This window comes from Athene noctua, chromosome 5 (assembly GCF_965140245.1).
Source record: "Athene noctua chromosome 5, bAthNoc1.hap1.1, whole genome shotgun sequence".
Taxonomy (NCBI): domain Eukaryota; kingdom Metazoa; phylum Chordata; class Aves; order Strigiformes; family Strigidae; genus Athene; species Athene noctua.
Window position 1 is genome coordinate 25651567 of NC_134041.1, and position 72089 is coordinate 25723655.

General features: G+C 42.0%; 1 protein-coding gene across 3 annotated transcripts; it reads right to left on the bottom strand.

The window, feature by feature from the left end:
• Positions 1–24371: 24371 nt before the first annotated feature.
• Positions 24372–44429, bottom strand: LHX9 (LIM homeobox 9). Of its 3 annotated transcripts, none has more exons than XM_074908221.1 (6): positions 44376–44429; positions 38922–39204; positions 36997–37199; positions 35782–36137; positions 30186–30388; positions 27505–28974 (listed from the first exon to the last, which is right to left on the bottom strand). In XM_074908221.1, the coding sequence occupies exons 2-6, from the start codon at positions 39093–39095 to the stop codon at positions 28717–28719; spliced, it is 1194 nt and encodes a 397-aa protein (XP_074764322.1). In that variant the 5' UTR covers positions 39096–39204; positions 44376–44429; the 3' UTR covers positions 27505–28716. The 3 variants fall into 3 exon arrangements, with proteins under 3 accessions (XP_074764323.1, XP_074764322.1, XP_074764321.1); XM_074908220.1 differs by lacking the exon at positions 44376–44429 and adding an exon at positions 40276–40504 and having other exon boundaries at positions 38922–39040; XM_074908222.1 differs by lacking the exons at positions 27505–28974; positions 44376–44429 and adding an exon at positions 24372–25693 and having other exon boundaries at positions 38922–39558.
• Positions 44430–72089: the final 27660 nt, after the last annotated feature.

Consider the following 72089-nt stretch of genomic DNA (forward strand, 5'->3'; position numbering starts at 1 on the left):
TTAAATAATTTAATTGTAAGTTCCAGTTGTGTGAATGAATAGAAAAAGGGAAATTAGTTATGAAAAATTACGCAAGATTTTACTATCACCTAGATGTGGGAATCACAAAGAAATGCTGATAAAATGATTACTGCATAAATGACAGGCAAAGGTTAACTTTGTTCACAGTGATTAAAAAGGAGGAAAGGAACTACATGATGAAAACACTAAGGGCTTTGTTTTAGCCATTTTCCATATGTACTAAAATACAAACAACAATAAGATGATAGAATAGCTAAAGCTTTACTCTGGATGGAGGGAAACAGGTGTGAAGATGAAAGAGTGAGAAGATGGATCTTCATGTCATCTGCACAGCAGCAATTCTTGAAGGACAGATTCCTTGGTTAATGAAATGAGCTTAAAAAACACAAAATCAAGGAGGCCAGGCAGAACAAGATTTAAAGGAGGGACATCTACCGCTTTCAGTGGATAACAGTATCAGTCATGAGATTTTGCTTGGATGAAGGAGAGGCTTTGGCAAAGGTATTTCAATTATGGTTAAGGCATAAAAGTGTACTGAAGTAGAACTAGGATGAAATAGATATGTTGTCCTCATCTTTTCTAAAAAGAACAAACACTTATGAGTATCTTCCTACAGGAGAAACTAATTCTCACTGGCTGTCTCTCAGCTTCCCTAATCCCACAGCATTATATTGGAAGTTTGAGAACCCAAGGCTGATTGTTGTTCAATTATACAATTTTGGAGTGCATTTACAATGAACACCAAAGTCTGACTCTAAACTTGGCATTACTTTCAATGGGATCTGGCTCTGTACAGTTGTGACAAACTGTGCCCTAAGACTTTTACTGCAGGTTTTAATTTCTAATACCATTCATGTGCTCATTTGCAGGTCTAGACCTATAATGCTTTGTTAGCTTGAACAGCTGTGCTTTTATGGCTGGACTAGATTTGAATGAAAGTTTAAAGGTTTGTGTATACTTATTGTATATGTCCAATTAATCTTCACTCTGTAAGAATGAAGTTTTCCCCTTCTTTTTGCTACATCACGGTTTTTATGCTTGCTTTGGACTGCAAACCTGGCTCACACTTCAAGTTAAGAAGGCTGAGGTACTGCCCTAATAATCCCTAACATGTTTAAACAGATGTTTATAGCTGCTGGCATACCTAAACACTTGTTTTAATTCATGAAGTTACTTGTTAAACCTGAGTAAGACACAGGGTTTCTAGTGATAAAGTGTGGGGTTTGCTGTTTGACTGCTGGTATATGAATGCCAACACCTGAAGTGCCTCAAACTTTTAAAACTAAATGACTAGTATAGATATATGGATTTTAAATCTCATAGCAACAAAGCAGAATAATTTTATTCATTTTATAATATCTAGAAAAGACATCAGGACTTCATTGTGCTGGGTACTATGTGCATTAGAAAAGCTATTTTCTTCTACATCAATGGACTAAACATGTTATGATGTTTAACAGCAATGGACTAAACTGATGTCTCTTTTTCCATTTTATAGGCAAGTAACTGAGACACAGACAGGTTAAATAGTTTGCCCATGACCATGCAGCAGACCACAGCTGAGCAGACTGAACAGAGCTTTTCAAGGTACTGGCAGGGCCTTAACCTAGACCAGTCTGGTTTTCTGAGACATTGCTACAGTCTTCCCATCACTTTTGATAGCACAATTTAGGCCAGTAAACTTTAGATTTCAGATTATCTTTGCCACTGCATACTCATTGTGGATGTTAACATAGTATAGACTATGTGGTCAAAATGGACTACTATATGCTGATATGTAATACCACCATTTACCATAACTGACATGGGACAGAAAACTGGAAGATCAGGACTCCTCCTGTAAACTAAGTTCACATTGGTATTTTTAAAATCTTATTTTAAATACCTTTTGTGTATATATATGTATCAAGTTAGGACAAAGCATCAAAACCAATATATTATCTAACTAAGATTGTCAATTTGTGTAGCAAAGTATTTTGTAATAAATTTTGAGGGAGGCATATTTAAAAATCCAGTCTGGATTTATAAAATCCATATGAACCTGCTTATTCAAAAAGGGGCAACAGAAGATTTTCATAACTCATTTGATTCATCAGATTGCTCTGCAGATGGCGATAAAATTTATTTTCTATTTAAAGAGTGTCTCGCCTCATCATAATCAAGGAAATACACTTTCTAACTTAACCAAAAACTTGGCAAGGAGAAAATGCTGCATTAGCACCAAGTAATCCCATACAAAAAGCCTGTCTCCCATCTTACTTGTTTTGCTGTGCCAAAAATATTTTTAAAAGACCACAAAGTAGACTTCTCATATTTTTCTGTGAAATATTCACACTCACTTTTAAACACACATGCTCTCAAGACTCCAACAATTGGCTCAGCCTGGCCTGCACCACATGAAATAGATACTTCCCTTCCTCACAAACAGATCTGTGGGAAGTTAGAGCATCTCTAGGCTGTCAGGAGAGGGGCAGAGAAGCATAGCTGGCTAATTGCCTTGTGGTGTGAAGGGAAAATGTCCTGGGAGGAAACCAAGGTCTTGCAGAGCATGTCCTGAGAACTTTCAGATACAGCTGTTGAATCATTTTTCCACAAAGGAGAGAAAGGGAAGGGCTTTCCCAGAAGACTTGGAAATCAGAGCTCTTAGGCTAGGTGTCAGAGGATCCAAGGCAAAAGTTGGGAAGATAAAAGGGGAGAAAGATTGCATTTAGCTCCAAGATGAGCACGGAGCCACTAGGACAAAGTGCCCTGTTTCCAAAAGCAAGTGACAGTTGGTGAACAGCAAATTCAAGACATTTCCCTGGAGCCCTGGGACAGGAGTAGGCTGCAGACGAGGTGAAAGTCTGCATAAATGGCATTATCAGAAAGGTAAGTTCTATTTCTTACTGCACTTCACAGTAATATTTGACTGGCTTTTCCTGGAAGCTCCTCTGGGGAAGAAAATGGCAAACAAGGAATATGCAGGTGACACTCAGGCTTTGATAGCTTGCTGCTTAGCTGTGTTATCGGTGCTGAGTGGTTTGCAAAGGTGAACTTTTCTTTACTTGCGCTTATATGCTATTCCTGTGACAATGAATTCAGGACAATTATCATTTGAATATTTTAGCAAAGTTGTAACTCTACTCAAGAATTGTCATCGTTTGGACACAAAAGGAACTACCATCACTGTTATTTGTGCAGCTGTCACTTTCCAAAAGCAATTTCTATACGAACATTTTCACAGTAAAAATTAATGTCAACTCCACATGCCATCTTGAGATTGAAAATTTGCTAGCAAGCTAAGAAACAAAATCTTGGATTACTCTGAAGCATTTCTAGTGATTCTCCAAAAGAATACTTAACTGTGTTAATTCAGCAGTTCAGCTATATATTTTCCTAATCAGGTGGTTCATGCTTTTAAATGAATAAAACCCCCTTCATTAAACAATAGAAAAGATCTCAGAAATAATTTATCAAGTCATTCAAAAATACAGCTACAGATATAACAAATATTTCCTCACCACCAAAAATGCTTTAAAAGTACATTTGCAATTCTAATATAGCAGAAAAATCTTTATAAAATAAAGTTTTCTAGCTCCAAACTTGCTGCTAGGAGTGAAACCTTCATGATAGAATCAAGGCAGATCTTTGGGAAGCTAATGGCATGAGCATATATTGAACCACTGGGAGGTATAACATGAATATGTATATCTCAGTAAGGGCAAATGACAAACAATGGCTTATTGTATGCAGATAAAATGATTTTTTAATTGTTTTTCTTCAAGGTGCAAAACAATTTAACAAATAAATATTCAAAGCCTTTTATTAAAGTTTCATCTTGAATTTTCGTATTTAATATATATAGATTTGAGGAATATTTTCAGGTTTCATACTGCAGTGTGGTAGCATCTTGTATATTAATGGTGATGGGACTAATAGTTACAAAGGAAACATAAATGTACATTTTAAATTAAATTTAGTAAGTTTGACCATGCAAGAGGAAGGAAGGAACTTGAAGACAGCAGCATAGATCATATGCAACTTTAAAATCTAATTGCTAAATAATCTTATAATGCACAAAATCTTCACCTGAACAATGAGTAATTATTTACCGGTATCTGGCAGTTATTGGCAGGGTTTCTTTTATTCAGTTGCTAAACAAAATGCAAAATCATAAACCTGAAGACAAAACCAGGATAACAGATGAAACTACTTTTTTGTTAAATGTGTGTATAATTGTAATTCTACTTTGTTTAAAATATCTTGAGAGATCATAGATGCTTATGCCCGAGGCAGCAAAGAATAACAAACCTAAACACAAGTCCTTCCTGTAAGGGTACTACTGAATACACCAGCTATGCTTCAGTGGGATTGTTTGTCATCAAATATACATGAAAGACCAAGCCCCCTACTTGACTAGACATGACAATTTAACATTGCCTCTTCCATTGCAGTGACATGATCATAAACATATTATCAAGTCCTGCAGTGTGATCAACAACAGATGTAAAATTAAGAGTTGACAAGTTTTAGCAGGTAGCTGAGCCTTACATATCTTCTGCCAAATTTAATGTTCACTTCCAAAAATCTTCCAGGCAACTCTTTTTTAAAGACTTCAGAAAATACTCCTATTTTTCTTTTCTATTCTTGCAGTTAGTTCTGAAAAATTAGTATTCAGATGTTGTTTCTTTCAGGACAGTTTGCCTTTCCTTTTTTGTTTGCCTTTATTTTATTATTTTGCACAGAAAAGTAGATCCAGGAAACAAGTTGCCTTTTTTTTTTTTTTTTTTTTTTTTATTCACAACCTGAATGACAACACACTGCATGAACTAAGGCAAAAAATTCAACTAGTAAATTATGTATTGCAACCCTAATTTTTAGGAAATATATCAGAAACAAAGACACTCTAAGAAAACATTATGATCAAAATCCAGCAGCACAAGGAAGTAAAAAGGGAAAATCAAATATAAACATACCTGGTACCAAAGACATGTCACACTAACTTAGTCACCAGCTAGTAACCAGGTAGTCTAACCCAGACTCTTACCAGAAACAAAAATGCTGCATGAAATTCCTGAATCTCATTTGGAGATCATTTGGTTTTACAGAACTGAATGATCAGAAAAGAAATTAGGCTACACCTGAGCATGAATTCAAACTGCCTCAAACATACAGCTATGCAGGAAAATGTATATCCATACCAAACAAATGCCAATATGATCTCCCTTAGTAGGACATACCACCAAGACAGAGCACTAACAAAGTGAGAGGGATTGTGCATAGCTTTGTGTGTGCCTGTCAGCTCTTAAAGGCTTGTGCACTAAAGGAAATTTCAGTACATTCCTTCTTCCAAGTAATTCCTTCTTCACCTGTATCAGATATTCATCATATTTAACCAGGTTCTTGACATTATAATCTAAAGATACAATTTTTCTCCCAAGTTTAAGAGCACTTAAGATTCCAGTATTCTCTGCATGTAATTCCAATTCATATCAAATAGACAAGAACTTTATGAAGTTCAACAAAAACAAATGTAAGGTCTTGCACCTCGGAAAACATAATCCAGGAGTACTGCACAGGCTGAGATCCACCTGGCTGGGGAGCAGCTCTGTGGAAAAGTACCTGGGGTGTCCTGCTGGACAACAAGCTCAATATGAGTGGTGTGCTGTGACAGCAAAGAAAGCCAACAGAATGCTGGGTTACATCAACAAGGACATCACCAGCAGAGATAAGAAGTCATTATCCCACTCTACTCAGCACTTGTCAGTCCATACCTGGCATTCTGTGTTCAGTTTTGGTCCCTGCTATGCAAAACAGATGTGGACAGGCTGGAGAGGGCCCTGAGAAGGATCACAAAGATGATTAAGGGACAGGGTAACCTGTCGTATGAGGAAAGGCTAAGAGAATTGGCTTTGTTCAGCCTTGAGAGAAGAAGATTTAGGGAAGACCTTATCAACGTGTTCCAGTATTTAAGGGGTGGCTGCGAGGAAGATGGAGACTCCCTTTTTACAAGGAGTCACATGGAAAAGACAAGGGGTAATGCGTAAAAGTTACTGCTGGGGAGATTCCGATTGGACATGAGAGGAAAATTTTTCACAATGAGAACAATCATCCACTGGAATAATCTCCCCAGGAAAGTGTTGGATTCCCCAACACTGGACACTTTTAAGATTCAGCTGGACAGTGCTGGACCACCTTGTCTAGATCGTGCTTTTGCCAAGGAAGTTTGGACCAGATGACCCTTGAGGTCCCTTCCAACCTGGTATTCTGTGATTCTAGATAATAATTAACCAATAAGCCATGACAGTTAATGCACCTATTATTTGATGGTTAACTCCCATGGCTTTATAAAGCATATGATACCAATGGATGTGTCTATTCCCTTTGGGTATAATTACATTTCAAAAGCCATTTCCTGGAATTGCTGGTATATTTTCTCTTTGAATAAATGGTTCTGTCTTCCATGGATTACACTGGTATTTTTCTTGAACTGTATAATATGATTAACAAGTGTTGATGTGAGGATTTAGTTGTGCTATGTCAAGTTCAAAGTTTAGTGTTCAACCTATGATATGGCTTAATCATGACAGTATTATACTGAAACATGAACACCAATCTTCTAAAGCAAATTTTAGTCCCAAGACTAAGAATCATTCATACTTAAACACAGAAGTTTCTGATCATTAATTCCCTTACCGTGAACTTACCCTAAAACAATGTGGAACAATGGTGGTATAATGATCACATTCATGTGATTTATTGAAGATCTTTAATCTATCCAGTACCACTGTAAACTGTCTTTTTCTCAAACTAAAAAAGCCAAACCATAAGACAGCCATCTGCAGCATGGGGAAGGCAAAAGACAAGGGCAAGAACAAAGAAGACTTACATTTAGCCTAAGACATTATTAAGGCCTAAAACACCACGGAAGAGTGAAATGTGAACTACAGTGCCTGGATCATACAAGTGAAAATGTATGTTTACCTTAACAAAGGAACTAAGTATATACTGTGGTTGTGGAGAAATATCATCTTTAATGAACTCACATTCCCTCTCAATTATACTGAACTTCTACATCATGGTATGGCCAAAAAACCAGTAACAGAGCCAATGCTGACAATGTATAGTCATATGTCAGCCATTTGAACCCACAATAGGACAGGACCTTTTTTAAAGCATTTCACACTCTTGGTCCTATTGCCCTAATATATTTATAGATTTTTTTTTTTAACTGCTCTAAATTGCAGAATTGTTTAGCATTTTTTTATCTGGGATTCTTCATTTAAATGTTCTCCTCCCTTGAAATTTCTATCCTCAACCTTGTATAAGTCACTCCCCCTGTATAAACCTTTATAAATCTAATTCTGAAACTTGAAAATACCTTGGGTTTAACTACAGTTAACTGAGGGTTTGTAAGATGGGCCATAAATAGTTCAATGAATGTTTAGGCCATTTAAATTAAAATTTCCAGGAGCTTGAAAACAAAACTGAATTTCTTCATAAGGAAAAATAATTATGGTTGTGTTATAAAGTGTGGGTAGTGAAGTACTAAACCAGATCAAAAGGTTATTAAATCAGCCCTTATAAAAAGGTAGTGATAACTATAGGTAACTAGGAGAGAATATTGGAATGAAAAGGTGATAATCCTGTTTAAGAAGCCTGGAACAAAACCTGAGAATTGCAATTAATGAATAAAACAGAATTGAGGGGAAGGGGGAAGGGATAGCCATAAAAATCACATAAAACGAGTTTGTCATTTCCTTTAGTGAATGATGGGGACCCAGACAAAAAATGTTAGGTTTGATCTGTTTTTCTATACTTTTTCTTCTGAAAAACAAAAACAGAAATCCTGCTGACAGATTCAGGGCACACTTTGCAGCAGTTAAAAGTGGTGATTGCTCTACTACTATTCCTTCCCATTTTGTTCTATTCGGTTATGACTTCCATGACCTCTGTCTACACCTCCCAAAAAAGGTTTCCAGGACACCTAGCACAGGAAAGCAGTCCTAACCAAACATTATTTCTAGTTATTAAATAGCAGATCCACTAAAACTACCTGAAGATTTCTTTTCTTGTTTTTCATACATTTTTGTGCTATATCAATTTGTTCCCGATTACCTTTATTTTTTAAATTAACTATTTCTAAATTCCACTTGTTTGTTTTCTCCTTCATTCATTTCTAATATGTGGTATGATACCTCAGTCATTCACTTTGACATCAGTAGGCCACAGCAGAAAGCTTCCAGTAATACTCTATTATTCGGAGATATTTCACTTCTTTCATTCTAAATTTATATTGTGCTTCCTCATTCATTTGAAAGATTTGATACAAGAGAAGGCTACCAACATCTCCATAATACTTTTCTTTCTCTAACCATTCAGAAGCCTGAAGGTCACTCCCCCCCAAAAAATCTTATCTCCATTTTCATTATTATGAAACTATTCTGTTCTAAAATATATTTTAATTTTTGCCACCTTTAGCTGCCAGACACTGACAGCTTCAAAACATTCAAAGTTACTGAAATGACATATTTGTCTCTGTTCACATTTCCTCCAAAACACAGAACTCTGATATGCCCCTATTTTGTAGAAGAGTGTTACCAAATGGAATGAATCATAGATAAAAATGAAGTCAACTGAGTTACTATTTTATCCCTAATTTGTTTAGGTTTTCCCAATTGTCAGTAGTTATGGAAAAGAATATACCAGTAACTTTTGCATTCATTACCCAGCAGAGAAATAATCTTTAATCTTGTTAATAATATGTTAATGTTTTAACAATAGCTTGATGAGTAGATGCCCCTTTGGTGGGAAAGGCAGTCATAGCACATCAGCTGTGAGGAGAAACCAGTGCAATCCACACAGGAGAAAAACACTCCAGAAGTTTGGATCAGCATTTATACATCATTGCCTGTCACAAGACAAATTCATGGGAAAAAAGAATTTACTGGTTCTGCTCCGTGTTAAATTAATTGCAAGCTCAAGCTGCCTGTCAATAAGTGCCTTTAGAGAGATTAGAATATAAAAGTGATGCATTACTTAGGTATTATTACTTTTTTTTTTTAACCAATGCAGTAAAATCATGCAAGTAATACTAAAATTTTATAGTTCTTTAGGATAATGCCACAATTGACATTAAAATATCTATAGTTAAATGTATAAGCAAGAAATACACACTGAATATCTACATGGGAAGATTCAGCTCCCTGTAACAGGCTTCAGTAAGCACCTTCACAGAATCACAGAATCATCTATGTTGGAAAGGACCCTGGAGATCATCTAGTCCAACCTTTTGCCTAGCACAGTTCCCACCTACAGCATATCCTTAAGCTCTAAATCGACCTGACTCTTGAATACCTCCAGGGATGGGGACTCCACCACCTCCCTGGGCAGCCCATTCCAACTCCTAACAACCCCTTCTGGAAAGAAATGCTTCCTAATATCTAGTCTGAATATCTAGTCACTTTCAGAGAGGCTGTAACTTTTGCAACCCCCTAACACCACCACTGGATTTATGTTCCTCCCATTTATTAGCAAGTTAATATGAAGGTTAAAATGAAGGCATTTATGAGTAAATAGCCATTATTAATAGTTAGCAGTAGAATTCAATTTTCTTTGCAAGATCTGAGCCTAATTTCTCCTACAGATAGTGCATATGTGGAAATTTTCACAAATTTATCTCAATATATGCATAAAAATTGGTTTTGTTGTGTCGATCAGTACTGCTTCACCTGTAGATGGGGGTTCACTCTAAACTCTGTGCATGCTCAATGTTTCTACTATGCCTGTGTATCTGGTATTTACAGCCTGCTTATCCATATTCCTAAATGTTTTATATCTTATCTTCATTCATATGCAATGAGAGTACAAGATTATCCAAATGCACCAGCAATACATCATTAGTAAATCATAACATTTCAGCCATAGTATCCTAATTAGGTGCAGGGTGTTTCCAGCAAAAACTCAGAAATACTCAAATAGTACGGTTATACTTTATATCACGTATTCCATTCAAAATAATATAATAGGGTATACAATATTTAATATATAATTTCCATCAGTTGTATTAATGTTGTGATGTTGCATGCTGTTATGAACTTCAGTTCATACACCTTAGTATTTCATATATTCTGTAACAATGGGCCTCAGACATTAGTGTGTCAAAGCTAGTATGACTTACTCTTTTAGTCTGTATTGTAGAAATACTCTTTCTACTTACACTGCAATGTCTTACAACATAATGAAGAATTTTAGGGGTTTTTCCCCAAAGTGAGCAAAAAGTGGGAAACCTGACAGTCAGCAATGGTAACATTTGTCAAGTTTGAGCTCAGCATGCACAGCAGATGGTTCTCCAAGGTACTGTGCAATATAAAATGAGCTCCTTACCTGTATATGGCTATTTTTAAAAATGTACTAAGTCATTGTCCTGTCTTAGTGTACAATATAAAGGGGTTGCATTTTGAGCATTAAGTGTAATTTCCTAGAAATGTCAGTCAATAGTTTGCTGGATTTTTTAAAAAAAATTTTAAATAATGCCTTTCACACAAAAGCAGAAAAATATATCAGATTCAAAGTAGGAGGGTTTCCCTCCAGAAGCTGTCTTCCTGCTAAACTTATTTAAACTTTCTGTTAATCTTATTTAAAATCTTATTTTCTTCTGCCTGGAGCTGGATCTTGTTGGAAAAACAAAATAGAATGAGAACAAAAAAAATTTGTATATTGGGCTTTAGTGTCATACCACAAAAAACAAATGAGTAAAAATAGATTTTAAGCTTCCAGTTACCAGTTTGTCATGTACAACCATGGTCAGAATTTGATCCACTGTCTAACCATCTATTTCCTTCTGCCATCTCCATAAACCAAAGTCTGACTAAAATTTTCAGACTGAGTTTATTTGACAGGCATGATCTTTGTGATATTATAAAATGACCAAAAAATATACGATAAAGTGAAAATTAAGTTTTGGTGTTCCCTCCTCATCTTGCTTGTTTCTACTATTTGCGTTCTGCTGTTCCAGTCATTATCTTTTGCTTACTGAGATTTCTCTATCTCCTCTGATTCCTTAGACATTTCATAGCTGCTGGTTAGATGTTATTACAATATGATATGTTCAACCTTTATAACAAATAATTGAAATTTGAAAACAGAATGATAACTTCAAATGTTTATCACTGAGTTCTTCAGGCCTAAAAATGCTATCAAACTCGAAAATATACGAGTATAATAAAATTACCTTTATTTTCAAGGTCTCAAAAAATGGATGGTAAGGTTTTCTCTGGTTCTTTGCTCAGTCCTGTGTAGCCTGTCTGGTGGTGCTGTTTGCAAAATAGCAGTTTCAGCTTTTATCTGACAGCCACATTTGAAATAAGCAACAGATAACCACTGTGCTGTTACCTGCCATTCCCATTCATGTTTCTGTGGGAAAGAATGTCAGGTCAGCTAAAGCTGGTGGCCAAACCATACAGAGAGAACAGAAGGAACTCAGACAGGGTAAGAAACGTTCCCCAAATCCCAGAGCTGTGAAGTGGCACCACAGCAACAGCACGTCTATTGCAAGAGAGGCTGAGGAAGTGCTCTGCACACTGAAGAACGCTGAGTGAAAGAAAAGTGGTACTTAAATGGTTGTTTTCTGGCTTAGCTAGCCTGTAAAAGTGCTTCAAGAAAACACATAAACAGCTTTAATTTAGTTACTAGTCTGAAGGAAGCTGGGAAAAAATGCGGAAGCTTACAGGACCACCAACAATACCGTGGCAAAAAGGTAAGTGTTCACAGAGACAGGCCTGGGCTTGGGGAAATCATTCCCTCTACTGTAGCCTCAAAGCCTCTCCATTGCTTACCCCAGATGAGAAGAGTTCTGGTACAGCAATGGAACAGGTCTGTTCAGGTATGAGTAGCCATGTGTGAGCTGTGCAACAGTGGACTACAAACACCCAGATTAGATCATGGGAAGAGAACAAGCCATGCCGGATTTCTCTCCTCTCCTGCATGGGTCCTTCAGCTAACAAGGACATTTCTAGGAATTTTACAGTTGTTTTTCTATTAATTAAGTTAAAACAGCACCAGCCCTCCCCTAACACCATTTTCAGGTGTCATACAAATGTGTTTTTTCAGCCTCTGGCATTTTGATTCTAGGGAGAGATAGCAGCAACGCCTTAGAAACTGATACAAGGACCAGGCTCTTTACCTCAAATTTTTCCGTAAAATCAAATCATGGCTCTTGCATCTCAACTGAAAGGGCCTTTCTGTTAACAGTGGTTTGATATTGATAATGAGCATGATATTGAATTTAATAGTAAGTTTTGTCATTTAATTTGGCATGGAGTCTGGCTCTGGGCCTTAGAAACCAGTAGGCAGCTAACATTGTTGCTGTAACAGAAGGAGATAAATGCTGGACAGATTTCCAGTTTTTCTAACTATAACAGCTATGTTCTATTGTCCAGGAAAAAAAAAAATGGTTTGGGATGTATTCTTGCAAAGTGTTTTGATAGCTGCAAATCCTACAGAAATCACTAAGCAGAAAGATGCAAGACTACATAGAATAAAGAACTGTGCTAAGTATGCTTAGTGTTGTAATAAAAAAATGCTTTAATCTCTTCATACTTTCTGTGTGATATTCAGAGTAGCAAAACAATATTCTAAATGCTTGTTCTGTGATTTCATTTGTACCTCCCAGTAAAGCTTTTAGATAGGTTTGAGGGTTAAAATTATTTGATAGAGTTCAAAATCTCTTCTTCTGAAATGAAGAAAGCAATCATTGACTCCAACTGTAAACGCTCTATTACTTCTTTGGTATTTAGGACACTAAAAGAAAAGAGCCCATAGAAAGGGGCCAGGGATTTTTAATGTCAGCACAAGGGAATGTCATCGTTTGTTTCCTTTCAGTTAAAATCCTCAAAAAAATAAAGAATAGCAGGCATTCATTGCACTAACACCACCTTTTTTTAAAATGGGAAAATTAGTCTGTAGCCTCTCTGAAGTTATGCAAATATTATACAAGAACCGTAAGTAAACCAGCATAAACAGCAGAGTGAGTTTCTATCTAACATTAGCTTAACATGTTCTTAAACCCTATTTACTTCAATAAGGTTCAGCAAGGACTGGTTTTATGCTTTAAGTATGCAGCCAACAATATCTGGACATGCGACTAAGCCTGGGCATGTAGTTTTCAGACCAGAAAATCTGAAATCCTACAAATCAATCTCAACAGTTAATTTCCCTAAAATTTAAATGCTGTTGATAAACACAAAAAGCTTCCAACAAAATTCTGATCATTCTGTAGCATGAAATTGCAATTCCCTAAACAAAGATTAATACTGCTGTATTAGAACTAGACTAGAATCTCAAAATTTCACTCTAATTCTTGCCACAATTGTCTTTCATTTAAGTTGAACAAGTTACTAAAATCTCCCAGGCAATAGTTTAGAATTGTCTATGATATTCAATATTTTCTTCTCTTTTGCTTCTTCTTTTACTACCAATTAGTGACACATAGTTTTGTTTCTCCTGACCCCATACATGCCCTTTGTAATATTTTTTACAAACTCAATATCAAAGGCTTTCTTCAGGAAAAAAGGAAAGTTGAATTTGGACCTTCAGATTGCTGAAGCAACAATAGATTAAGAAGGCATTGTCAAAACATATTTAAAGATAGAAATCTTCAGAGAGCTTTGTAAGAACAAAAAAGGAAAAATTACTTGATGTTACAGTACCCTGTGGGACTTGATTTTTGTTTTAAATCAGGAAATATTGTTCCCGAAGAAACAGCATATTGATTTGTTAAATCTCTGATTTAAGAGTAGCTTTTATAAATTGAAATGTAAATGGCACATTTTCTTTGTGAGTTAGGGAAGTCTTTAGAGAAAAGGGTCTTCTAAAAGACTCTGCAAGCATCAAAACATGACTTATTTGTAAAACGTTTAGTCAAGAAACATTGGACATGTTAGTAGGAATTAGTGCTTTCTGCCAGGATGATATGTGTAGCCAAACTAAACTACACAAAACAATTTATTCGCAGTTTGGAAAGATACACCAGGGCAACTACATCAGACCATCTTGTGGTAAAAGGAAAGAAATATTAGAAAAGTCAAAGAACTACAAGAAAGCAAATAAAATCATCAGTGTAGATGTTGTAGATCAAAAGCAAGCAGGAAGCTAGAATTTTTTTTCAGATTTTTTACTAAAAGGAAGACATTTTAAAGTATTTCTTTCTTGAAGCAGAATAGTTTGGTTCTGTACTTGAATCAAGATCAGAACTTATTTTTTGTAACTATGCCTCCCAAGGCCCAAAAAACTATTGTCTAGATAGTGAGCTTTGTTCCACTGTTGTTCATTATCACAGATTGTTCCCATATTTCTTTGCAGCTCGGACTTTAAGCATATGAGTACTTGCTATGTCCGCGGTATGCATCTTTCTCTCCTAAATATGAATAACCAAGATCCTGTCTGCATGTAAATTTGCATTTGTACCCTCTGCACGACTTCAGTATTTGGTTTGTAGTTGTCTCACCCTCTAGTGGCAGAGAGGCATTAGTTCTCATGGATGAAGAAATGGGAGGTTTTTTTTCTTTCTAGTCAACTGTGCTGTGTTGCCTATTTACAGCACGCTGATAAAGAACTGAAATTGTTTTAGTTTTTTATAAAGCTTCAGATCATTGTCTTCAATATGTCTCCATCACTTCTAATGGAGCAATGCAAAATACGCTGACCTGCAGGCACTGAAATTATTTAAAAGGTGCTAATGAAGGGTAGTTGTGCGCTCAGATGTACTCCTTCAGTTATGGGAAATGCCTTCTATTAAAGCCTTTCTATGCCACCACAATTAGTAGCTGCATTATGCTACTGCCTGAAGACTAACAGAGATGGAAGCTCTCTTTCCCTCTAAACTGAAATTCCCTATTAAATTTTAATTTAAAACCAGAAGACAGACACCATCTTATGTTGATCCTCAAGAAAGACTTAAAATCATAAAGCTAAGTTTTTATGAAAATAGAATGCTGGCCAGATATTAGATGAAAATTTAATACATTTCCTAGCCTGCTTTAAATATATATATATATATATATATATATATATATTATTGAGTAGCTTTGGCTCCCACAGAAGTTTTTCTCATACTTTACAAGATTAGACCCTTAGAAACAGAATTAATTCAACCCTGAATCATTTAAGTTGGTGATAGTTTTGTTATTGCTATTTGGTATGTACATTTGGACCAAAACAGAACAGAAAAGGCTTTACTCTTTGCAAAGAAAACACGTGGCATTGCCAATACTTACTCATAGGTAGCCACTGACTGAATTAACAACTCTGGAGATAGTAATCGTCTAGAAATTAGCTCCAAACACAATTTGGTTTATTAAGAAGAAAGGCCTTTGGCCATATTTTAAAGAAGGATGTGTAAAGTATGACACAAGGGAGCAGTAGCTTACTTGCCAGTGTGCTAGCACATTTGTTAAAACAGTTTTACTGTTCTTAAATATTTTTTTTTAAATCACAGTTCTTACTTGTAAGTAGATAAAGTTCCACCATGTCACATGAGACTGTGATTTTTCAGTTGATTAATGACAAATATAGATTATGGTGCATCATTCTAATTGCTTACATTCCTCACTATGATGTTTCTTACACTTTGGCCTCTTACAATTTGGCCAGACTCTGGCCAGTTGGATACTTTTTCCCATGCCAATACAAGATAAATATTTCTGAAAATTAGGGTACAGAAAGCTACAGTATTTTTCTACATCTAAAAATCCTACTGGCATTTTAAATGAGAAATCCCCCTAGTAGGACACAGAAAAAATTGCATTTAACCACATTTAGAGGACTGGGAAGCATCCACAAGAAGCATGAAGCCTTTATGGTTGCTCCAAACACCCTCATCATCAGCAACTATATAGGAATGCGAGGAACATTAAGATTCACTAAATCCAGAAATCCCAAATTGGAGAATTAGAATGAAAAACGGGTTTATCAGTCCATGCAGCATACAATGCTAACACTTCTATTTTCATTCCAAGCATACAGTAGCATTTTTGCAAGAATACCGGTACAGGTTTGCTCAGTTGTTTTGTAGATATAATGATCAACAGGGTCTTCAGAAAGACTTCTGGAGAAGGCAAACCTTCGGAGAGAATAGCTGAAAGTCACAGCGACCAAGGTTTAGGCTCCGAACTAAATCTGTCTTCTTTGGCTACGAAGTCAAAGTTTAACCTATTACCACACAGCTGGATGCAGTCATTCTTGGATGAAGCTGAAATTGTGCAGCCCTACTGTCACACCATATGATCTAGGGTGCAAATGCTGCCTTGGATACAGCTAGTTCACTTAACCTACTGCCCTACTTGTTGAATACTTTCTCAATTTTCTTATGTAGTTTAAGTGTCTAATAAAAGTGTTTTACTTAATGTTTCCTCATATGTAGGTCTCAAAGCATAGATAATAGGAAACAGATGACATTAGCACATACAAGCAAACTTGTTTTATATATATATGAAGTAGGTTTCAGAAAAGAGATTGAATTCTTGTGAGTGGGATGGGTTTAATCACATCACAGACTTTGATCCTGTTCACAATTCCAGTGTGAATTTGGGCAAAACTTCACTGAAGTAATACAATTACAGGCAAAGGTGTAATAAGAAAAAGTGCTTCAAGATTCAGAACTGCAGCAGAACATCTTTTTGGAAAGAAAGATGCTATTAGATAGGTGGTTAGAGTGCATACCTGTGTACAAGCCTACCACCCTTATTTACTGCAGTCTACCTAGTGACTATTCCAGTCATGTAAATAAGTCCATTAGAAATCAATAGTGCAATATCAGTGCATAGGGAAAAAACCATATAATAGTCTAATAATAATTTCATGTATGTGTTACATTTGTCATGATGCTAAGCATTTTTAAGAAACTTTGGATTCCTATTTCCTAGTACTGTATACTGGATTTCACTTTCACTAATGCCACATTAATGATAATACAGGTACTGCAGTAGTAGCACAGAAATACCTACATGCAGGAAAGGGTTCCCCAGGATCAGTGGGAGTACTGCCACCACTCCTTGCTCTCAAGGGCAATACACAGGCACCTGTTTAATGCCTGTTCCACTCCCTTTGACAGGCTGCTTAACTTGAGGGTTGCTGCAAATAATGTTGATTAATTCCAATCATTTACTCCATGTGTGTAATGGTAAACACTCACCTGTGATCCTATTTCCCTTTCAAACAAGATGTAGTGCAAAATCAGGGCACATGAATGAGCATCACAGAGAGTCTGTAGTTTGGAGTCTATGGGTCTGCTTGTCTTGAAAGTTGCTCAAGTGTAATCATTGCCTAACTTGATTAAAGGCAGGAGTGGCACTGGTATGTGTAAGGTCACAGTTAGCTGACATTCACCACAAAGGAATTTGCACACTGGACAACATTATCTTCTAAGGAGCTGAGACCATGAACTCTTCAGTTCATTACATACTATTGTTTGTGTTTAAATGTACAGCATGCAGCACTTCCTCTGGGGAAGGCATAGGTATTACCTGTTCAGTCTCCTATTGCTATTCTCCATTGTGATATTAAACAATAGAGGATCAAAGGTTACCTTGGATTAGGGTCAGACTAAGTCTGCAGAGGATTCAGACCACACATTCTGAATTTCATCTGTACATGGCACAGGGCAAACTGAGCATTACAAAATGATACCATATATGCCCATACAAGTGTTCTGCCTTCTGACATTAGTAATTGGTCAGTTATCCAGTGTTACTCAGGAGGGAGAACAACAACAGCTTCATGGAGGATCTGAAAAGAAACTTCTCTGAACAGGACTGCCATTAGCATTACAGGTGAAGAACCACCCTAGGACATACTCCCCTATTAGCCAGAGAGGAAATGGCAGCCTCTGTTCTGACACATGTCAGCATCAGTACTGAGCAGGGGAGCAGCGATGCGGATACTGGCATGTGTTCCCACCACTGCGTTTGCTCTCGCTGCATTTTACAGTTGGAGTCAACTGACGGTCACCACACAAGGGGATTTATGCTCTGGGCAAACCATTATCCTTCTGAGGTGACCATGTGGAACTGTGTGTGAAGGGTGGAACTGGGTTTTAAATGCTGTTAGCATGGCTGTTGGACTCTGCTTCCCTTTCCTCTTCAGGCTTTGGGTTGCCTGAATGTTTTTACCTAAAAAGAAGGAGCATGAAACCACTTTCACTTGTAAGTGAGGAAATCAGGATCAAAAAAAGACCCCTAGAAATATTGGTTTGGGTTTGAAACAACTTTTTTCCACATCTTTCTAAAAGGCGCCCAGGCTGGTTCTTGCTTATCCTCTTTGTGGCTCAGACACAAACTAAAAATGCCAGTGTTTTGTATTTATTTATACATTGGCAGTAAAATCCAAAATCTGGGCATGCTTTATTGCTATCTCTGTCTCTCATATAGCTACTTTAAAGTTGTGCTGAATATTAAGTATCATAATTTGGAAGCACAGAAGAAATAACATCTGTTGTAACCTGAAATACCAAAAGTAGGCCTTTTCATTCCATGCCAGTCAGTAAATAAGTAACACATGTGCAGAATGTATTTCATATATGGCAGTGACATATTTGCAAAATATTCAAATTATAGTTTCATCCTTTGACCATTTGGACTCTTGACCATTAATCCAACTGCTTCCATTCATTCTAATGCTAAGTGAATATAAGCAACTGACAACAAACAAAGCAAAATTCAGCAGCTGTAGGGATATTTTGCTAGTACTTTACTAACATACCTGAAAATCTTTAAAGTCTTTCAGAAGGAAACAGAGTTGCTATAAATTATACACTAAACTGATTTTATTGGTTTATGCCTCCAGTTAAGTCCAGTACTGCAAATAATTCAACTTAAATACATTTCAGTGGTATCACACGGGATAAGGAAGTTAAAGACATGCATAAATGTTTCCACAACCAGGATCATATGGATGCAAGTTGGAAGTAGAAAGAGGAGCTTAAATTAGGGGTTTTTTTATCAGGGTTCTGCTGCCCATTAGCATTATAGTGTGTTGCATGGGACAGTGGGAGGCTAACAGCCTTACAGAATTTTTGCAGCACACCCTCACAAGTCAGGCTCAGTACACATAAATGTAAGTATTTTTCTTTTCATCTAACATCTCTGAAGCTGTTTGGGGTACATCTGCCCCAAGTGATGGAGTAGAGTTTTCATCCCTTCCTCCACCCAAGGTTCCCAGGCCTACAGCTTCCCCTCCCAAAAAGTAGTTTCAGGCTGTCAGAGGGTGGGATGCACATGAGCGGGAAGGTGTCTGCAGGCCCTGCGGAAGCCGTTGCCTCTTGCATGGCTGACACAAGAGCTCCACAGGGTTTAGGCCCAGCCTGCGTATGACTGACCCAGCACCATGCCAGAGAGAGGCACGAAGGACCAGGACCTCAAGGGCCAGGATCCTGTTTCAGCTTTTATTTTCTAAGCAATTTTAACAGGCATCCCAACTCTGTGCTGGGAGGAAGGGTGGAGGAACCCCAGCTGCAAAATGGAGCCGTGAAGGAAAAATATTGAGCAAATCATGAAGTATTCCTTTTCTTATCAAAAACCTACCTTGCCCATGGGTCCACAGGCAGTCTAGGGACAGAGCTGAGCCATACAGCAACCCTGTGGAGGCAGGGCTGGCAGCAGGCTGAGGTACAGCAAGCCCAGGGGGGAATGGGGCCTCAGGCCTGAGCTTAAATGGCACCCCAGGCTGTGGGCGGTGAGGGCCCAGCGGGCTGCGGCGCCTGTCGGTGTCCTCAGCTCAACAGGACTGTTGGCTGGTGCCACATAAGCCATGTAGGCCTGAGAATTAATAAAAGGAATAAAAGTTGCTTGTAAGGTATGTTCAGCTCTAGGATTTATATGCAGTGAAGGATTTCATAAACAAATGCAGGTTGTGCTAATAAGGCTGCCTGTGCGATCCTGCACGAATTGGTTTTACACAGGCAAAAATGATACAGAGGAATCACAAATGTTCAAAGATACTGAAAGAAAGTTGTAAAATAAGCTGGAAGATTTGGTTTGCTTGAAATAAAGAAGTTTTGGTGGTGAAGTGTTATTTAATTTAATGGCAAAATTCATCAGAAGCTGAAGAGATAAGCCTTTGGAAATTAGTTATTGGAAATTCTCTTTCCAAAAAATGAGTTACCCTGTACTTTTCTCTTCTAAACACAAACAAATAAACTCTGCCCCCCCCAAAAAAAAAAAACCAAACACACAACAACAAAAAACAAAAACAAAAAACCCAAACAAACAAACAAAAAAAAAAAAAAAAAAAAGAGAGAAACAAACTAAGAAACAACCCAGGCCTCTGGACATTTTTAGAACTGTTCTGAACCAAATCTGAGTTCTGTAAAATTGTTTTTTCACTGATGCTATTCATTACTTCAGTTTTCCTAAATACCAGAAAGTCTAATAGCCTCTTACAAAACTATTTTTCTGTTTCAGACATATCCAAATGAGGAAATCAAGGAAATTTAATCAAAAAAGCTCCAGATTTCACCAGAATTCAACAGTCCATTCTGGAAATATTAATAGTTTAATTTATTTAATTAATTAATTTAAATAGGTTCAAGGTCACAACCATACTTTTGAGTTCTCCAGTCTTAATCTGTTGTTGTTGCAATACAATGGGGCAAAAAGATCTTGGGATCTGGATGTTATTGATAAAAGATCTGAGCACTCCAAGTCATATAGTCTGATGATACTGTTTTAGTAGTAAATTGTGATTTGGAGAGCTTTGTGATTTGGGTCTGTCCACAACAACAGCAGAAGTTTTAAATTAGTGTTTTGAACCACTGATTACTATGTATCTAGTGTCCTGTTAGTGCTCTGTTACAGGTTAAATAGCAGAAAAAATTGATTCACTTGTAACAATTCTAACATTGCTGAATGTGAAAAGCACTCCTGGGCAGATAAAATATTTCTGATAGTTTTTAATGAACACCAGCAGCTCTAACTTCTTAATTTGCTCCAGCCAGATTCACAACATTGTTTCTGTCCAAGGGTTTGATTATCAAGAACAGTTTTGACAAAATGGGGTAGGAAATTACTTCAGCTAGTGTAGTTACAGCTTGTCTATGTAACCTTGTGTACAAGAAGCAAGGCATCTTCAAATAAAAAAGCAGAAAGTAGCTTCTTTAAGAGTGATATTTGGAGCCTCAGTGCAGCATCATTTTATATCAAATGTACTAGCATACACATAAAAGGCACACAATTCATGTACTTTGCTGTGTGCATTTAACTTGCTTTTCTGTAGCCCACTTTTTCTTATAAAGTCAAAAACTACTCTGCTGGACAGACAGAAGAAAAAAAAAAAAATAAATATTTTTTTATACACAAAGTGTATTGTCTGACACTTGTGGCTGCAGCCTGAGTAATAGTTATGCAAGTGTCTTTGCAGATTAAAAATATTCACCTCTAAGCTTCCGAGCTGGTTACTTTCTAAACTTGTCTTACTGTCCTGACTGACTCTAGGTGCATGGCTCCTTGTTGTGATGGGATATGTATTTGATTAGTGAAGTTAATTATCCTCCATGAATTAAAAACAGAAATCATGAGCCTGTTTATGTTTCTGTCTTAAGATATAATAGCAATCGTCACTCTCAGCTTTCCTGATGTTGCACTTTATTTTAATAATTTTAGGATTTCGAGTAATATTTTGTTGGTTTGATAGATAATTATTCACAAAAAAATTCTTGTTACAGACCATTCTCTATTTCATCTCAGTTGTGAGATCAAGATTCATTTGGCAACAGCTAGCTACTTGATTGTTTACTCTCAGGTAAATCCAGATTGCTCAATGAAATGGTGAAATAAGGACTCATAGGATGATAAATAGAAAGCTACCACATCTCTCCCCATGACTCCTTAGATTTGCAGTCTGATAACCATTTCTTATCTTGTTCTTTCCCTTATTATTTGCTATATGCAGCACTCTCACAGATTCAAAACATTGTGCATCTGTTCAGACTCAAAAAACTCTGTTGAAGTGTGTAGCTGAAGTGCAAAAGGGAAGCATATCTAACCTTTATTTTCTAACATTAAAATAATTATTGACACTATTTTTATCTTTTTTTAAAGTCCAATTTGAAAAGCAGGCAAACTGGAAAATAACACCAATTTTGTCAAGCTAGATCAGACCTTCAAGTCTAGACCCCTGCTCCTAGCAGTAGCAAATACCAGAAATTTCAAAGGATGCTTGCTTGCAATCCCATTTCCAAAAACAGAGGCACACTTGAGCCATAAATGAGTGCAGCTAAAAAGCTATGATTTTTAATATTAATCATATTAGCTAAAATTAGAACTAAATGTATTTGATATCATTTGTTATGATAAAATCAATTTGTAGGGAATACACTTAGAGTAACATACAAGCCATGAATTCAATGATTGCAGTTGATTTGTTTTTCTAGATATTACAGGAAAAGCTGGCAAAATAATCTGTACACTTAGGTGTTTCAAATGCTACATTTTTTTGGTCCAAAACTGTGAAAAGAAAAAAACCTACAAAAGTACAAATACATAACATTAAAAACTACTCCAGAAAAAATGTTTCACTGTAGAGATGTATCAAAATAAAAATTATGACAACTGCCTTTGCTAGAATGTGTAAGCTCGGAGAGTTGCTTCTTATAGGTTTGAATGACTTAAATAAATATGAAAGTACTGGTTATCTGAAGGCAAGACAAGGATATGTATATAGGTATGTGTCGAGATAAGTCTGTGTCAAGTGAGAAGTGCAGAAGAATTGTTCAACATTGCAGAATAACTGAATAAACTCTCTGACACTATAGTAGCTTCTGGAAATTCCAGTAGTATAATTTGTGTCCTGTATTTGGGTGAAGCAGGAAGAAATATTTTGAAGTCAATTTAATGCATGTGCCAGGTGCTTGGCTTAGCAGCCCTGAAGAATGAAGTCCAAAGCACAGAGCAGCATGGCTGTCCTATATATTCTGTCTCATTCTGAAGGTTATGCTTTCTTTAGAGACAAGAGAGTAATTTAATATCCGTGTTCATTCAGCCCCTGGCTCAAAGCCCACAGAATTGGAGAGAGAATATTCACCAATTTCAGTGGGCTGCGGTGTCAGCCTTCTGTCATTTGACTTGGTCCTGCAAGCCATTTCTCTGGTGAGTAATTCCGAGTAAGATGTTCTAGGACCACACAATTTGACTTCTTTTTCAAGACCAGGAGGGCAGAGAAATGCTGCATGTAGATGCGGATATGTATCCACTAGATAGACCCCCAACACATTTCTCACTTGCAACAATCCTGAGAACCTGAATTTGTCTTGCATTCTCTCAAATTCTTTCTTTCTTTCTTTCTTTCTTTCTTTCATTCTTTCTTTCTTTCTTTCTTTCTTTCTTTCTTTCGTTCTTTCTTTTTCTTTCTTTCTTTCTTTCTCTCTCTCTCTTTCTCTCTCATATAATGCTATCGTTTCAACATGTTTATACTCTTAATGCAGAAGAGAGTTCTTTATCTTTCAATAAATTTTGATTGGCTAATGCTACTAGTCAGGTCAATAGGAGCACTATGTGCAAGACTATCTCCAAACAGAGAATAGTTTTGTTAAGAAAAATCAAACCTTAATGTCTCTAATCAGACAGAGAAATAAAATTGTCCTGGTTTTACTCTAATCAGTGATGATTTTGCCATTGACTTCAGTGAAGCTGGTATTTCACCAGGACCATTCAATTTATTTTTCTAATATAAATCAGGTGAAAAAAGCAGCACATGGACAATAATTTGGCCTAGAAATATGTAAGTATTAAATCAGGGGGAGAAGGAATTGAACTTATTAAAGAATTCAATGATTTACAAAAGAAAAATTATAGTACATCATTTTTTTTCTTGGCCCTAAACACCACCAAGTTCTTTACTGATTTGAGTAACTAATGTTTGTAATATTTTCCTATGGACAACAGGGGGAAACCACATTATGGCTGTGACACGAATAATTGCTTTCCTACATTTACTTACTTTCTGCAGTAATAAATACGCATAAGGCTCAGTTTAAGAATTTCACAATATACTTAAATTTCTGATCAAGCTGATTTGAATTAAGTCCACCATGCTAACCTTTTTCAATAGAACTTTACAACATACTATAAAACTGTTGTTTAACCAATGCTTCCCATAATTGCCACCAATAAGTGATACCTTTTTATTGCTGTTAGAACACTCTGGGTTACCGTTTTCCAGAGATTGCTGCAGTAATCTGTACATAACTTTGTGTTATGTTGTTAATAATTGTATGGTTTTCTTTTTAGAATTCAGAAACTGGAAAAGTTTAAGAAAACATGCAAAATGCTGAGGATACACGTAAGTGAAATATTTAATGTCCATCATTCATAAAAGTTACATTGTTTACATAGGGTTCATTAGTATATAATAAAAATGTCATCTTAATGAAAGATTTTCTGGCAAGTCTTTTATATGTTAATTTGTTTAACATACGCTTTGGCTATACAGCTAAATAGGAATATATTTTAAAAAATCTTTCTGCAAATAGTTGCTTAACAGTTACAAAACCTCATTACTAAGAATTGGTTATTGTTACACTTGCTTGTTGGCTTGTAAAAATCATCTGTGATTTGGACTGGGAATCTTAGGACCAACTTTTTGTAACATACTTGCTCATTGCATAGTGACCATGTAAACAGCTCAGGGATCCACAAATTATATCCTTGTACTCTAAAAGTCATTGAGGATTTGACATACTGTACTGCCTATGTTTTCTTATATTGATGAAGAATCTGGGGATTGTTTTATTGTTGGTGCTGATGGGAATTCTTTTTAAAACATGTCAGTTTTATACAAGAAGTTAAAAAATTAAAAAGTTAACACCAAAAGAAATAGTTTTACATTGTGCAACAATATTGCTACCTCATTCTTTTTTCTTTTGGATATATATAACATATTGGAACTGCACTGTACTGCTTCTTTTCAAATGAAAAGTTTAAATTAGTTGGAACAATTAGCTATGTGTTTACATAAAGTTAACTATGTTTGCATCAAATAAAATGTTTATTAATGAAAGCTATTATACAAGAAACATCAAAGAGAAATTCATCATACAGAAATGTACACTATATGTGACAGATGGAAAAGTGCATGCAGATTTGTCTCATTTAAAAAAAAAAATCAGAAACAAGAGTACTAAAGTTACTGGGTTTTGATTCCTATGATCTCAAATGAGTGAAAAGTTCTCTTTGAATTTACAAAAATCCATTTAACAGATATGACTAGTACACATTAGCAAGCAAGCGGAATGAATGCACTCAGATTTTATTTTACAAGTACTTGTGCTTGACAAATGTGATTTTTTTTAAAGAAAAGTTTTCTTCAAATATGGGCTGGGTAGATTGCTGCCAGGTTGCTCTGGTTTTATACATAGTTTCTCTAAATTTGTTTTTAATACCACACAATTTGTTGAAGCCTTCAGTTCTGTTAATTAGACACCATAAAATAACATATGTTTTGTTAACATTCAGGAAATGACATCGAGTCTTTTATTTTTATTTTTTGGCTCAATAGATTTTTAAATGTATGATTATCATAACCTAATATTGTCTTTGTCTTCACTGCAGTGGATTTCCGATCAAACTTTTCCCCTTCTTTTAATACTTTAGGGAATTTTCAAACGTCGGGATGTTTGGCTGTAATGCCCCATGATTTGTTCTCCCTGAAAGAAATCATAGTGACAATTTATTAAACTACAGAGCAACCTGGCTTTTCGGGGTCTGCAATTCTATTTTGTGTTCAATATACCTAGCATTAAATCCTGATTCATTTCATCATAGTATTTAGGTTATATTTGTCATGCAATTACTTTAGCTGATAGTTTTCTGGCTTTTTTAGAAGTCTAAGACAGGGTTTCAATATCAAATCAGTGGGGCATTACTTTGCATGTTCAAAAAAGGAGGCTAAAAGGCTAAAATCTAAATTGCACCAGCAGTAGCATATACATTGAATATGAAGAAATTGCAAACCTAAGAAGGAACCATATTTTTAAATATTTTAAAGGCTGTGTTTCCGTGTTTAATACCAGTTGTTCACAGGTACCGTAAAAGCAAAGAGACGCACTGGTACATGTAGGCTTTAAATTAAAGAGGAAAAAAAACAAAAAACAAAAAAAACTGATGGGAAATAAAACTCCTTAGATTCAAAATGGTTTATTCACACAAATTTAATAGGATATATCACAATTGTTTGGTCCATAAATATTTAGGGGAAATAGTTTCTATACAATGCATTTATCAATAAACAAAGAAACATGGACAATTTTGCTAGACCACTTACTGTACTATAAACACGAAGCTCAATATATAAGATTATTGGATTTATCAACTATATCTGAAAGAGTGCACAACTGCTTTCTATGACATGTTTGTCCCCTCTAACAGGATACACCATAAAAAGAGTTTCAGAAATAAGAGGTAAAACAGTACAAAACTAGTGAGGTGTCAAAAGGGCTTAAAACAGTTAATTTAACAAACAACACATATATCCTGATTTTTCACAAACTTACTCCCAAGGTATATCATAAGGCACATAGTAGAACTGAGTTTTAATTAGTCTACTTAATAAAGTAGATCTCTAATACCATATATTGTTCTGTCAAAGAACAAAATTTATAAGTATCAATATTTTTACCTGTAAAAGTGTATTAATAAAGATCTCAGCCTTACCAAGGTCGTTTGGTCTGGTTAGTGGTAAATGCCCATAAGGTAATAGAAATAGGAAAAGTCAAGATTTAATATCCGTAGAAGATGATAACCATACTTGCTAAATATATAATGGCAAACACACCTTTCTTCTATTACAGTGTTAACATCTCTTCCATCATCTTTTTTTAAAAATAAGCTACTTTTCTGTGCTAATTTTCTAAAAACCCTGAGCAAAAATTACAATAATGCACTTTAATGTGGGCAGTGAACTGTCAATATGTAACCACACATTTATACAGCCAAAAAGGACACCTTTAAAATATATTAAATAGCCACTTTGACCACCAAAAAAGAGATTTGATGGTGTCTAAAAAGTGGGGTATATGTGCAAAGTTATTCTTAACAATCCACTAAAAGCAAGACATAGATCTTGACTGGTTTTTGTTCTGTTTTGTTTCTGAGACTCTTCACAATCTAATTGGTGTTCAACTACAATAAAAGGATACAAATGAACATTCACCACTGCCCAGACCATTCAGACTTTTAGCTTAAATAAAATTAAAAAAAGAAAGATCACTATTGTAAACTAAGAAATGTATTCAGATCAGCATCCACAAGGCTTCTGAGTTTATCTGTTTTAAAATTATTCACTGCCAATTCCCATTTTTGCTAACTTTTTTTCTTTTACACAAAGTTTAAAGCATTAAAGTATATTTTAGAGATATCAATGAACTAAAGATTTTAAGTTCATGTGTTAAAGTGTCTGATACAATCTCAGGAAACATCTAAAGTAAATTCAAAATAGTAATGAATAAATTGTACTGAAATCATTTACTTTAAACATCTTAATAAATTATATTTTGCTTATTTCCATTTTCCCTGAAAAAAAGTATGATTTACCAAAAACTCATTTTAACAGTACACATGCATATGTTTTCTTGGAAATTACTGTTAGCTTGCTCACTAAAGTAGCTGGGCAACCTCCTGTTTACTTTAATGGTATGGCATCAAGGTCATGTAGCAAACTGATGAAACTTTTTTTTTTTTAATTTTTTAATTCCAAATCAGAGCTGCTTGACAGACAAAAATTTAAAACCCTCCCTATGCAATATTTCAGATCAGTAGGACTCCTCACTTGAGTTGTTATTCTGCTGTTATTACTTTAATAATATTTTTATAGGGTTGAGCTCATTCTGGAGAGTGTTTTCCTCCAGATCTTGCCTCCTTAATGTAAAGGACACAAATGTGGAGACCAACAGCCTGATCCCGCCATCCTCTCCCACATGCATGCTCATCACCGGGTCCCTCTCTCCAAGCCCTCCATCCAGACACAGCTTTCAGCGGTGGCCAAGGATGTCTCAGCTGAGTGAAGAACTGGCAGAGGAGCATTTAACTATCCCAGTGAGACTCCCCAGTGCTCAGGGAGGATCAGGCTTGGGACTAATGCATTAGAAAAAAGCACTAGCACTTCCAGTCTGACTATTTCAGTGATTAGTTTAATTCATTTTGTACTCATTTTTCAACATTTAAAAAATAAATTGTACAGAAATTTTAGATGCATTATAAAAATAAAATTAAATTTGGGGTTAAGTGCTGTAAGTGAACATACAATCCTGAAGCAACATTCTTTTGGCTGTAATTAAACTGAATTTTATCTGGTTATCAAGGAGGGAAAAAGAATTTTTGTAGTAGTAGTAGTAGTAGTACTCATTTCTTTCAAGGTTCTGGAAATAAGTAACATACAGTTTTAGGAGGCACTTATTAGAATGAATCATAGCCTTCTTTGCAGTTGTTTGATGAATTTTAAAAATTTGAGTACAATTTAACAACAGTAAATGTTTGTTTATTATAGCAACATATTACTTCAAACTCATTTGCCAAGTGGCTGCAGATGCTACACATCAAGCTGTTTATTTTCCCAAATATTTTGTGGGTTTGTTATTTAAAAAAAAAGGCTTGAAAATAATAAAAATAATAATTATAATAATAATAATAAAGAAGAAGAGTAAGAATTAAAAAAAAAAATAAAAATGAAATGTTAGAAAAGGTTCGTTAAGGTAGTTTGTGAGGGGCTCCCGGATTCGTGGCTGTCCAAGTTAGAGGTCACTGATGTCACTACAGTGATAGTGGGATTGGTCAGGTCTGTTAAAGTGGTCGCAGTGCCGGGTGGAGTGAGTGCGCCGCTGTCTGCTGAGGGCGGTGCCGGAAGTGAGGTGCCATCAGCTTTATCGACACCCCCATTCTCCTGCCGCAAAAGGTTCCTTCTGAATTTGGCTCTTGCGTTTTGAAACCAAACCTGCAAACCAATCCCAATTGATTTCTTTACCGATGCTTGTTTTGTTTTGCTTATTTTTGTTTTTGTTCTTGCTTTTAAGTCATTTTTTGATGTTTGTTTTTGTGTGGCAAATCACCTAAGTCACTCTATATCTTCACTTGCTACTGGTGGTACTGACAGGCGGGACCCTGCGTACAAGGCCCAGTGCTACGGGTGTTCACTGGGATGTTGCAGCCCAGTGTGCTCATAGAGCAGCCTTAAGGAAAGTCTGCTCGCTCACTCACCCAAGGAAAGCAACTTTCTTGGTGGCCATGTAGTATATTCTTGGGTTGGGTAGGTAGGTCTGGGGTCAAGACACATGATAAAGATTGAGGCAAAGGGTGAATAAGCAGATTTTTGCCAAGGCTGAAAGTTTGTTTTCATCGCTTTAAATGACTGAAGAGGAAGGAGGGGTAGTTACACCATCCCTATCTACAGACTGTTGATATAGGTCACCTGGAGTTTCTGTTCTATAAGATTCACTGAAAATGTTTTAGGTGACATGTAACACAGACAATGAATTGCCGCTAATAGATTCTCCTTCTACCTTGATCACTGCCCTTCTTTGGCACTCTGCATATAACACACACCTCATTTTAACTTTACTGAGCTTGCACACACCATATAGGGATTTTTTTTTTAATGTAATTTGCTAGACTGTCCTTCACAGGGAAGTAACTTTTTACTATGTAGGCCCTTAATGATAACAGTTCTCTAACAGGCATTGAGAGAGGGAGCCAGCTGGTCCTGCAGGATCATATTGGTCAAAGCTTTCTTCCTACATATTGGGGGATCCGCTCACTGAGGGGCCACATTACCTACTTCAGGGGAGCCTGAAGGCTTCACCCAGTGTGTATAAAATTAGTAGATTTTCTACCTCCACCCTTAGTAAGGTCACCACAGAGAGACTACAGATCCCAGGATATCTACTGGGTTGGTAGACTCTGGAGACGGTTTCCTCATGTTGAGGATGCAACCAATTGCAAGTCACATTTTAGTATTTGGCTGCCTTGGGGTGGTAGGGCATATGTTCGGCACTCCTGCCATGTAATGCCATATCCCCTGCACACCCACTAGGGACATACCTAGCAAAAGTATTTCTACTTATATCATTATAGTTACACATAAGGGAAATGCTATTGACTGGCAGGGGTAGGGGAAAATTCTATCAAGCCTGTGATGTGGCTTCTTACCTGCAGAACTCTCTTGGTCAGGCCTGTTTTCTGGGCAAGCTGCTTGAGGTCCTTGGCATCTGGGTTGTGGTTGATAGCAAAGTAGGACTTCATAGTACGAAGCTGGTGGTGTTTGAAGGAGGTGCGCATGCGCTTTGTCTTCTGGGATGGGGGATAAGGCTGCTGGTCTCTGTCCAGGTGATCTGCCTCATTCTCATTACAACCTGTTCAATAAACAAAATGAAACAGGGAGTTAGCAGCCATGCATCATGTAGAATATATGGATCAAGGCAAAAATCTTGAGTCATGTACTCTTTGGAAGGAAATGAAACGAGGAAACAAGGAAGAAAGGAAGGAAACAAGAAAACAAGGAAAGAAAGAAGGGCTGAGATGGTTCAAGGATAAGTACAGATGTGATAATTAAATGAGACAAAAAAGATCCAGAAGATGACCTTTTCCTATTCTTAAAACATCCTATGTCCCCCGGGTCTGTACCTACTAAGGGCAGACTTAGAAAGTTCTCTCTCCTTTGGCATTTATTTTCAAACAAGTCCTTTCCCTGTGGTGATGGTTTTGCTGTGGGCATTCAAAGAGTCATTTGAAATCTCATTCAGATTTTGAAATCTCACTCACTGAAACACTACTGTCTTGAGAGAAGAAAAAAGGTCAAACCAGCATTTTGAATGTTCCTGAGATTTTCCCCCAAATCACACGCACCTATAAAAAGAGATGTACATCAGGAAAGTTTGTTATAACAGTTCATCAAGAAAGCATAAAATCTGGAGTTTTTTGCGGAAATGCTTTTGGACTTTGCCTGGGAGTTTATATGAGCTGCTCAAAGACCTTTGTCTGTAAAACATGTCTAGAAAGCAGTTGCATCAAGGCTTGATTCAGTCCCTCACTCTCAATCCTGATCAGCAATAGCTCTTAGTTGGAACTGATTTAGGACATTTCTCTAAGCAACCAACTAGTGGCTCAAAACTTTAAAAGATTTTCCCTGCTTTCCCTGATTCAGGATTTTAAAAGTGTCTATGAAAGATTAATTTGTTTCAGATTTTTATGGATGTGAATTGTGCACAAGAGTTGCAGCTGTTCTGGGACCATGGCATCATTGCTTCATATCAGGGAAAGGAATGACAGTATTGGCAAAGAAAAAAAAAAAAAAAGAAAAAAAAAAGAAAAAAGAAAAGAAAAAGTAAGAAACACATCCTATTTTTCTTTTCAGCTTAAAAAAAAAAAAAAAAAAAAAAAAGGTTACCAATTTATGGGATCTCATTTTATAAAGATCAGTCAACACAGGAGAAAATGGTGTCATCATAGAAGGGATTATTAATTAAAGAACAGCTAATTTAAAATGTTTCAAAATGTCTGTTAACTAGACAGTTTCATTACTTGCTCATTTGAATTTTTGATCTGCTTTCCAATGGTTATTGCGTTATTTACTAGGCCTAGTTGATCCCTATTTCTAAAAAAAAAAAGAGAGAGAAGGAGAAAGAGGGAAGGCACACAATACAGAGACTGATGTTGGCAGTGCTAAAAACAGAGGCAAAGCAACTTGAAAACAGAAGAAAATAAAAAGCTTCTTGAAGGTGTTTTCTCTTTTGAATTATAAGACAAGTCAACATGAACAGATGCTGGTAAGATAACACTTTGACAGAAAATCAGGTGAATATTTAATTATAGCCGGATTTGCTTCTAGTCTTGGGAAGAAGTACATCTGCACTTTCAAACAAAGTAAGCTGACACTTCTGAAAATACCAGGAGTTGAAAGTTGCCTTAAAAACAATTTCAGACTAGATTTGGCTTGTATTTACTACCTGTTTTCACAAGTAATCATACTGCCTTCAGTCAAACTATTTGGGCCATAACTTATGAGCTGACATAAATCAGAGTACCAGAATTCAGTCCTCAGGTTTTACTTCAGAGAGTTGCAAGCTGTTCGTTTGTGGTTTTTTCCTTGGGTCGCTCAAGTTTAGAGGAGCAACACAAACTTCCTTGGGCTCCTCTATCCTGCTTACTGCCTTTGTTTCTGTGATCTGCTTTTTGATCTGTGATCTACTTTATTTTGGCTTTTATTTTCATGAGAAAATGGGAAGAGGGCTCCAAGCACCCTCAGACAATCCTAGTTTATACAATTATTACCTTGCTCTCTATTTTATGTGGGTGAAACAGCACTATGTGGTTTGGCCACATCATAGAGCAGAGTTTTACACTATTGCCTGGAGAAGTAAGGGAAAGCACAAAATCGGGCAAGACTATTGCTCATTTCTTTGCAGTGGGATTGGGGGGTTGTTTAATTCTGCTTTGGAAAGAGCTAGAACAGTTTTATTGCCAAGAATTCTTCAAGTGAACTCTTCATAGTCTTTCACACACACACTCATATATATATAATGAAATAAAGTAAACAGCTCTTTGAGCAACAGCTGTGTAAAATATTTTCCTAGGGAAATCTTCTTCACCATCTCATTTCTATATCCTGTGGGCTGTAAGTCAACACGGTTTCCCTCAAAATACATATTAATTCTATGATATAAGAGGTAATACAGAGAAAGCTTTGAATGTTTTAAGTACTTTTGAATAGTTTCTTCCATTTTTCACATTAATTCCAGACAGCTTACAGGTATGAATAGCTTTTACCTCATAACATTTTGAGTTATTTATTGTTGTGTTTCCACTTTACAACCGAGGAGCTGAGAAACAGAAATTAAACTACTAAACAAAATACAGAATAGAAAAACTTGTTGTAGATCCGGCAGCAGAATCTGATTTTCCGTTTTGGCCCTGTGCTCAGCTCCCCTGAAACAAAACGCACACACAAATCGGAGCCAGGTGCCACCAGATCGCTTGTGAATACGATATTTTCATGCTTAGCTGAAGTTTTTCGCTGCATCAGAGTTAGTGCAGCGTTTGGGCTTTTGAAGTCTGATTGTCGTATCGGTGTAAACACCCTCGGGCATGACCGTTCCGGTGGGATACCGGTTGGGTGTAGGGCGGAACTCAGATCCCTGGTTCTCGCAACTCCGGGGCGGAGCGCTGCTCCCCGGCCGGGGGTGCTTCACCCCAGAGAGGCCGCGTGAGGGCTCCGGGCCGGGAGCGGAGCGGAGCGGGGAGCCGCGCCGGCTCCGCGCAGCCCCGCCGGCCGCTCGGCCCAACCGCGGTGCGGGGCAGGCGGCGCCGGGGCTGCCGCTGTCCGCCGTGCCCGGGAGGAAGGGCCCGCCTGCGGGCTGCGGCCGGGGGTCCTGCTCTAGATCCTGCCCGTGGCCCGCTTCTCCCTCGGAAGGAGGCAGTCATGTATCCAACATTTCATTTTCTGTAGACCGGTTGCCCTTTGTGAATGATTACGTGCAAGAGGAGTTACTGAATCACAGGGCAGGGAACGAAAAATGCGTGTAGGAAAGTGGCTGCCGATTATTTAGAGGGTTTTTTTTTTTTTTGGGGGGGGGGGTGTGGGTTGGGTTTTTTTGTTGTTTGGTTGTTTTGGGGTTTTTTGGTGGGTTTTTTTTGTTGTTTTGTTTTGTTTTTTTTTTTTTCTTTCGAGAAGCGATTTCATCTACTGCAGCTCATTTCGTAACTCAGAGATTCGTTTTGCTCCCCCTGGACCCGGAGCACAGTGGGTCAATGGGCTGGAGTCGTTTGCACCGGATGCGCAGTTTGGCTGCAAACTGTATTTTCTCGAGATCATGTGTCAACCCTGGACATTGCTAGATAATACTTAACAAAAATAAATCACGGCCCTAACAGATCAAGTTTTTCAGATATCGAGCCTGAGCCCAACGCATCAGATTCGAGCGTTTGTTGGGTGGTTGAGGGTTTTCCTCCCTCTCCGCTGCCCAGAGGATTCTGTGGAATCATAATGCAGTGAGCTGTACTTTCATAACGGGTAGTGCTTTTTAATCTCCCTTGGAGTCAGCGGTACATCTTAAATGCCCCGTTGTTGAAAAGAAGGAGAGTTGTACGACTAGCACAGAAACCGTGACAGCCTTCGCGCGTGATGTCTCTCTTGAGTCCTGCCATGAAGTTTAGGGGGTGTTTTATCATACCCGCAACTTCTCATCTTCCCCTAATTTCTGCTCCTAATTCTAACGATAAATTCTCCCTGGAAACATGTCCCTGCGGGGATGGGGGAGTGCGGGCGGGCCAGGGGGGGGATCCAGGCCGGCAGCGGGGCAGGGGCCGTCCCCGCCGGAGGCCAGGGCTGAGCGCGTCCCGGCCGCGCAGCGGGCTCCCTGCAATCCGCGGCCTTCGGGGTTGATTGGAAACCGCTCTGTAGCCAGGGATTCCAATGTCATCTTCAATTAACAAGGAACAATTAGCGCAGTGATTACCCTGGCTCCAAGGTCTACGCATCAGAGGAGATGAAATAGCCTTGCACAGCTACCCAGTTCCCAGCTGAACCCGTTTCACAAGCAGCCCCCGAGGAGGGGCCGGGGGGGCGGCGGATTGTTTCTGAATCTCAATGTCTCCGGGCCGAAAGCGGTGCACTCTTATCGACCTGCGTTTGTGGGAAGGGGAGGCCCTGACCCACCCTCCCGGCTCCCCGGCGGGGCCAGCGGTTCGCAGCGCTCCGCCGCTGCCCGGGCCGGAGCTCCCTGCCCCGACCGGCCGCTCCCCCCTTCCCCGGGAAACACCTTGCACCCCTCTTGCTTCCCACACCCTTCTCGCCTCGTTACCGTCCGCGGGGAGCTTCAGTTCCGCTAAAGTAACGTTCGGAGGCGGTAGCTTGTCACTTCGCATTTACCCTTGCTGCTTTCGTCTGCCACCTAATGCAACTGCTTAAACTGCTCGATCATACCTGAAACTCCTTTTTACCTTTGGCCCTTAACGCTGTGTTTAGACACGGCTTGGGCACTTAAGTGACTGCAGTTAGGGAAGATACTTTACACAGGGCAACACTTGTTCCCTTTCTACCGTTGAGAGAGCAGAAACCGTTCCCCTTAATTACATTTGTTAGGGCTTAGTTACAGTGAACAACATTTATTCGTTGGCCTCTTGTACAGTTTGATTTTTTATATGCCCATAAACCGGAATTATTTAGCCTGAAGAATTAATTACTGTAAATTGAATATCTATACCGAGTTTTGTGCATACTGCATTAGCATTGAAGGAGCCATATACTATAACTTTTATTCTATTTTTTTCCCCTGATCTGTTTGATTGCTTCTAATTTGAGGTCTAACTGGTGAAGTGCTTTTTGCTAATAAATACCAATAATGACAACAGTATCTCTGAGATTCCTATGAAGAAAGAACTATGTGGATTTGGGGTTGGGAATTTTTTCTTCCTGTTTTTGGTGGTGTGGGTTTTTGGTTTTGTGGGTTGGGGGTTTTTTTGGGGGGGTTGGTTGTTTTGGGTTTTTTTTGTTTTGTTTTTTTTTGTCTTTACCCTGGGAAGTGGCTAAGTTTGGGTGTTTGACATTAATGGGCAAAGACAAGCTTTGAGGAGGACTGCTGTTAGCTTTCCTGCAAACGCTCCAACCCTCAGAGGGCTGTTTGTTTGATTTTCCAATGTTTAGGCAGGCTGTGGCCCGGCCGAGCTGCCCGCGCAGTGCCTAGCTGAGGGGAGGCCCGAGAACGCGCTTTGCAGCAGAGCAGAGGGAGGGTCGGCGTATGTTTCCCACCTGAGTTGTAGTTGACGATGTCCACTCCCAAGGCAGGGCTCTTTCGTTTCCTGGGCCTCCCCTTCTGGACTGTGCCCGTGCCGTTGAAGTAAGGCAGGGCCAGCCCTCCGCTCTTGGCAGCCAGCTCGGTGTAGCTCAGCTGAGGGGGATACTCTCCTTGCAAAAGGGACTCAAAGTGGGCCCTGCAGTAAACCAGGTTGTCCTTCATGCCAAAGTGATCGCCTGTGGTCAGAGTCTTGTTGCAGGTGGTGCAGGTGAAGCAGCTCAGGTGATAAACCGACTCCCTGGCTCTCATGACCATTTCGGAGGCTGAGATCCCAAGGTGGCAGCGGGCACATCTCTGCACGGAGAACCTTCTGAAGGAAACACAAAAGTGGGCATCAGCTAGAAAGGTAAAGGCTCACCTTGGCCCGGCGCCGCCCACCGTGCCCCCGGCCGCGGGGAGCCTGTCCCCGCCGGGGTCGCGCCCCCCCCCCCCCCCCCCCCCCCCCCCCCCGGCCCGACCCTCGCTGCCGGCTGTGGCCCCTGGCTCGTCCCGAAGAGCGCCGCGGAGCAGCGCCGGGCCCGGGGCAGCCACCTTGCGCTTTCTGCCAAGTTGACCTACGCGCTCAGGACTCCTGCAAAAGCCCCCCCGCCGCCCGTGCGCACCAAGAGCGGCGAACCGGGGCGGGGGGGGAATCGATCCCTGCTCTCCTGGCATTCCTGTGAAGACAAGAAGGGTCCGGGGAGATGAACCCCAGGAAAGCCGAAACGCAGGGATAAACAGTGCCCGCTCCGGGGGCCCGGCCCCTCCGCGGGCAGCCGCGGGGCTGGGCAGGGGCCGGTGGGCTCCGCCACTGCTCCTCTCGCCGCGCCAGCCCCGGGGCAGCTGCCCGGCCGGACCAACAACGGGCAAGCTACGGGCAGCAGGAAACTTTTGTCGGGTCTCACACTGACATTTACGGAGGGAAACCGCGGGGCAGCGGGAGACACGAGGTCTTCTCTCGTTCCTTGGCCCGTTTTGTACCGCCACACACTCCCCGCCGGCGTGTCCCCTGCCGACCCGCTCAGTTATTAAACGTGCGAGGCTTTTCGGAGGGGTCACGTTTACAGGATTAAAGAATCGTTGACTGCGAAAAGCTACCTTTGAAAGCCCGTGTGGAGAAAAGAGCGTTTCGGTTCGTAACGCCTTGCGAGGGGATGTGCTTTTGAACCCGTGGGGACTGATTGCTGTACCTGTAGTAATCCTCCTTGCAGTAAATACTGCCGTCCTTGGCAAAGCAGGTGAGTTCTGACTCCAAAGCCAGTTTACATTCACAGCATTTAAGACACCTGAGGTGCCATTGTTTGTCAACAGCCAGCAGGTAATATCTGTCTGAGATCTTCCCTCCACAACCAGCACACAAAGCAGGCTTCTCGGGGCTCATGGGGGGCATGTTCTGCAAAACAACCACACCATAAGGGGATGAGACAGGGAGAGACAGACTGACAGGCGGGCAGGCAGGGCTGGGGATGAGGTCCTGTGCAGGGCCCGGGGCTTGTACAAAGACACTGCTCTCTGAGACCAAACTCCCGGCTGGAAGTTCGAGGGGAACCTGGGACAGTCCCCGCCAGGAAGGTATTTACCGCCATTCAGCTTTCGTGTTTATCTCATTAAACCTCTCCTAACGATATAATGTTATTTCAGTATGTGGAGGCAACTGATCAGGCCTCAGTAAGAAAAGCAGAGCTCATTATTTTCCCAGGTCCCAGCTGAACTCTGTAGCTTCCCCGTTACTTTAGGGTTTTCATCCTGGAGTGCTCCACAAGAAAGGCATTTTAAAGTAGGAAAATACTGGTTTGCTGCACCAAAAGTTTATGGCAGGGGGTGCAAGCTTGCACCTATTTTCTCGTAAATTTCACTCGTGCACAAAGCAGCCCAAACCCCATCTCTAAAGAAAACCAGGGCGTTTAAAAGAGAAGTAAGAGAAAGGAGACAGGTGAATGGTGTAAAGAACAGTGAGCATGAACACTCGCCGCCCAGGCCAGGGACATGGACAGAAAGATGGCACAGTCTGGTTTCAGCTAAAACTAGCGTCTTTTCATCAGCAAACTTCTGCGAGTCCCCATTAATCTGCTCCCCACGAGGAGTGTCGCTCGGGACAAAGGGAGACGGAGGGACGGCAGAGACAAAAGCTTTGCCATGAAACTTGGGACAGCATTTGCTGATAAACTAACCGGGGGGGAAAAAAAAAAAAAAAAAAGTCTCGAACATCTTATTCTAAAGTCGCAACCGTTTTAAAGCGGCGCCTCCACATTCACTTTCCAACCTGGAGCTGTGTTCCTCGACCCCCATTTTTTTTTTTTTTTCAGCAATTGAAAAGGCGAGTTGAATTTACATTGCAAATCCCCATATAACAAAGCGGGAGTTTATTTAAGAGAAGGGGGGAAGGACCCTATGGCTCAGAGCAGATTTCCAGGCCGTTACTTTGTGTGCAGAGCCTTGTGCACGATCGGCGGAAGCCCTACAAGTTGGAGAAAGGGAGATCTCGCTTTGCACGAAACGCAGCGTGACGCTCGGTTTCTCCGCCATCCCTTAGCACACTTACTCAGACTTTGGTCCTTTGACTAAGAAAAGAGGAGATGTTACTGCTAAGCAAAGTAGTCGACGGGCATAACATTCAGAGAGAGCAGTGCCTCTTTGTATCAATCCCCCGCTTCAGACCAAAAATGGGTACGAAAAATAAGCGGTCGCGGTTTGTGGATTAATTTAGGAAGTGCCAGGGATGAAAAAAAAAAAAAAAAAAAAAAAGTCAAGTACACCTCAGAAAAACTCCAGCTTCAGCCCTGCTCGGACGGGGCAGAGTGGCCGCAGCCAGCCGAGCAGGGGCAAAAGGCTGCTTGGCTGGAAGGACCCGTTCCCGCTAGGATTTAAAATCTTTTCCCCCGTTACCCCAGAGAGCACACGCATCGACAGTGACGAGACCAAGGGGCAACTGCTCCTGGCCAGCGCTACGGCCAGGTTTATAGGGAGCCCCGGGAGGGCTTCCACAAACGAGGGGTGGCAGGGAAGGGGCAGGGGGGGAATCAGCCTCCTTCTCTCCCCCAGAGCCAGGATCTGTCCCGGTGCGGGTCCATGCTTGCAGGGATTCCCTTTCAAAGAGTGCCAGCTCCTTTCTTACCGTTTCTCGGCCGTTCATCTGTCCCCCTTTGGCCAGGCGGGACTCGGTCTTGGATCGCCTCTCCATTTCCTCCATGATTCCTTGGATATGGCCTCCGGAGATCCCGTGGAAAAGCATGGCTGGGGGACGGAAAGGACAAGTATTTTCTTCTGCTCTGCACCCCACTATTTCCATATACAGACCCCAGAGTCTTTAGATCATCCAAAACGTTTACACCGAGGCGCACAGCGCAGGGAGGGAGGTTGCAATAGGAGCTTCTCTTTGCACAAACACCGAGGGCTTCCTGAAGATGTGCAGAAAACAAACAAGGGGGAGAAAATGTAATAATAATTAATTTTAAAAATAAAATAATAAAAGCGAGCTAAAGGATCTGTTACTGTTCTGGAGAGCTGGGGCTCCTGACTGGAGAGACTTGGGCCTGGGGCAGTAGAATCGGTCGGGAAAGGATATAGTTTTGAATACAAAGAAAGCAAAAAGAAGTGCTATTTTCAGCAGTCCCTGGTTGCTTTAAAGTTCCCAGTGCCTGTAGGTTGGATTTGGGACTGCTGCTTTCCGGAGCTCTGTCCAATTTGTTAAGAGACTAAAGCCAGCCCATTTTTGATAATTTAGTAGGAGGAGTTCTCTCCCTTGAGCTGCCACTGATTTTTATTCAGACAACAAAGACCTGTCATACTCCTCTCAACCCCTAGTGATGGGCAAGCAGTGACAAACAGTGCAGTCGGGGCTGTGGGTGGGGTGGGGTTTACTACCTCCTCCAAACACGGAGTCCCGGGAGTTGGCGGCGGCGGCGCCTGGCGAGGGGCAGGGCGGCCCGGGGGCCCCACTCCCCCGGGGCCGCGCCGCGCCGCTCCGCGCTGGGGGAGGCTCCGCTCCGCGGCCACTCGGGTGGGCACCGCCGCTTCTGGCTCTGCCGCAGGAAGGGGGCGGGAGCACCGGCCCTTGTGGGGCAGCCGAGGCGGGACGGAGCGGCCAAACCGCTCCCCTCGCCCCGGGCCCGCCCGGCCGCGGAGCGGGTGTTTGGGCGGGACGGCGGGCGGCGGCAGGAGGGGACGGCGTCGCCCGGCCGGGTCCCGGGCGGATCGAGCGCTTCCCGGGGCTCTACCCACCCTGCTGCCACCGGGGAGCATCCCCCAGCGGGACCTCCGGTACTCTCCGCGGGCAGACCGCGGGGCCAGCCCCGGCCGCCGACGGGGCGGGAGGGAGCGGGGACGCCCTGGCGGGGCTCTCCCCTCACCCGCTCCCCGGCCGCGGGCTGCGAGGGGTCACGGTGTGCAGGGGACGGGGCGATGCATTCCTTCCAGGCTAATCTCTCTTTCTTCTCCCACTCCCCTCCTTTTCCCTTTTTCTTACTTACTTTTCACACCACTCTTCCACGCCTTTCCCTGGAACAGCTGCCGGCTGTTTCCTGACACCTCGATCCCTACTGAAGGATCTTCCTGGCGGCAGTTCTGCGCTCCCCGCTCCCTGGGGGACGCTCCACACCAAACCCGAGCGCCACTAGTGAAAGAAGTACCCCAGCCCCCACTTCCTTTCCAAAGCATCCCAGAGACATCCTCAGGGGCTCCTCGAGTCACCTCTTCCATGTAACCCAAGATTCAGGCAGCCAGTTTCCTCCCTTCTCTTTCTCCCTAAGTAGCTAAAATTAATGTTATTTGCAGATTGAATGTTGCTACATTCCTCTGAGTGCCAGAATACAGCTCATAAAACAAAATTTCACACAAAGATGAAGTCAATCAAGTGAAATAAGCCGGGATTTTTTTTCACTGTTGGCACACTAGACCCTGGACAGCAGGGCTGCTATTTACTGTAAGTAATGTAATTAGCCCTTTTGGATGGAAATCAATGTGTTGTATGTGTGTGTGTGTTTTAATAAGAGAGTAATAGCTATAAAACCGACGAGACTCAAAGGGGTGAGGGAATCTCCCTTCAAACGGGTAGATCCCTCCACAAGCCGTAGTCTCCTACAGAGCATTCCCGGTCTGGGAAGGAAAAAAAAAAAAAAAAAAAAACCAACCAAAAAAAAACCACCAAAAAAACCCCAACACTGTGGGGGGGGAAGGAGGAGGGAGACATAGGCTTTCCTTGGAGAAAACAAGTCAATTAGCACAACAAGCCATCAGGAAAAAAATAAACAAGGTGATTCATCCGGGATACAGGAGCTGTTTGCTGGGGATCCCCCTCCTCCCCGTCGTCCCTCCGTCGTGCCCCGGCTGTGCCGGGAGAGGGGCGAGGTTGCGTCCCTCTCGCCCCGGTCCCGCGGGGCAGCGGGAGCGCAGCCGCAGCCCAGAGGGGGCTGCGCGGCCCGGGCGAGCCCCGTGGCGGGGCCGGCGGCTTCGCGGAGCGCCTGGGGGGGCAGTCGGCCGCGCTCGGGGGGGATGGGGGGTGCTGCCTGCACGCTCTGCGCCCTCGGGGGCCACCGGCGTGCGCCTGCCTGGCGTGGGTGAGTGCGGTGGCTGCCGGCCACTGAAAAAAATCTCACCTGGAGACGCCTTTATTTCTAATAGTTGCAATGTGATCGTTCCACTCTGCCGGCACGTTCAGGGCTTCTTGTTTGGTTTGTTGGTTTTTTTTTCCCTTTGAACGCAGCGTTCCTTTATTCCCGTTCGGATGTTTTGTCAGGGGTAACTCAGTTTCGGGTCGCGTCTGCCCTCTTGTAAATGATGCGCATTTCCCGTGGCGCCCGCCTTGCCAAAGCCCCGCGCCCGTGCCGGTCAGAGCCACCCGCCGACAGCCGCCCGCCCGCTAGGGCCGGGCCCCTCGGAACCGCCGGTCGTGCCGGGCTGAGGACGCTCAAACTCATCGCGCCCGCCGGGAGCGGCGAGAGGAGGGGTTTGGGGGGAGCCCCAGGGGGGGCGCTGGGCCTAGCTCCCTCCGGGCGGCTAAAGGGGGGATACTGCGCCCCCGAAGCGGGCTGGGCTCCCCCCTCGGGTGCTCCGAGTGCGGGCGCAGCTCCCCTCTCCTCCCGCTTGACCCATACGTGCTGTCGCGGGTTCACGGGAACACCGACTGCAGGTGTCCGAGCCAGAGCCACCAGAAATACCGCTCCTTAAATTCCCATCTCTACCTTGGCTCGGCGGCGCCGTTAGGAATAATTGGGCAGACTCATAACAAAACTCAGAAATGACTGAACTTCCTCCGCTTGGGCACACTTAATTAATTAGAGGGTCTTTTCTTTCTGCTCCATCAGGTACGGTTAAGGATACGCTGCTGGCTACTGCCGCTCCGGTAAAGGAGGCCAGGGCTTTCCAAGGCGTTTTCTGATTAACGTCCTAACGTTGGAAGACCACTTCTTACCTAAAGGGACACTAAAAGTTTGTTGCTAGCATCAAACATGACTTCTCCGTTTCCATACGGCCTGTAGGAGATCAAGGTAAATCTATTTCAATGTTCCTGCGATCTCCTTCCTCGCTGCAAACCCCAGCTCCTCTGCTCCAAGGCAGGCTGGTAGCGGGAGGTTGCCATCGTCGCACGGGGGGCTGGCTACAGTTTTACTGGTTTGCTTGAGGGGGAGGGGAGGGAGAAAAGCCCACAGAGAACACGACAGGGAATCTAAAATCCAAATCTACCGGTTTATCCCCCACGAATCCATCTGCATTAACGCTTTGCCTCTGAACGGAGCTTCCCATCGCAGGGTGCTCTGATCTCTCGCCGCAGCGTTTTGGGAAGGGTGTCTGATGTGCACTGGTCGGGATATTTTAGTAACATGGCAGGCGCTCGCAGGTTTTTCGCTTGCTGTAAGGCTGCACCCAGACTCCCCAGGCTAAGGAGGATGAGGGGCACACGTCGCTAGTGGGGGTCCCAGCGGTGAAACCCTCTTCCGCGCCCCGGCCGCAGCCCTGCCCGGAGCTCCCGCGGCCGGTCGCCCCTTCCCAACCAGCCCGTGCCCGGGACAGATTCCAGCATGCGATCACTGGGATCCGCTTGGCTACAGAGTCCTCCTTCTTCCTGGCCACGGGCTACGCTCTAAAGCCTATTACAGCGTGAACGATCTTGTGTTTAGTTCTGAGGCGTTAGGAGAAGCCCTACATGCAAATTAATAATTGACCAACAATAATTAGAAGGAAGGGGAGGGTATTCAGGCGGGGGTGTGGGGGTGGAAGGAGGGGGAGCGATGTGAACGGAACTGATTTGGATTTAGTCTGTCCTAGATGAGGCCACTGCGTGTCCCGGGCTGCGGGCGCCGGGTCAGCTGCCGCCGTCGCGCAAGGGCAGCAACACTTCACACCGGCTCCGGCAGGTACCTGAACTTCCCAAGACACTTCCAGTTTAATCATTTCCAGAAATTTAAAGAGCGTAGTAATAACAGCAACAGGATTACGATCCTGTTGCCTGCGAGTCGAGTGGTTAAAGCCAGGTCTATTTTTTAAAAAGCTATTTTCTGCTCTACGAGCTTGTGGTGGAGTACAGCGCTATTAATGATCAACCTCATCTCTTTGTGAAGTCCGCGGCTTAGTACAAGCAAGCGAGACACAAAGAAGGACAATCTGAATAGAGTTACATCTCTCGGCGTTGGCATCAAATGTAGCTAATGTCGTTTTCAGCTTCTAAATGTGTTGAGTTTTTGAAAAAGCCCATTGCTTAAAATTCCACTTTGGTGTCAGAAACAACGTATTTTACCATCCCCATCTTTCTCCTGCCTCGAGTCCTCTCGAGTGTAGCGTAGAGCAACTTTCGGGTTATGGCGTTAGAGCGCAGAGGAAAGCCGGGGCCCGGAGCCCAGCCCCTCTGCTCCCCGCCAGCCTGCGCCTAACACCAGCGCGGGGGGGCTTTCACCGCAAACATCACCGAATTGAAACACCCAAACCTCCGTCGTGCTTGCATCTCCCGGTAATCTGAAAACATGGAAATTAAGACACGTAGCCATTCGCTTAAGGAGATGATATTTAAATAATAAGCAATTAGGTGCTTTGCATAGTAATCCTAGACACACATCTCCATCGCCAAACGCCGGGATGACCACGAACAAGTGATCACACAGCCAGAAGAAAGCAGGAGAGGCGGATTATTGTCTAACACGGAACTATTCACCGCCAAGGACCTCAGCATTGTTAGCTTCTTACTTGTCTGATATTAACCGCTAATCGTTTTGGCACTCCTGTTGTAATTAAGCTGTTGGAAATTATCATATTTTGCTGCTTTTGAAAAGCACTCCCTTACAGGCTAGATTCACAGAAATGGAAAGAAGCCATTCCATTTAAAAAAAAAAAAAAAAAAGAGAAAAAAAACAGGCTTTGCTTTTTTTTTTTTTTTTTTTTTTTATTGAGCTGAATGGCTCAGTCTTCCCAGGCTGCTATTTTTCTAGATTAAAACACAGATGCACCAAATGTTGTCTGCGAATACACCTGGGGAAACGACCATTCTGTGTTGTTTAAAAAAAGAAACACCCCGCAAATGACATCCGCAAATGAGGTCTAAATAGCTGCATTGCTAGCAAAGACTCATGCAGGAGCTTACCTTGAGACCTTAGAAGCTTCTTCCAAAATTGTACCCTCCTTAATGAGTGATGAGGGATGGGTTTTGGATGTAGAAGAGACGCAATGATCTAGCCAGTAGATGGAGGTTGTTCCTTGTTCCTAGCAGAGGATCCCTATGTTAATTAAAATAAACAAGCTGCTTGGTGGAAAGATTTTTTTCCCCCTCTCTCTCGCCCCCCCCCCCCCCCCCCGTACATAGCCTCTAATATAGAATTGAAATTAATTTCTAACCTCTGACCTCTCACAAACATACAGTTATACCTGCGTTTTATTTTCTGTTTGTTTCGAAATATTTTCCAAAACAAAATAAATAAAAAGGAATGAAAGAAAATATAAATCCCACCTCTCAGTTTTGGCTGGTTTGCTGGATTTTCTTGATTAGCTGTCTCAGCTCCTCAGTAATCAGGTGAGGTGTTAATGGGGAGCTGGTTGTAAATAAAACTAATAAAGCAAAGAACATATTAGGAAATTAAAAAAAGGCGAGGACTGAGAGGCTGCTAAAAATATTGTAGCGAGCTGAGCGTTTCCCCATCATGTCGTTTTTTTCGTTCTGTGCTTATTCACAGCTGAGCAGCAAACCCCGTGTTGTTGCCATCTCTCCACATTGTTTTTTTTTCAAATCGCACTGAACCAGCCATGGACTGCATCAACCCTTCCCACTTTCATAAAAAGCCTCTCAAATGGAGTCGCTAAACAGCAAACTTCAGCCTGATCTGATGTGATATGATATACGGATTCATGGAGCAACCTCGCTTTGCCAAACCCGATGAAACTGTGAGTTGTCATGCAATACTACGCAGTCAAACCAGGGATAATTGTAAAAGTGAACCCAATTTAACCCATTAGAATAAAATCAGATGCCAAGATGAATCGGAATCATTGCTTCTTAGGTGACAGTACTGATGACAATTGATCTCCCGGCTCAAAACAATAGAAAAATAGAGGGTGGGGAGTAATTTCTCATGCTCGGAGTCTCCTCCGGGGGGGTGCCCGGAGCCGGCGGCGAGGCAGGAGCCGGCCCCCGGCCGGGGTCCGGAGGGGCTGCGGCCGCGCCTCTCGCCGGCCGCTCCGGGGCGGCTCGGGCAGGAAGGGGCTCGCTGCAAGGGCCCTGGGGCCGGGGGGCTGCTTCTGGAGCGGGAACGCGAGGCGACTGCTCGCTTTGGCTTCGTTTCCCGCTTTCTCTTAACTCCTGTGACAGTTTCGGTTCCTCTCCCCTGAGCCCCGTGACCCTTAAAGGTCTACGTGGCCAGCTTGGTAATCTATTAAGGAAAAAAAAAAAACAAAAAACCACAAAAAAACCAACCAACAAGCAGGCAAGGGATGCTAATAATCTTCCCCGGCATTTGTGCGGAGCGGCGGGCGGGGGAGGCAGGGCTCGGCTCTGAGCCCCGCCAAGGTGCGCCCCGGGGCAGGGCGGCCGCGTTCCGCTCGGCCCCGGCGCTGCCCGCACACGGCTGCCGGCGGGGAGGGAGCTCGGCAGCAGCCGGGGAACAGCGCGGGGGCACGGGCAGCCCCTCTCCCCCCCGGGCTTCGTCCTCTCCGGGGCTAGAGGGGGGGCTGGGGGGCCGCGGCAGCACTGCGCCCGCCCTCCCGCGGGCAGGGCGTGGGGAGCCCGAGGCGCCGCGGAGGGCACAGGGGCTTCGGGGCCGCGCTCGCTGTGACCGGGGGCGTGCGGCAGAGCACAGCTCACATAACAGCTGCTCACCTGGAGAAAGCAGCCAGGGAGGTGTCGGAGCGAGGGCGGGGGCAGCGCTTCTGGCCGAGAACTTAAAAGCCCAGGTGTCTGCCCGCAGGAGGAGCGGGCCTGGGGCAGGTGACCGTGAGCTCTGGAGGCGGAGGGCTGGCTTTGCCGGCTCCGGGGCCGTGCAAGTCCGTCTTGCTCCCGTGGTCTGAGTGGCGAGAAGTTTTAAAGTAAGCTTTTCATTAAAGCCGCTAGCGCCCAGGAAGTTTAAAGCCATCCCGGGGAAAAGCGGGAGCAGCCCTCGGGCAGGATTAGCCGAACCTCTCAGTCTGTGTCCGCGCCGGGAGGCGACTGACCATGCAGGGAGAGAGGTGCCTTCCTGGGACTTGCTCTCTTTGTAGTCTCCCTGAGATGGCAACGGCCATCTGCGCCAGGGGACAATAATAAGATTATTACTGTCGTGATCACCACGGTTGTTGCTGCTGCGACTTTGAAGGAGAGTGCCGGGGCCTTGCAGGGGCCCCGGGCGCTGGGAGAAACCCGGCCCCGGCGCGACCGGTGGCGGGCGCAGCCCCGGGCCCTTCCCCACTCCGCCACTTACTCTCTAAAGCGCCTCAAGTATTTTTTATCCCCAATTACCGGCTCTCTAATGGGAGCAGGAGGCAGAGGAATATGCAAGGCTTATAATAAGCCACCTGCTGCGTCGCGCCTAACTAATGTTATGCTTTATTTAATTATTACTACCGCGGCGGCTACATAACCGGACCGTGCGTTACAAATTCCCCACGTAGCGCGACAGCCGGGAGCGGAGGACCCCGCCACACCGGCGGGGAAGCGGTGGCCGGTGGCCGTTCGGCGGCAGTGACCGATGCTCGGTTCCTGGTCATGGAACCGGGACGCCCTGGCGGGGCCGCGCTGCGGGGCGGGGTTCAGCCCGCAGCTTTGGGGTGCACAGCTCACCGGATGCGTTTAGGTCTGTCTCCCCCCGCAATGACCCCCTTCTCCATCTATTTGCATGCACATGCGAAGCTGTATAAACAGCAGTAATAACCTCATACGTTAAATCCCTATTTGTTAGCACAGCGATTCCGAGTCATTTCAGCTATTTGGTCTCAGCCTGTTCAGTGTAGCTTCAACCTCTTGACTTGCCCGACGACATGTTCTCGTGGACCCAAGTGCTAAAACAATGAAAGCAGACTTTAGCTCAACTGTGCTCCTCTCCCATCTGACTGATGTTAATATACAAACGAAATCCATTTGGATGTTTTTTGTTACCAGAAGGCTGCGCTGACGTTCAAATGATCTAAATCTTAGCATCTGGACGCCTGTGCAAGCATCTTTTTGGAATAGATTTCAAGACATTTCGTTCAACCAAGGCTGAGGAAGTATCAAAATGGGACACCAAGCAACTGACAGTAGTTTCCCGTCTAAATGAAACGGGCTGCTTCGTTTGAAAGTACACAAATGGAAAGCTGCCTTTCCATTCCCTACAGCCCCTCCGGGTAACCCCTCACCCTCCCATCCAGGGTCCGTCTCGGAGCTGCTGTGTGGCATCGGGATGTCCCCAAGGCCACAGCCCGCCCGTCCCCGCGGCGGCAGAGCGCTTCGCGGGCAGCGGAGACCGGCTGGGCGGCCGGCTGCTGGCAGGGCTCGGGCTTCCGTCAGGATTTGCTGGGCGCAGCAGTTCCTCTACACTGTGGTAGGACGTGCTATCGGAGTGCCATTCAGTCTTTATGAAGATCTGGGGGAGAAGTCGTGCGAGACAATAAATGCAATAGGCCGGATATCAGTAACTTTAGCGGGAAAGAAACAAAGGTAAAGGAGCTCTTGGCAAGGTTACCTTTAACGTACAGGAGTGCTCAATACCTCCTGGGTGCTCATGAATATCTGTAGCGTGCTTTACACTTCATATTATGTTTGCAAACAGAATTCTTTTGTCTTTCAAAGGCTTTTACAAACTTGGACACCAAACAGACCGATGTTCAATCAAATACAAAGAATTTAAATTATTCAGGAACCCAAGCGATGCTGTTGAGCCTTTCTTTCTCCCATCCCCCATCTCAGTGCCGGGGATTTAATCCGGTAATGAGTGTGCCAGGGAGCCTCCTCGGGCCTTGCCCCAAGGCGGCAGGATCACGTCCCGCGCCCGGGGCGGGCGGGCGGGCGGCCGCGGCGGAGACCTGCGGCGGAACGGCCCGGCCCGGCCCGGCGGCGGCTTCCCCTGCCTCCCCTCGGGAGGGCTCCGGGGCCGGCGGTGCTTAGGCATCCCGAGCTCGTTGTACGCATACGCCGGACATCCCCCGGAGCCGTCGAAGGGAATGGGCTCACCCTCGAGGGTGGATTTCCCCGGGGTTCGCGGCGGGAGCGCTGCCGCAGCAGCCCCGGGCACAGGCCTCTGCCGGTGGGGAGCAGCGCCCGCCTTCAGCCGTGCTCTCAGCACAGCACAGCACCCACAGCACCCAGCACCTACCAGCACAGCACCCAGCACAGCACAAAAGCACCCAGCACACAACACACCCAACGGTCGTCCCTCCCTGCCCCTCCCTCCCTTCCAACAGCTGAAACTCTTGGGCGTACCAGTCGTCAACAACTCTTAGACATAGCGGTGCTTACAAAAGCAACGTTAAATAAAAACGTGGGATTTTAATGATTGCATATGCTCGCTTTCTTAGTTTCTTTTAAGGTGAAATTAATTGTATTATGGGATTGTAACCCGTTACTTGTAGCGCAAAAGAAAGGGAAAGGGGATCAATAATGCGGCATCTAAAACACACGTGCACATATGGTTCAGTTTGTGTTTTATTACAATTAAAATGCATTCACTGGGAGCCAGGATCAGGTACAGCAAATGCCAGTGTTCCAGCAGTGGCAGCCACAAAGAGCTGACGGGCTTCGTTTCGCAGCCTCCCTCGCTGACTGAAAGACGTTAATACTCGTACATTAAAAAAAAAAAAAAAAAAAGAGTCGGAGCTCTTCTTTTTGGACTGGTCTTTCACGTTAACTTGCTCGTATGGACACTGCAGAAGAAATAAAACAAGTCGTTACTGCATTACTCAGTAATCAGTATGGAAAAGCCCAACCCTGCTTATGGTTAACAAGAATTGTTAATGATATATAAATCATTTGATCTATTGTGCCCTCCAGACTAAAAGGAAAATAATGGCAACCCCAAGCAAATGGTCCTAATTAGTGTCCAAGAAACCACTTCCTAAATGTATCCTTCCAACTCATTCCAGTTTGACTGTCCAGAACAATCTTTTGTTCTTAAACTTTGTGTGTAACTGCAAAAATGCTCTGCATACCGGAGCTCCGAAAATAGCTCATCTGAGGGCACAGGACAGCACCAGGAGCAAAAGGGAGGACGAGATGATCCTAGTCTCTCAGCGTCGCCTGGAAATAGGTCCTGATCATTTAAAACTTGATTTCCCCAAAGTCTCTTGACAAGTCTCCTTAGAGAAGTACCAATGGGGATTTCACCAAAAGAGCCAGTCTCTGCCATCATGCAGGCAGCAACACAGACTTTAAAAAGGAAAAGCTAAAACCGACCCGGAACCAAGCCGAGCATATTTGAGCTGTCTATCACATGCTCTCACTCACTCTTTCCACTGCTTTAGTGTGGCCTCTAAGTTAAATACACCGTGGCTATACCCATATATACCACACTTGATGCGGCACCCAGGTGAAGATTCAGGCACCAACTAGAGGAGTAACAAGAGCTTTACCAGTGGGTTACTGGGGCCTTGGTTTTGTCTCCACTGAAAGCAACAAAACTTTGGCTGTTAGCTCCCGCGGGGGGCCAATTTCTTGGATGTACAAAATACAAACTCTTATTTCTCATTAGCTGGAGTATCAGGTCCTGATGCTTCATGAAAATCACCCACCCTTCTACCAAATCCCACGTCTTTTGCCACTTCTCTACCACAAAACATAATTCCTAAATTTTTAAACAGTGCTGAAAAACCGCACTACCTTGGAGACAAATTTTATCTTGGTCCCATCATATTTTTTTTGTTTGTTTGTTTTTTGTTTTTGTTTTGTTTGTTTGTTTGTTTTTAAGAAAAAAGGAAAGCTTGCTGGAAACAGACTTTCCGGCATGGTGGTTCTCTTCCTAGACGTGATGGACTTGCCAAAGGGAACAGAACTTCTATAAAACGACAGTCAATTAAATAACTCCTGTGAAGTCCTCTTCGTGCTATTTCCAAGAGATAATGCTAACGGGAAATGCTGCAATATTTTATTTTAACTTTATGAAGATCCGTCAACGACCTTGCCTGGACTTAAAACGGCCTTGACTCGTTTAAAGTCGCGGTAAAACACATAAGATGGGTTGCCAGCTCTTACTACCCCAGCACGAGTGATTTTACAAAGTCACGGAGATAACATACAAGCTGACGCTGAAAGTCGAGGCTTCATACTCACACGTCTGCATGCAGAGCCAGAGCATTTACCTCTCTGCAAGCGGGCACCTTCGGAGAGACTAAATAACCAGTAAGTGGATCCGCAGAGGTCTGCTGGCCAGCCTGAAAGCAAAACCGAACAACCCCAGTTTTGAGGAGTCGTCAGCTCTTTGAGGTTTCATATTGCAAGAGAGTTTGATATTATCCTCCTATAAGTGCTTAAACGAAACAGGCTTGCTTGGCGATTCACGATTGAACGCGTGTGTAAAGAAATCACAGTCTCTTATTCACAAAGACTTAGCGACCGAGTAGGTACCGGCAAGTTGCCGAAGTGAAGGCGGGGTTCCCACAGCGAACAGCCTCGTCGCTCCCCACCGCTTCCCCCGGGGGCGCCGTGCGCCTCCCCCCACCGGGCTGCCCTTTCCGTGCGGCGGGACGGGGCCGGGCTGCCGGGGCCGGGGCCGGGCTGCCGCGCCCGGGGGCGGCCGCGCCGGCGCTCCGAGCGGGGCGGGGGGTTGGCGGCCGGGTCACGGCGGCGGCGCCGCGGGGGGCACGAAGCCTTTACACGCCTTTCACTTCGGGCGTTTTCCCTTTCCCGCTATTTCCTCTTCCCTCTCCAAATTTCAGCCCCTCGGACCGTACTTGTAAAACGTTTCACGCAGTTACCAGGAAGCATTTGACATACTTTGTTGCATTTCGGAGCAACTTGACCAGGAGCAACGTTTTTCCCTCCAGCCTCCATGCTACAAGGTGCCCCGCAACGGCAAGCCCGCGGCCACCGAGCCACAGCTTCCAGCAAGGGAGGAGTAAAGGCGCCGGGCAGCAAGAGGCGGCTCAGCCCCCGCCTGCTCTCGCCCTCTGCGGAGCCAGCGCTCGGCCGAGTGGCGCGGCACGGCTGGGCCCCTGGCCCGGCACGGCCCGGCCCGGCACTGCCCGCAGGAGGGCCCGGGGAGGGGGGCCGGGGGGCGCCGCGGCTGCGGAGTCAGTTCTCACACGGCGCGCCGCTGCCGGGCGATTATCGGGTCATTTCTCCCGTAATGCAAACCAGGCGCTCGCGCATTACCCCCAGCCCGTCCTCGCGGACGGCGCGTCTCGCAAGGGGGGTGGTCAGGGCTGCAGCGAGCCGGGGCTCGGGGAGGCAGCCACGGGCGAAGTTTTCTGGGCGGCTCCGGCTCTCCCGTGTGAGCCGCTGTTCTTCATCGTATTTCCAAACTCTAAGGCCGAGGGGCTCTTTGCCCTCCTCTCCCCCGCAACCCCGAGCTGGGCTGAGCGACGACCCCTCCCTCACGGAGTCTCCTCTCACTCCCCCTCCCCCTCTCCCTCCCCCCTCCCCACTGCTAGCGAGGACTCCCTAGTCAGGGCATGCCAGAAGTGTCAGTGCAACCCTAATTTGTGCCTCTGTATTTTGATCCTACGTTTAAATTGTACCGTTACGTAGTTTCTCTTTCCCTATACCTACCTCCTTAAACTATTCCTTCTGCGAGTCCTGTGCTGGTTTTCAGCACAACCTCAGGTTGCGATTGGTGTTTCTCAGGAGACACAGTCTTACCTTTCAGACCTCCTTCTCAAGCCTTCACCCTCGGTCCCGTCCCCAACCGTAATGCCTGTGATGAAGCATTTCTGGTTTCCCTGCCCCAGGCTTCTCAATGTTGACCCCACTGGATCGGTTTCACCACAGTTCAGGTATCTCCAAAGGCCCAGCCCGTGAGCTGAGAGGCTCAGACTCAGGAGCCTCCGTGGAACTGAAGCCTTGCTGCTGGGCTCTTTCACTCTGGCCTGTCACCAAATGTTTTGCTCAGTCTTTTCTAGTAGCCCACATGGATTTTGTCCTCTTTCTCAAGTCATGGCCTCAGCATGACCCAGCTCCCTTTCTGGTTCCTTTCCCGTTGCCCATTCCAGGGTATTGATCACCTCTTTACTTTTTTTTTTTTTCCTTTTTTTTTTTTTTTTTTTCCGCCTTTCCCTTCCCAAACATGACTGTTCTCAGGGAACACAGCTGCTCATCAGATGTCCCTTTATTCCTCCTCCATGCTGAGTGTCAGTTCGTTGTCTCAGTTGAAGTCTTCCCTCTGTTCTCTCCCACTGAAGTCCAACCCTTGCTGGTTCTGTGCGTAAATCAGACACTTTCCTCTCCCACAAGCTCTAAGGCTAGCAGCAGCTGCAGACAGCACTGGCAAAAAGGCTTCTTGTCACCAGTTCCAGACCTCAGAACAGTCCAGAAGAAAAATTGCAGATAAAGTTATGCTTTACCCTGAACCTGGCCATTCCTACTGAAATGCAATCATCAGATAATTTAGCTGCATATATTCAGCAGGTATAGCAGATTATATGTGTGTTTTACCGTGTTTTACCGTGACTTTAAATGAGTCAAACCATGCAAGGCATGGTTTGTTAGAGTTTATGACTTGGGCGAATTAGGATACATTTTCACTTATTTGGCAAAAGTTGCATTCCCAACACACAGAGCTCCTAACACATTATCTCCCTGCCAAATACTTTGCTCCTTCAGAACAGGGGACAGAAGAGTTGCTTAAAGTCATTGGAACTGCTAACATGAGCACAGCAAAACGTTTTTTTCATAGCCTTATCTACTTATTAAAAAAAAAAAAAAAGAAGAAGAGAGGCTATCTTTCTTGGCTAAAATTTTGCAAAATATTTAACCTAAAGCAAAGAGGGGTTTGGAAAATAAGAGCTTAATTTATTAAAATAGTACAGTTCTAAGGAGCTGAAAACAAGGGAAATGCAGGGCAGCTTTACAGAGAGTGAGATACTGGCTCCACCTATGAATTTATGAAAAGCATATTGTTCAGCAGCAGTGAGTAGCTCTAAATAATTCTCTTTAGGATTAACTGCATCAAATTGGTTTCAAGCATTTAATTTTATTTACAAATTCATGTAATGTTCTGTGTGGTGCTTTTCAGGATCCAAAAATGTGTGCAAACATTGCACCTAATCTGGAAGCATATTTTCTTTTCTAGGACTGTCTTTATTTCGTATATGCATCATCAGTCTAGTTCATAATTCATATAAATACTCGTTCCACCGGAGGTCGCATTCCATAAAATTATTTCCTTATCACTGACCTCTAGAAAAATAATCAAGGAAATCAGCAGCTAAACTGATGATACAGTCTTAGTTCACCTGACATTTACATCTTCATTTATAGATGACTGTGCAGGTTCCCTTGTGCTGTCACTGATTTTGCCTTTAAGCACCCAGTGACCTCACTGATGTAAATCCTGATGGACCACAATAGAAGAAGTGACCCGGCTCACTGATGCTGCAGCCCCACAGGAGTCCTTTGGAAATCCTGCACCTAACTTCAGCACACACATCTAGTTCTTAACAGCCATAGACACACGGGCCCTCAACTGACTTAAAATCTGTATGTTATCTACTATATTATTGGGATTTATTTGGAAAAAAGTGTTATTCTCCCTATTCAGAATAGATATTGCAGCTGAGTTTGGATGATGAAGAGAAGATTGAGAAGGCATCTGGTATAGGGAGCAGAGATGGAGTGTTGAATGACAACTACTTATTTCATCCTTACAGATTCAGTTGGTGGATTATGCAGTTTAGCAGTTCTGACCATAACAACAAATAATGATTTAAGAAAATCTGAATATACTAAAATGTCAAAAACCGAAGATATGCTGGTTTCCCAGCTGAGTAGCCTATTTTATAGGTGGCTCAGTTATATATTTTAGTTATCTGAATGCAGTAAAATTAGACTAATTTTTGCAGATATTGGTCCCAGTTCTGTAGTCCTTGTAGGATTCAACTTCACTATCAGTTTGATGAATTCTCATCTTTCAATTAAAAAAAAAATATATATATATAAAAACAAGGAGCCAGTTTTATTAATTTATTCTAAACTACCAAACCTCTCCTTTTTGAGAGAGTAAAAAAGGATTGGCAGGTAAGGCCTGTACCGGTCCATTTGGCCAGAAATATCTGCAGGTATGAGCAAGCTGCTTGTTTTCAGAGAGTAGCTGGTAACTATATTCTTGAGATACAGAGCAGACTTTGACTGAGCAGTGCTGACTTTGCTTGTTACAGACAGGAGGCCCTGAACACATGGAGGCAGAATGTTCTATCACAGGCTTTAGCTGCTCCTTCGTAAAAATTGCATGGAGGACAGTGCTTTGATAACAAAGGTTTTACATCAGGTTCAGTGATTGATTTCAAGATGGTTGTCACGATAAGAATCTGAACTCTTTATTTCAGTGGAAGGGTGTTGCCCAAGGTTTGTGTGGCTGCACATGATATTATGTAGGGCATTGAAAAGGGGCCCATTGTATGTCTGGAGACTATGAGATGGTAAACTTTCTGTTGCAGTCTAATGAGTCCTCCAAGATGATGGGATTTTTTCAGGAGACTGTGTGGAATTAAATCTTAAAAAATGTTGAGCTTTCTTAAGTCTGTCACAGAACATGTTATCTTGCAGCACATTCTGGGAGCAGTGGGAATGAGGGTTGCCTGTCAAGAAGGTGGCCTCTCCGTAGTCTCTATCAGGGCATGTTTATGGAAATTCATCTTCTTGCTTTGCCACTTGGTTCCTCCATACACAACCCAGAAAGCCGACATTTGTAAGAGCAGTAAGTAGTCCGGGGAAAGGTTTAGCAAATTCTCTCATCTGGTAGCCTGGGATGCTGTTATTTCTCAGTACTGATGGTATGGGTTTTGCAGTCATTAAGTGTGCAGTGTTATACTATGACTACTGCTTGTTTATGGGCTTTCTGTACATATGAGTTCTGAACCATAGCACTAAACATTTTTACCTACTTTTCTTATGGTCCAGTTGCTTTCCCCTTGTTTGGCAGCCCTTCCAGCACAGCAGTCCCTAAATAAGGACCTGTTGACATGTTGCACATCATTCAGCCCTCTTCTCTGGATGTTAGTAGAGTTTCAACCCTGAGTAATAGGAGCTCTTCCTACAGCTTTGCAATTTACTTAGTAGAGCCTGTTCTTTCTAGTGGCTGGCACTAACTTCCTTTTGTATTTTTTCCTGTGTTCTGTGGAACATAAATCAGTATTTTTTCAAATCGTAGCTACAGACAGAAAGCCATCTGTGGCAGACATTTGGAGAATATGCAATGCATCTTACTGTGCATCTTTTAATACACTCTGCTTTTTGGTAAGGAGTAAACTTTCTCTGAAGAGAATAAGAAATTTTTGTGAAATGTTTTTTAGTGAACCTTCTCACATTCTCAGTGGTCTAGGCGAGATAATACAGTCAGCTGTGAGTTTAGCAATGACATGTATTTTTAAATCCAGAAAGGAAAATAGCCTTTCACCTTCTACATGCTGATATATTAAAAAGCACATTATAATGCTAAATGAAGAATATCTACTTTTGGTAATGAAGCTGTGTTGGTATGTGTACTCCTACCTGGTCTGGTGCCATTGGGACATCTGAGCACAGTAACAACGAAGTAATTAGCTTTGTTTAAGATTGATTATCTCTGCTACTGTCTGACTCTGATTACTCTCTTGGTGTTCCTCACATCACCACTGCACTCTTAGTCAGAGAAAAACCAGACAGTTATGCAATTCTGAGAGCCTGATGCTTGCTAATGCTGCTTTACTTTACCATGATGTAAGGCAACCTTAGCAAAAATGAGTCGAGTCTTGAATATCATCTCAGGACATCTAACTATATAGATGTAAAACCTCTGCACATCTCTTCATGAAAGATAGACTGTCCAGTGCCTACAATGCATTCTGAGATCAAGGAAACTGGGAGAGGGGAGCAGTCTGAAATGCTCATCAGTATCTGGAAGATCTCAGGGGTCTGAGGAATTGTTGTACTGTCAAATTCTCTGTAAGCAAGAAAAGGAAAAGAGCATAATGGTGAGACTGCCATTAAATATATGATTAGTCAATGCTGTGCCTTTTCCCTTTTCTTAATTTTTCTTTTGTTGTGTAAGCTTATATCCCTTGTCATTTAAATTAATGGACATTTATAGTACTTAGCTGTTATTAGGAAAATAAAATTTTTAGTTAAAGAGTAGCTAATGAATCAGAAGCACTCATTCAACAGTTGGTGATTGCAGTAATTTGCTGTTATGTATTGCACGTGCAATCACTAACATACAAAATTATAGTATCAATATCAACAAATTGAAATGCTGTATATGGTAGCATTTAATGTGAAAGGGTTGATTTGCTTTAGCCTGTGTTTTCCCCAGTGATTCAGTGCTTTTTCTCTAGCACATATGGAGGGAGTCCATTGCAAGTACTAGCAATAGCAATTTTGTATAAGAAATACACGAATGAAAAGGGCTCTGCTTGGGAAGAGTGTCTCCTCTACAATTTGGATGAAGATTATGTTCTCTCACAGAAAAAAAATACATATCATAGTCTTCTAAGACTATTTTTTTAAGGATTGTAAATGAATCCACAAATTAAATATTTGAGAGCACCTGTAGAAGACTTATAGTTATCATATAGTTTTAGCTCCATTAAAGAAGAGACAGCATTTCATAGGTTTCATAGTCTTTTCTAGAACAAAAGAAATAAAGCTAATAATTTAAACTAATAAAAAAAAGATAAAAATAAGCTAATTCAGTCTACTTCAAACTGGCATTGAACTTTTTGTTTTCTTTATCCATGACCTGAAGTAGCAGTTAGCATAAAGCAGTATTCATGTAATACAAGGGCAATAAAGGACGACACACTTGTATTTGTGATATAAGGGGATTCTGTCAGGACTGATTTCTGGCAAGCTGGAAAGACCATTTAGTGGTGCACATATTAGAGACATAATCCATGTAACCTAGGATCAGTTGGATGAAGTCACCCTGCTGGTGCCTACAGAGATCGTATACATGTTTGTCCACAGGTCCCTTTCATCCCTGTGAGGCAGGAGGAGGGAGTATCCTACCATGCTTCCAGACTGAATGTTTTATTACCTTTCTTCTATTGCACCCTATGGACACTGAGAAATATATTTTTATCTGTAGCACAGTTCAAGGGGTGATGGTACTGGTGGAAGCTCCAGAAAAAAGGGGATTTCTACCATGTTTCTTTTATCCCTAACCAATGACACAAAACCACCTCATATTACTGTATGGCAGAAATTCCTAGTTACTTGGATGAAGGCACTTGCTGAACAAGATGGTGAAGACTTTCCTACAGGAGTGAATGCAGATGCATTAGCTAATTTCCACAGTAGGAATGTGCTGAAGAAAGTGCTAAGAGGGTTTTATTTTGTGTATGTACGTATGGGACATATATGCATCTTTCTCCTGAACCTGAATAAGGTAATATAAAATATGCCTGACAGCTGAAAAGAGCAGAAGTAATTGTCCAGTCCCTGAGGGCATCACCAAGCCTTAATGCCCTGAGCAACCCCAGCTGGGCCCCCACCCACACCTTGCCCATGGGGCCCAGGGCTCTATTTAAACTCAGCCTGGGGCAATTGGTCTCTGTCCCAGTTGTGTGTAAATGAGGTGGCCTTACAAGTATTCCTGCTGTTCCCTTGCCTGGTTGTAGGTCCTGCTTGATCCAAACACCAATCTGCTGATGTCCTGGCTTGACTTTGGACTGGCTCCATCACCAAGGCCCTGCCTGGCCATAGCCTCTATGCTCCCTGGCTGAGGTGGTGGGATGGGCTCTGGCTGTGAGACCCTGCCCTACTGCACCCACGAGAGGCCCCTCACTCCCCAGGGCCCCTTGCAGTATGCCCACCTGGTATTGCCAGAAAGTGGGTCTACATTTGCTCCTGAGTTTGAGAGCAGATTACCTGTTGAATACACCTGACAGGAACTTTTTTTCAGTAGGAAAGCAATGGAACTAATACTATCCTAAAGGAACTACAGAAATATTTCCTCTATTAATGATACTAGTGATTACTGGCTTTCCTTATTTCTGATGGATTTTTTTTTTTAATTTGGAGGAGAAGAGTATGTATACTGGTGACTTTCTTTCAGGAGGAAAGGTTTTGAGAGTAAAATATTGTACAACTGTATTTTATTTTCATAAATAACCAATTGAACCAAGAGCTGACTTCTCCTGTAAAAGTGACTCACAGCTGCTGGGTGATTTATGCAAAAGAAGCTGGTAAACGTAGTCATTATAGTTGGTACTTTAATCTCAGCAAAAATCTAGAAGTTTTTCTCAGCGGCTGCCTCCAGCTGTAGGTTTTGATGGAGTAGCACAGTTTGTGCATGTTTCTTCAACACTGTAGGCAACTTTCTGCTTTGAACCTATGACGACCCTAATTGATTGCAGGGAATTTTAAAAAAAATTAATAATTTAATTGATTGAAGGGAATCTCTTTTAATGGAGTTTAGCTCCCTTACAAGATTGCCTTTCCCTTACTGTAACTCTGATGCCTTTATTCAAGCTCTTAATCTCTGCTGGCACTAGGAAGGAAAAATAAGATAGTTTGGATGATGTTTGAAGTGGGCCAGTTCTTATGTGTGAGCTGCTGCTGACTATGGTTAGCACAAAGCTGTACTGAGGTCTGAGGCAGCTGAGGGAGGTATGGGGTGTTATGCCTCTCACAATGTGGGGATACCGCTGCTGGTCCCCGTTTAGGGCTGCATCTCCTCTTGAATAATCAATGCTCTAATATTTTTGTGCTTTAATGAGTAATTGGAAATGGTTGTCTTGAGATCATGATCAGATATTTGATGATATGGTGATGATAAAATTATTGATTTTTTTTTTTTACATTATCTCTTTTTAGACGGGTGTCACTCTTGAAGCATTAGAAACTAGGAAAGTAACTATGGAACTTTTTCTGTAGTTCTCTTTCTCAGCACTATGCCAAACACCAGTCAAACGCCTGTGTGTGTACTGTAGGCTGTTGAACATTTTCCATTCAGTGCTTGTTTGTCATGACTTAGCAGAGCACTGTAAACAGTCACCTTCATATGATCTAAATTGATTACTATAAACATTAACTAATTAAGATTTTTACTGTTTGCACCTGGGAATAGTTTACTAAAGGAAAGTACATCTTTTACTGATTTTTTTTTTTTTTCTGTTAATTTTCTCAAACTGAAGGGAGAACTTTGGAGGTTTGTTTTACTCTACTCTTCAGGGACCTAGAGCCACTGTTGGTGTGAAAAGCTCTGTGGTCTATAGATTCCTATTACTATTTTTGTGGTAGCGCTGTTAATATTTTCTCATTTGCTCTTGAGGCTAACTTGTGAGGTCTAGGATCTGAAATTTGCCTCTTCCCTGAATGCTACCCATGTCTGGCAAGAGCTGCACAGAACAGTTTTAAAAAATACATTAAATAATAATTTAAAAAAAAGCTCTTAGCTTGGATAGCCAAGTGTCCTTTCTTTCTAACCTATTCAGTCTATGTTCTGGTCCTTGTCTCTAGAGAGCTTTTCTCCCTTTCCTCGTTGCCTACAGGATGATAAGCCACCTGCCTGACTGGATCAGTGAAATTCACTTAGCTCTTGCTCAGAGGGACCAATATTTGCCAGTAGAGTATGAATTTCATGTGAATGCTGCCAGCTTGATACAGATGTTTTTTTTTCCTTGGGGTAGTGCTCCAGGGTAGTATGCATCATGAGCTCCCTTGCTGTGTATATGAAAAAAAATCCCAGTAGTTTTGTATAGCAATAGTATTTTGTAACAACAAAATAGGAATGAAATCTTTAACTGCAAAATGTATATTTTCCCAAAAAAGCACAAAGTCTATTGCTGATATTTTTCCTCTCTTTCCAACTGCCTATGCCTGTTGGTAGCTATTTAACAGAGACCTTAGACTCTAGGGAAAATGTAAGAACTGGTTTGATTGGTTACCAAGGAGCAGTATTGCATTTATAACTAATTTTTTTTATTATTAAAAAAATCTAAAAAATCAATTAAATAAGAATGCCACTTTATTTCTTATGATGCAATGAAAGAAATGATGAGGGTTAAGAAGATAATAGCTGTTTATTTCTGTTTTTGCAGTCAACTAAAAACAAAGCACATACTACCTGGTGTGGCCTCTGTAAAATTCCCCTTATAGTGTCCAATTTCAACTCTTCAGAGGCGTCACCCCCATTGCCTTTAATGGGCTTGAGTGAGGCTGTGTGAGAAGGACAAGGCCAGGTATGGCATAGCATCATGAGAAGGGACCGAGGTTCTGGTCTGGGGTTTCAGAGGTTTCATGTGTGGATGTTGGATGTGTCTTCTCCTGTCTTCCAGATTCTGCCCCTTCAACTGTATGATAGTGCCACTTCTACATGACAGAAAAAGTTACCGAAGAATTGAATTTTGAAGATCCACTTGACTTTTCACCTACAGATTACTGTTCAGTAGCTAAGTATTGTGTGGTTAATGTTTTGATAATGCAAGATTGCTCATAAATGGTGAGGTATGTCTTTTATTTTTGTTTCTATATAGAGAATTGCTTTTAATGCTTTTAAAATATCCCTGGAACATTTAAAAAAACAATATCCAAAATAACTTCAAGTTTGTTGATGCTAGTCCAATAGACAGCATACTAAAACTGAGTTTGTAATAATCCTGACTCTGCACATTCTTAAATATGTGAGAATCTGAACTCACAGTAACCTTGGATTATGCAGGTGTTTATCTGTGTCCTTTTTGTAAAGGGTAAATATATTTTACTCTTAAATAGAAAGTTTGGTCTGCATTGTAATTATGGTCATATATATTAGCTGAGACTAAACCAGTCAACAAACAGTTTCATTGTCTTTCTTGATACTGTGACTGGTCCATGTTCGTAGAATGATTGCTTATTTGATGCTTTTTTTGTGCGTTGCTAACTAAAGATATTTATGATTTAAAAAAAAAAAATTCATTTACACTGTGGAATGTGTTATGTATTACATTGCTCATAATGACAAGGGAAAATAATTCCAGTAGAAAAAAAAAAAATCTGATGTGTATGCATTTCAGGAGACTGAGGACCTGAGCTTGCTGACCTTCTGTCCCGTGAGGACTCTAGCACTTCCCCCAGGCAGGTATGGCTGAGATGAGACAGACTTCACATGTTATGAGATTTTGGCTTCTGCTATGCAGTGAATGGGGCAAAGGCTTAATAGAGCGTATCTAAAATCAGTTCTCTGAAGTCTTGAAATATGTGAGCAATTTCAGAGCTGGAAGCTTTTAACTAGCTCACTTGTTCCTGTGTAAACCACGGGTCACCTCCAGTATAGAGAGCAGCCTTGTTGTTGGGTGGGATGGGGTCAGAGTGGTGGGTGAGGAGCATCAGACTTGCACGGAGATGGAAAGGAGAGGATACAGCACTGTGTCACCTAGCTTGCTGGGAGCTGGAGAGGGCAGGGGCTTGACAGGTTTTGGTGCAACAAGACAGGAAGGTAATTTTAAGAAGTCATCAATATAATATTTGCTCTCTCACAAAAGCAAAACTTTAGTTTCAGATCTAAATTTCATACTTGTTTGGTTGAAGGTGCAATTGCTTCTGTATCACAATATGCCACAGCAATGCATAAGCAAGGGGATTGCCTATGCACAGACCTTGGGGCAGGGCTTCCAATGCTTCTTTTAATAATCTTAAATTATTATTACTTTAGCACATGGCAGATTGATATGTACCCTACAAAGAAATCTTTGCATGTGCCTTTGAACTGTAGTTGTCTCTGCAGTAAAGCATGATTGCTTAAACACCAAAAGCACAACTGAATAATTAAAGTAATAGTCTTGATCTCAGTTCAACTCAGATTACATGAGGAGTTGCAATGAAAAAAAAAAAAACCTGACTCATTTTCAGCGGTGAAGTATCTTTTGTGAGGAAAAAAGCACTGTCACTATGCTTTGTGAAAGGAGAACAAAGGTTGATTGTCTTACAGCATACATGAGTGTTAGAGGTGAACAAAGACAGGAGAAACAGAATATCCTTGGGTTTGGTTTGCTTGTTTGTTGTGTATGCCAGTGATTTGACTAGAAGGTACCAACCTTCCTAAGCCATCCCTTCTCTTTCCAGACAAAGGGAACTGTGGAAGCACTTGGAACAATGCAGTTGAAGTTCTCCTGTACTGAGATTTGGGATGGAGTCAGTCATGGAGCTTTTTGACTGGATTTTAAATTCGTATCAGAAAAGTACTTGAAAAATATGACAAGCTTTAAGTATCTAAAGGATACAAATCACAGACCGTTTATAAAAGGTTAAAGGAAATGGGGACCCCTCCATATGAAAGGTAATGATTGAAAACTACCTAGAATTCCTTCAAAAACTCAGCTGTGTGCTTCATTTCTACTCAGCTCCATGAAAAAAACCAACTTGAATGAGTAGGTTAGCATTTCTTTAGGCCTGGGATTTAGAATACTTCTGTGTAGATTAACACTGGCAATTACACATGATGAACTGAACCATAAAGAAAGTGTTATTGCTCTCTGATGAAATAATTTCAAAATCCAGTATTTGTTTTAAAGTTTTTAGAGCTGGCAGCAAAACTACTTCATGGGATAGAAACAGAATTGCAGCGTTTAGACTTCATTTTATCTGAATTGCCAGTAAAAATATAATTCTTCTAGTAGACTGCTCTCTGGCAAAGCAAAAGGTCTTCACCACTGTCTCTAGACTTCATATGTAAGGAGTGTATTAACTAACATGATTTTAAGCAGGACTTTGTGGTCAGGGCAAGTGGTGTTTTAAAACATCAGAGAAACTGGTTATATTCAAGACTGTTTGCCTTGCATATGTGTGAAATTACTCATTCCATATTTAGACACCTACACTGTAGGTACCTGTACCTGAGCTGCCAGTTACTCTGTTTATAGATGAGATACTGTATTCTTCCAAATACAATTAATCTCTCTAAAACTTCTCTCTTGCAATTAAGCTATTCATGCTTTGAAGTGCTTGTTTTTCCTCCGTGGATTACAGACTGATTCTGTCCTACTTCAGGTGTGGGTTTTTGAAATGTGCCATTCAGGAATATGTATTTTCACCTATCTTGTTCCTCCTATTGTGTGCAAAGTATACCCGCAGCCTGCTAATTTAAGTGCATGGAATGTTTCAAAATACACTCCTTTGCTACTGTAATTATTAGTTTAAGGTGAAAATTAATGCACTGAGTTACTAGGGGATTGTTTGACCGCAATGTTTCTGCTGGACATTGAACCTTAGAATGAAAGTGTAAGCTATTGCAAAATAAGCAACAGCTCTTTAGCAGGTGACATTTTCTGCATATAAGGTTGCTCGGTTATTAGGTGTTCATTGGTCTAACTTGTTAATTGTTTTTATGCATCTGTAACTTGGCAGTGGAAGTGTGTCTGGAACACAGGTACAGGAGCGCCTGAGCCTAGTGGATGAGCTCAGGAATGTCATCCATGAAGCACAGGACTAGGAAGAAGTTGTGGGAGAAACATGGTAATGAACATTCAAGGCTTGCGTTGTGAGGCAAGGAAGAAAAAATAGGGTAGGAAGGGAGGATTCATAATGGAAAAAGCAATATGTTAACCTGTCAAAGTCAGCTTATAAGGAGTGATTTTAAAATACGATGGCAAATACAACTGCCACAGCAGAGTATATGATGTCTCACTCTGTGTGGGAGGTTTCCATGCTATGCTGAAACCCTATCTGAGCTGCATGAAATTACAGCCTGGGTACTGTGTGTGGAGGTGTTCCCCTAGGTTGCGTTGATGGGACTGATATGAGATGGACGAGGCATATAATGATTTAAATGTATACTCATTTCTGGGAGCCATAACCCAGCTTGTGAGCTGAATGACTAGGACTTCAGAATGGCTTGACAATAATACAAGAGAAAGACAAACCATGATTCAGCTCTGACTTACGCTAGTTTTACACTAGTAAGTTATCTGACAGCAGAATTACTCCTGAATTTTTGTGATGTAAGATCAGAACTAAGAACAGTTTGTGTGCTTGAAATTTGGGCTTCCATACTCCATTAATTTGTATCACAAAGACTACATTATTCAGGCATGAATTGTTTCATATTTAATATCATATTACATATGTCCCTTGATGAACAAAGAACTGTAATGTAATTGGGTTCAACCGTCAGGTTAAACCCTCAAGAGAACAGAGTTCAAGCTGTTAATAAATTGCTGCAGAATCCTGACATAAAATTGAAGGTTGGGAATTCCATCTGTTGTTTTAATAGAGATAGAGAACGATTACTTAAATATTTTAGAAAGGCTTGGCTGAGTAATAACCAGAGAGATGTGGTAGGACAGTATTTACAAGCCTCTGAGCTACTGACTCGCTGTGATGGCATGATAAGACAAACAACAGGAAACTACTAAAAAAACCTTCATTTTTTTTCTCAGTCTGCTTTCAGGCTTCCCCGAAAATTCTTTACCCTGGAATAAGCCATAGTATTAAAAACTATGAAGCTGGCATGGCCCAAACTTCATTTATGGAGGCATTATTGCTCTAATGTTGTGAAGTCCAACCTTGAGCTAAGTGTTTCTAGTCTGAAACATCTTGCTCTGAAGAGTTATACAACACTTTTTGCTGGATGGTGTTGGAGACATTGGTGAAGGAATGAAGAATATATGTGATGACTGGCTTCTCTGAAGCTGAGTGGTAGGAGCTGGATAGAGAAGGGAGGAATAATTGGGTAAGCAAGCACAAGAATTTGTGGAACAAGAGAAAAGAAAATACTATTCATTAGAGGACATGTAATCTGGGAATTTTTCTTATTCTCAGAATGAACTAAAGACTAAATTTGTGCACAATTAAATTCTTAAAAAGAATATAGAACTGCTTGCAATACAGAAACTAGAGACGCTGCATCTAGAGTTGTAGATTGGGTGAGACCTCGAAGGCAGATGTTCTTTTCCCCAAGATTTTAGTTTGTGAGACACTGCCACCAAAGTGATCAGAGCACTCTGCTGAGGCAGTGGTGAAAGCTGACCCTCTTTACCTCCGTTAAGTTCTTCCTTTTGGTGACAGTACCAGCAGCTCAGCAGCATGGCCCGGAGGTGGTCAAAAGCAGTTTATCTTTTTGGCCATAAGCAGAGTGCCTCTGCTTACTGTTGGATTAAAACTCAGGCAGGCAGCAGAGGATATTGCCCATCAAGACTCTGAATGCTAGTTTCATTATGAAATATAAGCCTGCTTCCTAGGTGAGAGGGTGTCAAGTTTTCTTTCAATTAAAATCAAATTCATGTTTCTGTGCCAGGATGTACAACATTTTTGCATAACAGAAGGCTTCTTTGTTGAAGCATATTCAAAGACTTAACAGTGTGAGGTTTAAAAATACATCATATTGAATTTTTTAAAACCATCACATTTTTGTAACTGGGTCATCTATCCATTAATTCATATCCCTTATTGCTGAGAGATATTAATATAGATATTTTGTTGTAGCATTAATCTCCTGTAATATGAATCTCTTTGCTTCTAAAATAAAACCCATTAAACATTTGTTGGTTCATACAAAAATACAATAATCTGATAGCCTGATTAGATGTTATTTAATCTGATAATGGTGCACCAGTGACTAGGGGAAGACTGTTAAATAAATGTGGAAGAATTGCTCTATTAAATAACAATTAATTTATCCTCTTGAATCTATCCTTAAACAGACCTCCCACTTCCTTGGCAGCAATTTTAGGAACAGATTAATGAAATCTGGGGAAAATTTGCATATGCAAATTATGCATGCAATTACTTTTTTGTAGTCACAGCAGCCATAGGTGACAATACAACCGCCTTCAAGTTTTTGCCAAAAGGTAAGTGTAGCCTGTTGTATTTGGTAAGTTAATACACAGGTCTTCAGCCACTCATGTCCTGAGGGAAGGAGCAAGGACTCCCCCTACCTTGGCTGGTCAGGCTGTTGGACTGTGAGCACACAACCTTTCTCCCTTGTGTGCTTAGAGAGGTGCTAATACATCCAGACTCTGAGTCCCAGGAGGCCGTAAACAAGGACCAGAAAGAAACAGACAAAAACCTGCCATCAGTCCTGGCTATGCTCCAGCTTAGGGAGGGGAAGGCTAGGGAAGAGGTAAGAAATGGAGCAGTGGGGGCTGTTGTGATGAAGGGCTGGCATGGGTGTCATGCTGCAGAGGGATGTCCATCTGCAGCAGAAGCCAGGAGGATCTCAAGGAAGTGTTGCAGCTTTTTTTGCTGCGCTGGAGAAGAGATCCTAAAACAGGAGCTCTGAGAGGTGTCAGGGCAATTTTTGTTTACAGCTCTAAACTGCAGTCCTTGCAGAGAGAAGTTGCTGCTGTGGAGGAGTGAGTTGGGATTGGTATTTGTCACCATAGGTGGTACCATTTCTGTGATAAAGGCGTTGGTGAATTTCTTTTACATGGCTCCAAGTTTTCTACAGGAAAGAGAGCCTTACAGTGCTGTACCTTCATGGGGTCCTTTGCTGGGACCAGCAACACCCAGAACTGCAGTGTGTGCATCCTGTGCTACCTCTGCAGTAGATTGGATTTGCTTCAGTGGAGTTGTTCCAATTTATGCCTGAACAGAATTAGGCCTTCTACATGGTTTGGATTCAAATTATTGCTTGTCACAGCCACTGTGCACAGTCATCTGATGTTAATTCATTGGAGTACCGTGGATTGTCTGTGCTTTCGTCTTTTACTGTCAAAGAAATATCCCAAACTAAAATGTATCCAGAGCACATACTCAGCAGCTCCAGCCTCTTTTTCCTGCAACTCAGAGCAAAGGAAAAATCTTTTGTTGTATGTACAGTGACCAGAAACTAGGTTGTAAATGGGGTATGAACTATAAGAATGTTAAAATAATTCTGTCCCAAAGAAATACCTTATAAATGCTCCTTGTGAGGATTATGCATGCAACCAGTTAGCAGGAATTACTAGGTTTTAGGCAGCTGGAAAGCATTCATATATATTAAATGTTTTCAACTGATTAAGTTCAGCCTGTCTGTAAATATGTCTTCTTACCTTGCTTGCTGCTGTATTGTTACTTTTTATACTATGCTATGGACTCTTCTTGCTCTTTGTCTGGCTTGATTTTAGTTTTTTTCTCCAGTCACTTGTGGGTGACTGAAAGTCTTGGAAAATGATAATAGACTGCAATTTGTTTTACAAATCTGGAAGAGCTCTCTACTGAAGGCAAGATGGGACCTGTAACAGGTTTTCAGTTTGGGGACTGCAGATCCTGTATATGACCCATGAATACATATGTGGATTTCATTCAGTACAAGAAAAATGTGATTTTATGATTTATTATTATATACTTAAATAGTTTTTCTAAAAAGTGAAGAATAACTCAATTGGAAAGATGGTTTTGGTGCTTTTTCTTCATTTCAGATGGTTTAATACCAAATAGTGTTATACATGTTTGCAGTCATAAGCTCATGCTTTTAAAAGTTTAAAAATTCCAGAGAATTTTTGTATGTGAGTCTTTTCAGACCTTGCTTCTGTTTGCATTATCATTCACATGCCCCTGGCATGCTTTAAGGGACAGTTGCTTGAATCCCATAAGAATAAGATAATTTTAAATGGCAAAGACATGTCAAAAAATATTTTTTCTTATTTCATAATGGAATAATTAGTCTGATTTGTGCAGGAATGAAAAATGTATTTACTAGAATGTATTGCTAGCTAATGGAAAAAAAGGTAAGTTTTTTTGTATTATCTCAGTAAAATGTATATAGTTTTAGTATACTTTTCTCAGACATGGACAAGAAAATGGGAGATTTCAGATAGCTCTCTTGTGCCCTTTTTGCCCTTTATTTCAGCAATGGGGTCTCGTGGCTTGAGCAGGTAACTAAACCATCACTAACGTAGCCTAGTGATGATTTACATGGCTTTTGGCAAGTAATTAAAAAAAAAAAAAATTTGTCTCTGAAAATTATCTGCATGCCACTATGGTGTGATAATTTAGAAATGATGCTCTAAAAATGCAGACTTGAACTTTGTCATTACATGTGATGTGGAGAAGATACCAGTGGGAATCATTCATGGATGAACCTCTGTTTTATCTACTGAATTTAAAACATCTTTTAAAGATGTTGGCTGGTAGATCCTGTATGTCTAAAGAAAGTACTAATGAACAAGATCCTGTCTTTTGGGAGTTAATGCTTATTTACAGCTTGTCATCCCATTGACTCTCACAAGCCATTCTGTCATTGATCTCTGGGATTTCATAGAGCGGTTAGTCATCCAGAATTAACTGGCTCTGGTTTGCTTTAGACTGAGGTAATGGTGCTGTGGTTGGATGTATCGGGTTTCTTGAATCCCCACTAAAGTGCTCACAGAAGTGTTGCCACTGTTGGAAAAAGTGAATCAAGAAGCTAAGCTGCACTTCATTTTTTGCGGGCCTCTATAGATGTTTACTTTCTTCGGTAAACACTGAACTTGAAGGACTGTAGTAATTATTTGAAATTATCGAACACTTCCAAGATTTGGCATGTTTTGACTAGTGGAATTCAGGACTTGCAGCTGGAGTTGAACTGGAGACTCATCCTGGGAATGATCAAAGGTAGGGTAACTTTTGCTGCTGTAAAAATCTTGGCCTAGGTGATCTTCCTACAAAGATGATGATCAAGGAAATGAGTGCTTTCAAAAGTACCCACACCTCTGTTTCTGTGCTTTCTAGAAGTGCTGAGCAATTACCTGTAAGTGTAAGCAGCCAAGTGACTTGAAAAACCAAACGTTGCATGCCTGTCTGTGCTTTCATTCTCCATCTGTACAATGAGAATAACCTAGTATTGTCAAATACCTAAAAGCTTGACAAAATCTGTTCAGCAGGCCTGGAACCAATGAGCTCTTAAGCTTTTTGAAGCATCTAAACTAACTTAAAATTGTCAGGTGGAGGAAGGCTGTCCCTCAAGAGATGAGAGAGAAAAGGGAGCTTTCTAGGTGGGTATTTTAAGGCTGTGCTTGTTTTGGTCAGGAGAAGTAAATAAGGTTCAGACACCAGTATTCATTTAAAAGGTGATGTTCCCATACCATCTGGGATTAATACATGCTACAGAATGATTCATAAAACTGCACGGAAATGATGTATGTTTATCCAATACCTTTGGCGCTCAGCACTATTCATAAAAATGTAAGCGCTCTGCTTCCTTTGAAATAGAGACTTGACAGTGTATAGGGTTCCCTGCTTCTTGTTAGCATTTCATCTAAGCTAGGAGTGGACAGGGAACCTTTTCATTTCTTCTGCGTCCCAGGGGAAGGACAGATCAGTCTACCTCCCCATTATCCTGCCTACTAGTGGTCCTAGCTATAAACAATGGTGATTTTTCTGCTAAAACTGATCTTGGACGAGTTGAAGATCAACTGTGCAACAAAGTTTAGTACTTACTACATAAAAATATAAAACACCAGCACTAGAATTCTCCCTGGACTATTGTTAAGCCCTTTAAATCTACAACAAATGTTACCGAAACAAGCAACCCCAAAACAAAACCCAACATTTTAAGGCAAAACAAGCCCTGGGCAAAACTAAATAGAGCCTCAGCATTCATTATACATTACAGGATGCTTATTCCTATAGCTGCAGGTGATCTAGGTACTCCACAGCAACAACCTTGAAGCATTTTTATTAAATATTGTATCATTAAAAAGTAATAGTTGCAGGGACTCTTCAAACACAATTTTAATATTTGACAGCCTACTAGAATTTTGGAAACCAAACTTTATAGTTACTCTCATGACAAAGACTTTTAGCAGAAAACTTTTAGACTAAAAAAACCCAAAACCAAACCACTTCCCAAGTAAAGGAGTGGGGTTTCTTACAATGTTTTTCCATGCAAGTCCGATCCCAGATCGAACAGCTACACTATACCACAGGCAGCTTTGAGCAGGGGTGGGCAAGCCCTTAGCAGTGGGGGGAAATGACTGCACAGCCTGCTTGTGCACTTGGGCCCCGATAAGAAAATTTAATGAGAACTTAATCAAAACTTGTGTCAATTAAAAATTTATATGGAAACCCCTATTAAAATCAGCAACTCAGTGACACAGTAGTTTGGAAAAATCTCTACTTATCTTACTGTCAAATTAAAAAACACTTTATAGGATCTCATGTTTATAATGCAAGTTAAATGGTATTGAACACCCTTTATTGATAGCTTCAGTAAAAAAGAAGTGGGAAGATCCGAAGTCACACACAGCCTGACATGACAGTTTTCTGGTACCTGGTGACAATCCAGAAACTGCCCTCAGGGTAGCTCTGTGATCCTGAGTGGTTTGGTCAGTCATCTGGGATGTAGGAAACTGACTGCGACATTTCTTCAGTGAAACAAAAATAAATGGAGAAACTTCAAGACCTCTCATGAAATAGAGTTATTTTCTGCTTTGTTATGTTAGGCGCTAAACTTGTCCTCCTTCATTTGAAAAGCATGGATTGCTCTGCAGCTGGGGATTGAACTGAACCTGGCATGGGTCCATGCTGGAAGAGCACTGTATCCACCCTGGTAGCTGTGACAAGCACTCTTCCCTGTGAATTAATCTAGACTCAGGAGGCTAATTTGGAGACTCGGTGCAAGTACTTGTGCATATGCAGAACAGCAAAGCTGTGGGCAGGCTTGTTGCATTAACACATGTTTGGCGTTAGCATATGTAAAGTGATGCCGAAGCAAGTGAACATACCTCCAAGGCCAGAAATAAAATCTTGGCACTGTGCTGTAAGATGGTCTGATGTAACGGTGATATTACTGAGGGGATGAAAACTTTTTTCTCCCCAAAAGCTACGTGTTTGGGAAGCAATTGCTGGAGCTGTGTTGATTCTGAAAGGGCTGAGAGCTAAAACCTCAGTGGTGGTGGCCCTGGCCATGAAGGTTGCCTCTGGCTTCCTCTGAAGAGAAATGGCTCAGATGACTGGATAAAACTCACATTTGATGCCTGTTTCTGTGATGGTGGAAAAGGGACCACCTTCCTTTCTGACTCAACTATTGTTCACTTCAATTTTCATCCTGTTTCAGCGTTAGCATGCTGGGCAGCCGGGTAGAGAGACAAGCACAGATTTTAAGTGTATTGCATATGTACAGAACACTGTAGCAGCAGCTGCAGCAAGCAACACCCAGAGCCCAGGCCACCAAGCAGCAATCCAGAGCATCTGCTCAGTGCCTCTCCTGAGTACTAGCACTGTGCTGCTGCAGCACCGTTGTATTGGGAATAACACACCCTTTCCCCTGACTGAGGGGCTGATGCTTCCAGAAGGGCATGCCTGGCCTGGTATAGTGGCCAGTATAGGTCTGAAAGGGGATATTTGTGCCAGTACCGGATCTGTCTCCTTAGTGAGTGCCTGCTTGCTTGTGGGCAGTTGCTCTCCCTGTGCCTGCACACCCTGCTTGGGAAACTGTAATGCAGTGTCTGTGTGGTGAAAGCAAAGGTCTGAGAGCATTAAAATGAACATAGCTGTAGCTCTTCCTCAAAGAGAGCATACCAAATGGACTATTAACATCTAAAAGACTGTTTTAGTAGAACACAAAATAAGGTGCTCCTTAAACTGAAGTTCAAGTGCTTCATCAGACAAATTATAACTTAAATGTTTTATAAAGAAATCTCTATCTCCATGTGCCATTACTCTCAAGCCTGCAGTTCTTGGTAGCTGAGTTATGGTCCCTTCTAGCTCCTCTGGAAAAGTCTCTTTCACCTCAGAAGTGGAGTTGCCGGAGTGGCCCTTGGCCAGAGGTGATCCTGTTCCTCCTCTGCCGTCTCTGGAAATTGTCTCACCATCTGTAAGACTGGTTCAGACCACTGAATTGGCAGAAAATGAGCT

Coding starts and splice junctions, on each gene's coding strand:
- LHX9 (XM_074908220.1), bottom strand. CDS start 40,504: ATGGAAGAGGTGACTCGAGGAGCCCCTGAGGATGTCTCTGGGATGCTT. Junction 37,200..38,921: donor AGATGAACGGCCGAGAAACG/GTAAGAAAGGAG, acceptor GTTGTTTTGCAG/AACATGCCCCCCATGAGCCC. Junction 36,138..36,996: donor TGCAAGGAGGATTACTACAG/GTACAGCAATCA, acceptor TGTTTCCTTCAG/AAGGTTCTCCGTGCAGAGAT.